We start from the raw sequence: 72,089 nt of genomic DNA on the forward strand, positions 1-72,089 counted from the left end.
AATCAGAGCGGCTTGAAGGTAAATAGAATAAAACTAAAATAATAAAAGAAGGAAAGAAATAAATTAATACACACAGCATAAAAAAGGGGGATCCAAACGGGGAACCCACATAGAGGGGGATATTTGGATAGGATGATGGGGTGCAAGACCATCATAGAAATAGATCCAATATTCCAATCACAATTTAGGTAAAGCATTCACAAAACAACAGATAACAAACAGATAGTAATCAAGGGAGACTCATAGGAAGGAGGAAAAGCTAAGGGACTCATTCAGTCCCAGAGGTGTCATGGTGTCTAGGCGTACAATCCATGCGGCCTCACGTTGCGCCAGAATTTTTTTGTAGTTGCCGCCCCTCACTCCTAAGTGTATACTTTCGATGCCCCTAACCTGAAACGTCCCGGCATCACAATTGTGAAATTGTTTAAAGTGACGGGGGATCGTCTTCAGGTCAGAGGTATCGGCCACTGTCCTCGCCGCGCAGATGTCCCTGACGTGTTCACGAACACGCACCCGAAGCTCTCTGGAGGTTAGTCCTACATATATCAGGGAGCATCTGCACGTGGCATAGTATATGACATTAGATGTGCCACATGCGATATGCTGCCTGATATCATATTCTTTAGACCCGTCCGATGATTTAAAACTAGAACTACGCACGATATTGGCGCAAGCGAGGCTGTGGCCGCATTGAAAAGAACCCAAGAGTGGACCTCTGGCACTGAATGGGTTTGTAATTCGTGAGACGTAATGGCTATGAACTAGAAGATTACCCAAATTTGGGGATCTTCTGGCGGTCATTGATGGAAAGTCACCCAGGGCAGAGGCCAAGGATGGCTCGGTCATTAAGACCGGCCAGTGTCTATTTAAGATGTCTCTAATCTTGGACCACTCATGATTATACGTGGTAATAAACCTGATCCTGTCCCCTTCTGTCCTTGTCCTACGCCTGTTACCACTTGAATACAGGAGATCACTACGGGGTGTCCTCCTAGCTCTCTCAAAGCCCCGCTTTATACTCCTGCAGCTGTACCCGCGAGCAGCAAAACGCTCTCCGAGGTCGCCTGCCTGTGTGAAGAATCTATCGTCAGTGGAGCAAATCCGCCTCATTCATTCTAACGAGCGTGTCAAGCAGGATTATCTGTGACATTCACACAAAAAAAGAAATGTTTAGCTCACCTGATGAAAAAGCTTTGAACTCTCCGGATGTGCATGGGTACTGAATCCCATTTGGAAGGATAATAGCACTCAATCTCCAAATTTTTAAGTGAAAAAGAGCTTTATTTATCCTTTAAAAAGGTACAAAAAACACACAACTTAAAATGCATGACTTCCTGAAAAAAAATCCTTCATTGCGTTCCATGACGAATAACAACCGTACATATTTAAAAGTTTGAAACGCATAGGATTTTTTTCAGGATGTCCTATTTATAAACTTGAGCTTTTTTCATATCATTTTAATGGATCAATAAAGCTTTTTTTCACTTGGAAGTTTGGAAATCGAGTGCTGGACAAGATTAACGTTTTTTCACATCAGCTGTGACATCGCCTACTGTGATTGGAGGATCCTGTATTATTAGTTTTGAATAGAGGTGTTACCTGTCATTGTAATCATGACACTGATGATAAAGAATCTGCTGAAAAGTCTCCCTGAAAAGACAGGAAGTATGAGTCTAAGAAAGTCACTGTGACTATTGTAAAAATTGAAGGATTTCTAATTATTTTTTTATAATATGGATCTTGATAATAATGAAACATTTATTTTTCCAAAACTTTGTTTTCTTTTAAATGCATGTAGCTATAGCTGGGCGAACCGGAACAGTAAAGTTCGGCGCCCGTACCGAACACCTACTTTTTGGGCATGGACCCCGAACACAGACTTTCCAGGAAGTGTTACTGTTCAGGTTCGGCCACCCGAACATCGGATGTTTCTCATACTGTCATCTGCATGGCATCGCAAGAAACACCAGCTGCTCTGATCAGCAGTAAGATCAATATTGCCGGTCTTAGCTTTATGGTTCCCACGCTGTCAAATGACAGTGTGAGCCTGCAGCTGTGACTGGAGATAAAAAGTTTACCTCCGGTCACAGAGGCTTCATATGATGAGAGTACTGATAACAGCGACAGCAGACATCAGCTGATGGGAGTATTCATTAGCTGGCATGTGCGATATAAATAGATTTAAAAAATGGCGTGGGTACCCCTATATTTTTGATAACCAGCCAGGCAAAGTTGACAGCTGTGGGCTGAACCCTCAGTTGTCAAGTTTAGCAAGGCTGGTTATCAAGAATAGAGGGGTCCCCAAGCTTTTATTTCAATTATTTAAAAAAATGGCGTGGAGTCCCCATCATTTTTAAGAACCAGCCAAGCTAGAGCAGACAACTGGGGATGGTATTTTCAGGCTGGTAAGGGGCCATGGATATGGACCCCCAGCCTAAAAATAGCAGCACACAGCCGCCACAGAAAAGGCGCATCTATTAGATAAGCTCAGTGAGCAATCTCGAAGGAACTCAGTGAGTTCACCGCACTGCTGAGCTCACTGGTGAACTACAATGAAGTCACTGAGCTCGGCGCTGCACTGTGAGACTTTTTTATTGGCCCTGCTGGGAATGCAGCCTCAGTGACCTGCAGTTACCTCCATGACATCTCCGCTAGTCACTGAGACTGCAGTTCCTTTTCCTGTGCTTTCTAGCCTGGACGATCACATCTTGGCACTGTCCAGGTTGAAAACCATTTACTGCAGACATGGGTTAATGCATGGGGCAGAACATTGGACAGGTGAGGGATATGGTTGTTTTTTATTTTTGTTTTATTTTACAGGAGAACAGGGCTTCAAAAGACATTAGGTGAGTATTATTGTTCTTTAATATTTTCTGTTTTTTTTACAGGAGACAAAGGCTTCAATAGAATGGGCGTAAGGTGAATATAACTGTGTTTGTTATTTTTAAATAAAAAAAGTAAAACTGAGTCTTTTTAATTAAACAAAGGGCTTTATTCTGGTTGTCTGTTTATTTACAATATGACTATTGGATTACTAATGGATAGGCATCTTATAGACGTCTCTACATTACTAACCCATGGGCTTGATGTCACCTGACAATAGAAAGGTGACATCACCCTCACAAATATTACCCCACTTGCTACCGACATGGGAATAGCAGTCCCATCAGCCAAGTCCTGTGACTGGAGGTAAACTTTTTACCTCAGATCACAGCTGTAGGTTCATGCTGTCATCTGAGAGCGTGGGAGCCACGCCGCTCTGACCGTTGGTAATACTAATGATCTTACAGCCGATCAGAGGCAATGTTTGCCATGTTGTCATGCAGATAGATGTTTGGGCCCCCCATTCATGTGAACGGGATCTGAATTCTGGTACCAGAACCGAACTTTTTTTTAAACTATTTGGCTGATCCCGAACCCGAACATCCAGGGGTTTGCCCATCAGTACATTTAATGCATAAACGATTTCTACAATTGGTCAATTTTTGACTATAGCTTCCTTTTAACTCTTCATTAAAAATTAAATTAAGGTGAATCACATGCTGGATATTTTCTTCTATTCTGCTCACAAGCACAGACTGGACACACATAGTATAAACATCTCTTAAGAGAGTATCGCAAATTCACATTTTTTTTTTTTTAAAGTTGCTCACATCATGCCATGACTCATCTTGGGATATGTTGAGCCAAGACTAAAAGGAAATAAGGACATATCTGTATGCAAAGGTATAGCATCTTTTTTTTGCATAAATAAGTCATACATTCAAAATAGACCCATTCCCTGCACTGCAATTACAGGATCAAATTTAAAGAATTAGTATCAATGATAAATGTTATCATCTACCATTTGAGTGACTTGCAGATTGGTGGAGTCCAACTGCCTGGGTGATTTGCAGATCATTGGGGTCCAACTCCTGGGACTTCTACCGGGGCTCTGAAATGACCGGATGGATCATCTCTGAGCCCTGAAATGAGCTATCTTCCATAGAAAATTGGTGATCTCAGAATCAGGGGGTGTCCCAGTAGTCAGATAGGTGATAACCTCTGGATAGGTGATAACTTTTAATGTTGAGAATAACCCACTAATAAATAAATAAGCACCGAAAAGCAAAGAAATAAAATCTATGGTCAAATTCAGGCTCGGACTGCCCCACAGGGGAACAGGAGAATCCTCCGTTAGGCCCCTGTGAAAGAATGCTAAATTATCAATTTGCAGAAAAAGGTGTAGCCTAATCATTCATTAAACAAGCTAGCCAAATTAACATTAAATAGAAGCAAAACGTGTGTACTAGGGTCAGGTTATTTGTGTATGTACATGAACAGCGGCCCCCAAAAATCATTGTTATTGTTGGGTTTTGCCAACTCAGTCGGACACCGATCGCATTTAACATGATAAACACAATCAGACATTAACGTACAAATAATTATTTTATTCTTTTCTTGGTGAACAATATGAACTATTATAAAGTTTCACATTTTGGCCAGTATCAGTTTAAAAAAACAAAAACAAAAAAAAACCAAACAAACAAACAAAAAAAACACATTTTAAAAAGAATAGAGAACCAAATGATTTATCAGATATGTAAAATATAAAATATGTAAAAACTTTAAACATTCGCATACAAATAAAAAACCCATAATTAATACAATAATATAAAAATACAGCATAGCCAATTAGGCTTTTATTTAAAGCACATCTGGCATTTATAATTGATGACCAAAGAGCCATCACTAAAATTAAAAAAAAAAAAAAAGTTTATAAATAAAGTTGTAGTGTATTGCTAGAGCCGATTGGCCCACTTACTAGGAACTTTCCCAGAGGAAAAATAGAAAAGATCCTATAGTGTATGAGGCCCAGAAATCTTTCCAACTCCTTTCCGCCTTGACCACCCAGACATAAGCATGACCAGTGAGGTATATAGAACATAACACTGTCAGGCATATGCACAATTAAAAAGTGCACAAAAATAGCCCTGCCCCGAAAAAACGAGGGGAGACCTGGTTCAAAAGTTGCGTTTCATTTTCTCAAAAGTGTTCAACTATTTGGCATTGGATAAGTGAAAATGAGCCACAATTAGTGTTTGTTCAAGTCCCAGCAGCAGTATTGCAATTCCCTTAAAGACATGAAATCATGTCCGTAATACTCCTATAGAAATAATAAAATAAAGTCTCTTAAGGCTTTTTGATAATTTCTGATAAGTTTGCATACTATGGTGGTTATTGAGTATCATCATACGTCAAGCACCAAGTCGTACTGCTGTTCCTTCTTCCGCCTGCCACATTTTGTTATCAGTGCCACGTACAAAGTCAATAGCATCACCCAGTAGCATGCGTAAAGTATTGCACCGATTATGAGAACTGTCTGTTCAGATTCTGCAAATGGCTTTTTAGTTTCCCTCCAGATGGTATAAACAACACCACCCAAAAGGATTGTAAACCAAACGGTTATAGGAATCAACCCTATAAAGTTGACAACGATAGTTTTCCTTCCCGATGTGCCCCAACCTGCTTTGTTGATGGTCGCAATGGCAAACATCTTGGCAGGTAGTAAACTGGACATGTAAAGGACTGAGTAAAGAGACATAAAAACCATAACAATATTCCCCCGGAGAGCGCTGGCAAAAGAGGACTTTATGAGGCCAACAAATTGGACAGTCAACAAGAAGAGCAAGATGTTCCATATGCGTCCCCGGTAGAAAAGTTGGATGACAGTGGCAATTAAAAAAAATGGGAAGAATCCGGTGATCACAGCTTCATAGGTCATCCATAAATGGTGTTTGTGGAACCACATGGAGTTGTATAACCATTCACGGAAGTAGGACTTGCTCCAACGTGTCTGCTGATTAAGCCACCTTAGATATTCGATAGGGGTTTCTGTAAGGCATTTGGATCGTGCTGTGTATTTGGTTGCATAGCCAAGACTTAAAACTCGGTTGGTTAGATGTCTGTCGTCTCCAAAGCTACACTGGGATCCCAAAAATTCTTGATTGTACCAATCTTCTAAGAATTCATGTAGCAGTGAGTTTCTGTACATCCCAAGAGGTCCACTTATGCACTGGACACAACCAAAGTAGGACTGGCAAGCTCTCTCAATGTTGAAGGCCATCCAGTATCTCACGCTACTTAGAAAGGAGATCCACGAGTCATATTTGTTCAAGATCTGCATGGAAAACAATAAAAGTAGTAAATTATGAGGAAACGAGGTAAGAAATATAAGTCATGGGTTACGCAAAGGCAAGAAAATCATTGCTACTTCCTACCAAAAAACACGTTGGTCCATCGGTTGTGTGTTGCATTGCAGCTCCAATTTTTTTTTTTTTTTTTTTTAAGAAAGCAGCCATGTATTGTTTTATCATAGCTAACCCTTTTACGATTCATTTTTCAGTTTTGGATACATTCGTTTGACTTGTATCCAATATTAAAAAGCATTGATTTTGACATGGATGTAGGGTATAATTAGAAAATGCCTCTAATACAAATCTAAACATACACAAAGGCATTATACATCCGATCCAAATAAATGGATAAGATTTAATACAGAAATAATGACTCTGGATGAAAACGACATCAGACTAAATTATATGTGTGGGACAAGGGAACAATAGGCCAGTGAGCAGAACATCAAAAGGAACATCTAAGTGTTACTCCTCCTTTGGCCATATTTTATCTTAATTGTAAAAGCACAACTGCTGGTCTAGCAGGGCTGCACTTCCTGTCGTTCCTCGGAATAATCATAAATTAGAATTTCAGCAAGCCCCATGTCATCCAAGTGACTACATGGAGTATTGCTTTCAAAGGGGCAGAGGTAGCCAAAACCAGCAAGGAGCTCCTGGAAATAACAGGCTACACAGCCAGGCTGGGGTTACAGTCAGACGTCTCTACAGGCAATAGACAGCTGCCAGGCCTGATATTATTTAGGACTGCTGGGTCTTGCATCATTTCGAAAAATTGACACCCTTGTCATCTGGAATTTGCCTTGACCTAATGAGTAACTTCAAGATCACGGGCCCTGGAAAAAGCTTAATTTCAGGACCACCCATCTATTATGTGTATTTACAGCACTAGTGACCCTTCTTTTTGCCCAACAGGAATCGGAAAAGCTAACCAGTCAGTAGAAAATGACTATGCAAACCAAGCAGAAGCTCTCTGTGCACCCTTGGCGTGGCCAGATAGTTCAATACACCATCCCACCTATTTCTTTTCCATCATCTCCATCCTTCTCTGGATCTATAAAGACAAACCTGTCAATCAAGGAAGAATGGGACGGAGATAAAGGGAAAAAATGTACAACAAAAGTGCACCACTGAACTGTTTGGCAATGCCAAGGGTGGACTGAGTTTCTGAGTTTAGCTTGAACACTGCAATTTTCTGCTGACAGACTCCCTTTAAAGTAGTTTTGTCAAGTCTCCAGAAATGTCCAGGAGGCCTTGAATAAGGGAAGAGCCACGGAACTGGCTGAGCCCCAAAGAACTTGCTCTAATTCTCCCCCAAACAATATATTTTGGGTGGTATTGGGAGGCAAGGAAGAGGACATGGTGAGACAGGGGAATAGGCATGGATGAGGTTGGGTTTGGTAAAAAAGGCAAGGTTACACATGATATTGACAACTGATCATTTCACGCAATGTAAAGGGATACCGCTCCTGGTTTCCTGCCGGCTAAAGTTGGCAAGAATGGAATTAAGTCCCCAAGAGAACCTTAGTGTGACTTTAAACTCTGCATCCTTTACGTTCACGCCTTTAACTTGGGTTTCAAATCTGGTTTTTCCTCCTTATCAAACTCAGCCTATCCCCAAATTTTGCAGAATGTCTCACCATTATGAATCATTTCTTGAGACATACATGTACATTGGGGGCTAAGTGTTGGGGGGCATGGCTTTTGTTCACTTGGGGCAAACACTTTTTTGCGGGAAAGCACCAAATGTATATACCTTTGTCAAAGCAAAGTGGTGGTCACCTCCCGTGGCACACAGTAACCGGGTCACATGCCTTTTTTTAACCAACCTCTGTAGCTTTGCTCTTGCCAGAAACTCGCTTTTGCCTTATCCATAATTGTTATAAATAGGGCAACAACAGGAAACTGATTTTTTTTGCACCAGGTTTGACTCTAGCAACTTTTTTGTAACACAAAAAAAATATTAAAAAAATTTACCTGCACATCTCCCCCAACGCCTCCTACCATGTGGTCTTCTTCCAAAACTTTCACCATCTCGACAGAACAAGCTGGGTCAAGGACTGTATCGGAATCGCACACCTAGTAAATGCAAAACAAAAAACACCGGTGAGAAAAAGATCAAAATTCTTAAAATAATGTAAATATAGAAGAATAAAAATGGTTTTTTTTTCATCTTTTTTAATCTTTTCAATTTTTTATATTATATTATTTAATCTGATTTTGCTTTTGTCTGTCCTGGTATTTGTTTTTTTGGCTCTGTCTTTTGCACAAGCGTCAGACCTAGAATATATAAAACATGACACAGACACTTGGACGTCGCAGGTGCTGCGTTTTATGGGAACATCTCCGTGTTGGAGTGGAAGGAAAAGACAAAAAAAAAAAAAAAACTTTAATGTTGGCCTCTAAGCCTTGTTTCTATGATGGGATAACTCCGCTTTCAGCAACAGGCTCTTATTGTATCATTTTTATTACTGTCTCATTACTCAGGAAAAGAGAATATTTGCAGCTGTTCGATGCTGGCTGGAATGAACAGAAGATTGTACTGGAATAAATACATGAACCCAGTCGTGCCAAATTAGAGAAAAATACTCCATTTATGAAATTCATTGCACTTTTCAACCAATCGGAAGAGGTGTAAGAGGAGAAGTGCTAAGGATGGCATCACAGTGGCTCAGTGGTTAGCACTGTCACTGTGCAGCGCTGGGGTCCTGGGTTCAGATCCCACCAAGGACAACATCTGCAAGGAGTTTGCATATTCTCCCTGTGTTTGTGTGGATTTCCTCTGGGTTCTTTGTTTTCCTCCAAAGACATACTGGTAGGGAATCTAGATTGTGAGCCCCAATGGGGACAGTCATGCTTGTAAAGCGCTGTGGAATATAATGACGCTATAGAAGCAATGCATAATAATATAAAATAAAAGAACACGGGGTCTAAGAAGGGTCCAAAAGACACCAGTAATACAACGATATTGGGGCGTCTATTAAAAAATGTTACATTTTGGTCAAGTAACCTAAAGATTCACGTTTCCAAGTTAACCATGGTGACCCCCGAGCGGTCTACTCTTCCATATCATCGAAGATGAAAATTGGTAGTTATGTCTAACAATAACTCCTAGGCAGATCTATCTGTGTCTATAGTTAGTGGCCACAAGCAAAAATCTAATAGATCGTGCGCAAACAAGGATGAGGCACAAAGAGGGATTTCAGAAGGACCATCTGACTGCGTATGGGGACCTCATGACTGGTGGCCTCCTTCATCTGGCTTGTCAAATTTCTATGACCAATCTTTTCGCTTTCACAGAAGATAAGCCACCGCCAGAAGAGCTTACTCCCCTCTCCCTACTAAGGTCCACAGAGGGGAGCAAAGGTTCGGCCAACAGTTGGGCACCTTTGCCAGGAAATCTCACTGGACTGCATAGTACCCGAATGCCCCCAAAAGAACGGTAGGAGATTTTACAATAAAACTATTTGCAAAGTTGTTCCATTTCTTGTGTATCATAAGGAATCAGAACATTCCTCGTCTAGATATAAATATTTCCAGACGGTTTACTCCCCGCACACCCCACAAGCTTTATCCATTTGCATCCTATAACTTACAATGGAGACGGCATGATTCTTTTTTTTTTCTCAAAAAGTAAGAAGTGATCAGCTGTTGAGGCAGAAAAAAAAAACATCAACGAAAAACCTGCCTTACATAGAGAACCTCGTTTTCCTGGAAAAATGCCACTTAGACTGTTTTGGGAGTAGAAAACTCACATATTTAACGTCAAACACTGAAAAAAAAACCTTTCACCAGATGTACGCTGTGTGCCGGGGCAGGGAGACCCTCCCTATTCAACAGGATCCTGGGGGATAAGAGGACCAGCCTGACTCATAGTTAGGAGACAGTGAAATGGATTTGGAAGGTGATACATGCCGAGGGATTCGGAACTAACGACTTTCTCAAGAGAAAATATTTTCTCTTTCACCTTTGCCAAACAACCGAGCAAATCTACCGTAATATATGCACTCATGGTGGCTGCATACGCTCTGCCGTCTGGGGCTTATGGGGTTAAAGCGACTTGACCTCAACTTACATTACACGATCCTGCCAAAAATTCAGGTGTTGTGGAGTTTAAAAGAGACGGGTGTAGGCCATATGTAGCGCGGGGAAACATTCTCTACATGTGTTTCATCTTTGTGCCATTATTTTTCCTCTTTAATAATCAAATATAAGGACGGCTTTGTTGCGAACGTTGAAAAATATTTTTGGTGTATTTTTTTTAGAATTGAGGGTGAAAGTTTAGTCGCGGTAATGAATATCACCAAAAAATGAAAAATTGAGTAATCTACTATATAATTGTCTAAGGGTCACTTCCGTCTTTCTGTCTGTCTGTCCTTCTGTCTTTCTTTCTTTCTGTCATGGATATTCATTGGTCGCGGCCTCTGTCTGTCATGGAATCCAAGTCGCTGATTGGTCTCGCCAGCTGCCTGTCATGGCTGCCGCGACCAATCAGCGATGGCCACAGTCCGATTAGTCCCTCCCTACTCCCCTGCAGTCAGTGCCCGGCACCCGCTCCATACTCCCTTCCAGTCACCGCTCACAAAGGGTTAATGCCGGCGGTAACAGACCGCGTTATGCCGCGGGTAACTCACTCCGTTACCGCCGCTATTAACCCTGTGTGACCAAGTTTTTACTATTGATGCTGCCTATGCAGCGTCAATAGTAAAAACATCTAATGTTTAAAAATAATAAAAAAAAAAAAAATCATTATATACTCACCTTTCCCTCTCCTCGCGACGCGCCAGTGACCGCTCCATGCAAGCGGCAGGTTCCGGTAGCAAGGATGGTCTGCGAGAAGGACCTGCCATGACGTCACGGTCATGTGACCGCGACACGGTCATGTGACCGCGACATCATCACAGGTCCTGCGCGCCTGCGCGAGAAGGAGGCAACAGGACTACAAGGGGCCATGGAAGGTGAGTATATGTTTATTTTTTATTTTTTAACCCGTGACATACGTGGCTGGGCAACATACTATGTAGCTGGGCAATATACTACGTGACTGGCCAATATAGTACGTAGTTGGGCAATATACTACGTGACTGGCCAATATGCTACGTGGATGGGCAATATACTACGTGGCTCTGTGCTGTATACTTCGTCACTGAGCAATATACTATGTTACTGGGCAATATACTACGTGGCTGGGCAATATACTATGTCACTGGGCAATATACTACGTCACTGGGCAATATACTACGTGGCTGGGCAATATACTACGTGGCTGGGCAATAAACTACGTGGACATGCATATTCTAGAATACCCGATACGTTAGAATCGGGCCACCATCTAGTAATAAATAAAAACACAAATAAAAATGTAAAAGAAAAATGTTTTGAATAATTTTAAGGGTGTGTTTTCAGCACTTCCCACTTTTGCATGAGGAGGTGAGGTTTGCGTCGATGGACTCATGACCGTTTTAGTGCACAGCCCTTTATAGAACTAATAAGAAATAATCACTAATGGAGAGGAGGCGCCATACCTGTCGCCCGTGCACCCAACTTGCCGATATGTGGATGCAACATCAATGGCAAAAGTGGAAGACGCCAGAGAAACCCAACTCAAGCTTAAACAACAAAGCCCTTTATCGTAAAGCAACTTTCAGTTTGAGTATGTTCATTTGTCCTCATTGGCTCAGTGGCTCAACAATAATCTGTATCTATGCCTGTCCCATCTGTGGGCCAATCAATACACCTACAAAGGGTAACACAATTTTTAACTCTTAACCTTAACAGTAGAATGGTACAAACCTATGGTTGTCGGATGGGAACACAGAGAGCCCATACTTTCCGACATCATCCGTCGCTCTACTTTTGATTAGCTAGCTTGGCTGGCTAGTCAAAAGTGAAGCCATCATGTAAGAGGGTTCCCGGCCAGCGGCAACAGAGTAGTGGTGTGGACAGAGTCCTGTGAATCAATTTGCACCAACTCTACTCAAGAGCCTTAGTAGGTGAAAAATCGAATCTTTACCTTAAGGGTATGTCTCCACGTTCAGGATGGCCGGCGGTATCGCCGCAGCGGCGAAGCCGCTCGGCGCTAAGCCCCGCCCCCTTTCTGGGACGCGATCATGCCGGATGTGTTAACTCTTCACATCCGGGATGATCGCTCTCTCCCATAGGGCCCTGTGATATGCCTTGCGGGGACGCTGCGTCCCCGCAAGGTGTACGGACATGCTGCGATCTGAAAAGACGCGCAGCATGTCCGGAGTCGCAGGGCCGCCGCGTGCGGGTTTCCACGCATAGTGGAGACGGGATTTCATCAAATCCCCTCCACTATGCTGGAACATCTGGACGCTGCTTGTTTGACGCTGCAGCGCTGCGCAGCGTCAAACAAGCAGCGTTTCCTGAACGTGGAAACATACCCTAAGACCACAATGGTAAATTTGTAAAAGGGCCTGTTATCCATGCATCATTTATAATATTGGTCTCTTCCTATGTGCTAGAGGGTCTTTCAGGGTCCTACAGGCACCAGGATCTGGGTGCAATTGCTACTTTATCACCCCCTATAGATGCACTGCTTAATTATAGAGCTCCCACTAGTGTTTAAAAGTGAAAAATATCTGCATTTCTTTAATTATTTTTCACATTTTATACCATTAAAAAAAAGGTACAGTAATATTTTTCTTAAAAATTAAACCATTAATACTTTACATTTTTGCATCTTTTTATTTTCTTTATATGGCACCTTCTCTTTAATCAGACAATAATTTTGCTTTATGTATTTTATTATTATTATTATTATTATTATTATTATGTCTATTACTGTTGATATTTTAATTTTCAAATTTTAGAATTTGGAACCTGAAGACAGTTTGAAAAAATAAAAGTGAAAAATAAATTTGAGGAAAATTTGGAAAAAAAAGAAAAAAAAAATCTATATCTATATTATTCCGAAGTGGTCAGTAAGTAAAGTGTACAAGGAAAAGCTACAAGAACAGGTTCACTTGATGAGGGTGCATTTCTCACCTAATTGACATGGATTTTTTTTTCGATGTGGCCATTAAGTTATTGAAAACTGAGTGAGTTTTATTTTAAACTTTCAGGCTAGAAGGGAACATTTTGGGTTGCTCATTCTACGCTAGGGAATGTGCATCTTCTAGTGTCATGGCTTTCTAGGAACACATGTACTGGGGGATGGGGAGAGAGGATCGTGGTGGCACCATGTCAGTTCTCGGAATGACGTTATCCACTTTCATTTCACTTTACAGTTTTTTTTTGCCTCTTTTTATACAGGGCAGAGAGCGGCTTTCACGAAGCCCGGTGTGTTTTAAATAGTCTGAATGGTTCACTGTGCTGACGAGGGCCCGGCGTATCCTGTAACACTCCACACCGATTGCACAAAAGATCCTTTATTTTTGGACATGTTTGTGTTGGCGACCATGCATGGACTTTTTACCCTACCTGCACATAATCCACGCTCCGGCCCAGAGCTTTGAAGGCGGTGTACATCACTTCACGTTTTCCTCCCCATTTTTGCATGATGCACACGTATCTGTTGGTAAGAACCAGCTGAGTGACTTGCTGTATGCTCTCTTTGTGAGACTCTTCCGTTTCTCCCGGACCTTTTTCATGGAAGTTATTTTTCCAGACATAAGTGGCACTTCGATCGTTCCCCATAATGTCGCTAAATATATCCATCATGTAAAGGTCCTCTTCGGAGTTACCGTCGATGACCATGATGACCTTCATCCCCGGATAGGTCAACCGTTTCACAGACAGTAAACATTTCCGTAAGTAGTCAGGGTCCTCCTGATATGCAGCAATACCTAGGGCAACTGATTTATTCAGTTTGATAGGGGTTTCAAGAGATCTCTTCATCTTCCTGTGCTCCAGGTAGGCGAAGAGGCTTTGGATGAGGAGATGCAGTGCTAATATGGCACCGTAGAGTCCAAAAGAAAAGTAGTAGTTGTCCGTTTGGATAAACTGATACCCAACAATGTAAGCAGCTGTAATTCCTAGTAAGAGCGACACTCCGAAGAGGGTAGTTCCGATTATTCTTAGGATACATATAAATCTCTCACAATGCATCTGAAAAGGCAAAACAAAAAATACAGAACTTGTTAATTACACATCTGGAATATTACATCCAATTGTCCTTAAGGAGGATTAGTCACCACATCTGACATGTCTGTTTTAGTAATTATTTGTATTCCCCATGAAAAAAAAAAAAGATTCTGGAACACCTCTTTCTTACTTTTCATTCAAGCATTTTTCAGCTTTTTTGAAAAGCTTTTTTTCAGCTTTTTCTTATAACTTTATGTTGTGCTTAAATTGACAACTGGGGCAGTCTTTTTTTTTACTTCTAAAGCAAGTCTAAAACTCTCAGCTCTGATTGGACAGTGTAAGAGTGTGGCAGGGACACACACATTTGTCAAATTACGCATATATTTCTAGTACAAGAAACAGGGAAAAGGCACAATGCATAGATAAGGAAACATCTTCCAGAACTGATATTATATAGGAAACAGGCAAAAAACCAATGTGTCAGGACGGATGCCCAGACGTCACCAATTTGAGCCCCATTGAATAATAAGAAGACATGGTGGCTTCTGAAAGTTATTTATTTTCCATACTAGTCATGACAGATCAATTCATGGAGGGCACATCGATTATAAGCACATATTTCTAGGAGGCCTAATTTTCAGACAGACTTTAAAAAATTAACCACCTATACTTATGGGAGGTCATCAATATATCTGTGGTGGGTCCTATATCCAGAGCCCCTCCCAGGTCAGCTGTTACCAGTGCAAACAGTGCAAAAATGACATCGCACAGAGCCAAAAGCACACAGCTCCATAAACCATGTAGTGGCCGTTCTCAGGTACTGCAGCTCAGCTCTCATTGAAGTCAATCTGATCTCTGATCACTGTGGACTTCTGGTGACCACAGATCTGGGGTATGCCAGATGCTGGACCTATCTGGTATTGATGACCTTTCCGAGGGATAGATTATCGGTATATCAGTCCAGGAAAACTCATTTAAGAAATTAGTTGGCCATTCACTAGAAATATTGACCTGGACATTAAGAAAAGCATTTTTTTTACATTTAATAAAAGCTACATATATAAAATAATTCAGCAATACAATGTGTAAATTAACATTCCATACTAACCTATTGTACCCACCAACACTGCCATGTATTCCCCATATAGTACTGTCATCCAATTATTATTGAGTGTCCAAGTAATACACAATAAAATGCCTAAATAATACTGCCACATAGTACACTACAAAGCAAGAGACAGAGATTTAGCAACTGCATAGTTTCGCACTACACAATAATAATATACCATGCACCATACAGTACTACATCATACAATGGCTAAATAATACCGCCATACAGTTCGATACAAAGTAGAGGAGATCCAGTAACTGTCCAGTTACCTCTATTGTTGGGAACACTGCATAGGGACACCGTACAATAGTCATACACCACACAATAATACACAATACAATTTTTACATAAGACCCCCACTTAAATAATATCGCCATATAGTTCACTATAACACAGTGTTCACACGTTGATTTTTTTCTGCATTTTTATATGCAAATTAAAAGCTACGTTTTACAGTATCAGCCATAATGACGAGATTTCAGAAATCTCATGCACACACATTGTTTTTTTTTCCTGACTGAATTGGACAATTGCTGAATTGCAAAAATGAAGGTATTGGGTTTTGCTGTGTTTTGGGTCCAGAAAACTCAGGAACAACGGCACTAAACTGTAACGCAGCAAAACCTGCTTTTTTAAAGCAGTTTCTTCACTGCCAAGAGAGCAGGTTTTGCCTACAGAAAAAAAAACCACAAGGTGTGAACATAGCCTAAAGCAGAAGACAGAGATTTGGTAAGTGCACAGTTCTCTCTATGATTGGGCTCTCCGAGCAGTGACATTTTCCCCTTTACGTCTGGATTGCTCCAGATTTGTGTCGGTGGGTGAAGCTGTGACAGATTTTTGCATTGGGGCCCGTTACACCCCTGGTTGTTACATGTCTATTTGACCTTATGCTTGTTCTAGCCTTCAGTACACTGCCATTCTAGCTTTTAATATTGGGCGTAGCCTCTTTGTAGACGAGTTGGAGGGGTGTTGACCTAACGGCACAGATCTCGTAGGTAATTCTTTCCATCAATAAACTCGGGACAGCCCAGATTATGGGTTTAGGTGGCAGATTGTTTATATTCATGGCTGAAGATTGAGGTCCTGGGAACGGTATGATAAGCCGCCTCTGGCCTTTCTTCCCTTTGTGTTTTATCAGCCAGCAGAGCATGCTCTGATTTCTCTCCTCTCACATCATCTCTTGGCTTCAGATGGATTTTTTTGGAACACCACCCTGTGACATCATGCAACTGCAAATTCTATCTTTCCTGTACAGCTAGAAGCAGCCCAAACATTACTGAGACGCCGGCTGACTCCATCGTTACAATGTCCATTGTAAGGATTAGCCTCGACTTAAGACGTCTTCCTACAGCTCCAGGCACATGCTGAAGTCGTTTATATGCAGGAAGGGAGAAACGTCAATGCAAATTGAAAAACTAGTCACGCTGCTCTGATTGGAAGAATTCGGGATTTTCCTTGATTAAATTTTCTAGTTCTACTTTAAAATTAACTGTCGATAAACAAAATAATCTTCATTTCTGATATTCAAGTTCGTCATGGCCTTCAAATTTCATCATTCTAGTGGGGTTCCGATAATCTACACAATTACTCAGAAATGTTTGAAATGGCTTCTGTCACTGCCCAAATGATTGCTGTCTCTTTGGATGACCTAAGTAAGAAAATGAGCACATATCAATGTCGATGGGAGTGACTTACTTCTATAGGGTAGAAAGGATTTGCCATGATTACATTTGGCATGCCTGATCCATGAGGATTGTCCGCATACATGTCAAATTGTTGGCCTATCGCCTCAATATTGTCACATTCCCAATGTGTATGGTCAGCAACAGGCACCAGAAAGTTGTGAAATTCCACTACTAGGCTTCTCTATGGTTTGCATTTTCTAAGTAGGGGTTGGATTTCTGCATTTTCTCCTTGAGCTAAGGAGATGCAGCTTGGCCAAGCCTTGGTGGCACTGATCATCTATGGTGGATGACATGTCTGTTCATCCTACGTTGGGGAATGGGTGGCTCATTAGAAATTATTTTGGGCATGTTACCTCGTTGGCCAATCTCCTCAATATTGTCAACTTCCCAATGTGTATGGTCAGCAACAGGCATCAGAAAGTTGTGTAATTCCACTACTGGACTTCTCTACGGTTTACATTTTTTAGTAGAATTTGGATTTCTGCATTGTCTCCTTGAATTAAAGAGATGTAGGTTGGTCAAGCCTTGGTGGCACTGGTCGATCATCTAAGGTGGACAACATGTCAGTTTTTCCTACGTTGGGGGAATTAAGCATAGGGCATGTAGAGTTCCTAACATCCTCAATCATTTGTTCTAAAGGGAGAGGTGTCTGAGCAAGGTTTGTTATCCTCTCCTCATTGACAGCATGTGCTTGCTTGGCCAAACCAAGTACTGTATGCAGTTGTATGGGTGGCTCACTAGAAATAGCTTTGGGCATGTTACATCATTTGCCAGTCTCCTCAATATTGTCAAGTTCCCAATGTGTATCGTCAGCATCAGGGGTAATTGTACAATGTCTCAGTAGAGGTTGGATTTATGCTTCACATCACATCACTTTTGCATTTTGTCATTGAGTTAAGAAGACAAAGGTTTGCCAAACGCTGATGGCACCGGTCAATCATCTAAGGTGGACGACATCTGTTCATCCAACGTTGGAGGAAAAAAGCATAGGGCATGCTGATTTTTTAAACATCCCCCATCATCTATTCTGTAGGGAGAGCGAGGTTTATTCTCCTCTTCTCATTGACAACATGTGTACGCTTGGCCAAGCCAGTTATGCACTTGTATGGGTGGCACGTTAGAAAAAGCTTTGGGCAGAATGACTTTTGGTTGAGTGCTGAAGATCTCCAGAGGTTCTTCTGATTAGTAAACACCATGACGTTATTCGTATGTCGTGTCACAACATGGGTTTACTAATCAGATGAGGTGCTGAGGATACCACAGGTATCAGAAGGTTTGTAGGGCTCTCTGGTCCTTTTGAAGTGGCCACTGGATCAGGAACAAGAACACGAATTCGACACTTCTTGAAAATGTATGGCCACCATTAATAAAATGTAAAAAAAATCATCTTCTGGTAAATTCAGCTTTGCTAATTCTTCATGATCACTATGAGTCAATAATGATATCACCAGGATTGAAGAAAGTATAACTATATTTGCTAGACTTTCTTTCACAAGGCCTTACGCGAGCCATTACATATGCTCAATGCCACCAATTACCTACTTGGGGGGAGGAGGCTTGTAGGACATTGCGAGGGACGTAGGTTTTTATACTTTTTGAAGCAATATGTTGCAGCAGCTTTCGTGCACAACTGTACAGAAATCTTCCTTCGCACTGAGAAGAAGGAACCGTACACATATAACTTGTTCTGTAGCCGAAAGCCAAGATATTTAAAAGCCTCACTGTGTTACTGGAATGTGATGAATTTACCTCAAGTAGCACATGTTTTTTTCACCCCCCAAAAAAAGTCTGTACTTTCATAGAAGATGACAAAATAGCCTTTCAGGACAAACTGTAACCCTGGGAAAAAGAACGGAGCGGTAACAAGACCAGCCCCTGTTATGGAAAGTGCCGAGTGTATATAAAAAGGTAGAGTTATAGTAAACCTTAGCAGCGGCAGGGTCATTCATCAAAGCGTCCGGTGTGCCACATGCTAATATAATGTAATTACCATCGGGGCTGGGACATGTTGTGTTATGAGACAAGGTCAGACCAGATTTGTGTGAAAAGAGAAGAAACTGAGTTCACTTGTCCTCATAGATACTGTAATGATTAATTAAAATTAGATTATGAAAAAACATGTCTGCTTTCTTCCAAAATAGCGCCACACCCGTCTACAGGTTAATTGTGGTATTGCAGTTCAGCCTCATTTACTTCAGTGGAGCAAAGCTGTAATATCCGGCTATCAACGGGGGGGCACTGTTTTTAGAATAAGTCAGATAAGTTTTTCAATCATTTGATTAGACTTGGTACTAAAGAGGTTTTTAACCATCTACATTGTTATTTAACTCCATCAAGGGTCATGATATATGATGCCTTAATGTGGACCTGTCACTTGCTAAAAAAAACTGATTTAAATGCCTTCTGAAAAAATGCCTAAGCTACCTTGATTCTGATGGTCTTTTCTGTTTTGTCGCTCCATTGCAGAGATATTCACATTTGTTTCTTCTGGAGAACAGTATGTGAAATCTCTACTTGTAGTCCAACTGGGTTTCTTTACAGACTCCTCTTCACAGCTCAGCATCTGATCTAGCATTTTCAGACACTGCTGAGCTGTGATTGGTAGCTTCTGGTACATAAGGGAAAAGCTCATGCCCCCAGGGAAGACTGTGAGTTGTACTGACAAGCAGAGATTTCACATACTGTGCTCCAAAGGCAACAAATGTGAATATCACCGCAATGGAGCAAGGCAGAGCGAAATGGAAAAGAGCAGCGGAATCAGTGGAGCTCAGGGATTTTTACAATGTATTTAAATCAAAATTTTTCAAGCAAGCGACAGTTTAAATGAATAAAAATGTCATCAAGTTGTTTTATAATAGAATTTTTACCAATATGACCTCCACTATCATGGAGGCTGTCACACTTTCCCAAGCTCCTGTACTGCAATTACACTTTGTAATATGTATCTTTAGGTAATTTGCAATTGTGGAGTCTGTGAAAGTTTAGGTGACAACCCCCATGGGGGTTGTAATTGAGGTGTAATATTTACCCAAATCAAAGAAAAACTTGACAGAGTTCAGACCATTACCTCATGACTGTACTAATGACCAGTCACCCACAGGATGGTTATGGAAAAACACGAGTACATTGATATTGCCACCAACCTCGCGAAGAACAAACTCATAAAACGTGAAGTTCTCGCCGTCAACTCGGCAATTAATCTCTATTCATTAATGTTAAATAAACCCGGATTGTCATTGAAAAAACATTCTGATTGTAATAGACCATTTGTAAAAATAATATCTCAGAAATTTTAAAAATGTAATAGACTCAGGACTACTCATGTTACTAATTAACACTACAAGTCTGCGTAGAGGGCCCAGTTAGGACTCACTAGGACTGGATCACTTCACAATAGGACTCCATGTACTCTAAAGACCTAGACTTGGGAAGACCAAGGACATGCATGCCATGGAGATAGCCCCTTGGGAATGGCACGTGAAGAGGTTAGTCCATCTCAGGTTGTCTCCTTCCTGGGTATGGAAAGATAACGTTAAAAGGTATGAATATGTGAGGGCAAGCTTGCAAGCAGTGGGCATAGAAGGGTAAATTGGAAGAAACAGGGTTGGAATAGTAAGCTTGCAAAAAATGGGTATGAAAAAGTAGGATTGGAAGAAATGGGTATGGAAGGGTAAACTTAGAAGAAATAGACATGGAAGAGCATGCTTGAAAGGACTGGGTATGGGATAAAGTTAGAAGGTATGAATATCTTGGTATCACAGACTTGGCCCTATCCTGGATCTCATCATACCTAACTGACCGAACATTCAGCGTCTCCCACTCACACACCACCTCCTCACCTCGCCCCCTATCTGTCGGAGTCCCACAAGGTTCAGTCCTTGGGCCCCTGCTCTTCTCCATTTACACTTTTGGCCTGGGACAGATCATAGAATCTCACGGTTTTCAGTATCACCTCTATGCTGATGACACACAGATCTACATCTCTGGCCCAGATATCACCTCCCTACTAACCAGAATCCCTCAATGTATATCCACTATTTCATCCTTCTTCTCTGCTAGATTTCTAAAACTTAACATGGACAAAACAGAATTCATCATCTTTCCCCCATCTCACACGACCCCCCCAACGAACCTATCCATTACAGTAAACGGCTGCCCACTCTCCCCAGTCCCACAAGCTCGCTGTCTCGGGGTAATCCTTGACACTGATCTCTTCTTCAAACCACATATCCAAGCCCTTTCCACTTCCTGCCGCCTTCAACTCAAAAATATTTCACGGATCCATGCATTCCTAAACCAAGAATCTGCAAAAACCCTAGTCCATGCCCTCATCATCTCCTGCCTTGACTACTGCAGCCTCCTGGTCTGTGGCCTCCCCTCTAACACTCTCGCACCACCCCAATCTATTCTAAACTCTGCTGCCCGACTAATCCACCTGTCCCCCCGCTATTCTCCGGCCTCTCCCCTCTGTCAATCCCTTCACTGGCTCCCCATTGCCCAAAGACTCCAGTACAAAACCCTAACCATGACATGCAAAGCCATCCACAACCTGTCTCCTCCATACATCTGTGACCTCGTCTCCCGGTACTTTCCTACACGCAACCTCCGATCCTCACAAGATCTCCTTCTCTACTCCCCTCTTATCTCCTCTTCACACAATCGTATACAAGATTTCTCTCGCGTATCACCCCTACTCTGGAACTCTCTACCACAACACATCAGACTCTCACCTACCATCGAAACCTTCAAAAAGAACCTGAAGACCCACCTCTTCCGACAAGCATACAACCTGCAGTAATCACCGATCGACCAAACCGCTGCATGACCAGCTCTATCCTCACCTACTGTATCCTCACTCATCCCTTGTAGATTGTGAGCCCTCGCGGGCAGGGTCCTCTCTCCTACTGTACCAGTTGTGACTTGTATTGTTCAAGATTATTGTACTTGTTTTTATTATGTATACCCCTCCTCACATGTAAAGCGCCATGGAATAAATGGCGCTATAATAATAAATAATAATAATAATAATATCTGAGGGAAAGCTTGAGAGCAGAGGGTATAGAAGGATAAATTGGAAAAACATAGGTGTGGAAGTGCAAGCTTGGATGTAAAGGGTATAGAAGAGTAAGCTTTGAAGAAATAGATATGGAAGAGCCTGCTTGGAAGGACTGGGTAGGGAATGGAAAGCTTAGAAGATATAGGTATGGAAGGAAAAGCTTGGAAGGTATGTGTATGGAAGGGAAAGCTTAGAAGGAATGTTTATGGTAAGGTAAGGTTGGAAGGATTGGGTATGTCATGGAAAGCTTGGATGGGATGGGTATGGAAGAGTAAGCTTGGAAGGAATGGGTATGGAAGGGTAAGTTTAGAAGTAATGGGCATGGTAAGGTGTGCTTGGAAGTAAAGGGTAAGGAGGGGTAACTTGGTAGGAATTGGTATGGAAGGGTAAGCTTGGAAGGAATTGGTATAGAAGAGTAAGCTCGGATGGAATGGGTATGTAATGGTAAGCCTGGAGGGTGTTGGTATGGAAATGTAAGAGTGGAGGGAACAGGTATGGAGGAGTAAGCTTAGAAGGAATAGGAATAAAAGAGCACACATGGAAGGATTGGGCATGTCATGGAAAGCTTGGAAGGAATAGTTATGGAAGAGTATGTGTGGAAGAAATATGTACGGAACAGAAAGCTTAGAAGGAATGGTTATGGAAGAGAAAGCTTAGAAGGAATGGTTATGGAAGAGAAAGCTTAGAAGGAATGGTTATGGAAGAGAAAGCTTAGAAGGAATGGGCATGGAAGGAAAAGCATAAGGAATGGGTATGGAAGGGAAAGTTTGGAAGGAATAATTATGGAAGGGAAAGCAAGGAAGGAATGAATATGAAAGTGAAAGCTTAGAAGGAATCGTTATGGAAGAGAAAGCTTAGAAGGAATGGGCATGGAAGGAAAAGCTTATAAGGAATCAGTATGGAAGGGAAAGTTTGAAAGGAATAATTATGGAAGGGAAAGCTAGGAAGGAATGAATATGAAAGTGAAAGCTTAGAAGGATTGGGTATGTCATGGAAAGCTTGGAAGGGATGGGTATGGAAGAGTAAGCTTAGATGGAATGGGTATAGAGGGATAAGTCTGAAAGAAATTGTTATGGAATGGCTTGCTTAGAATTAAGTATAAAGAGTAATTTGGATGGAAAAGGTCAGTAGGACTAGCTCAGGTGGCGAGTACATATGACTATTCAGAAATATCTAGTAAGGGTTATTTTGGTTTGTAATGGAGCTTTCACATTTCCATGTATCCCAAGTTTGTTTTAGCGTCTCCCCCAAACCCATTTATATGTCCATGAAGAGGTAAAAAATCCTTTTTTGTTTCCTTAGTGTAAAACAATGCTGCACTGTCTCAAGCGAAAGAGGTTAAGTGATAATCCTTGTAGAGCGTAAACTCATAAAATGAATAGGAAGGGATGGATTAATCTAAAGAATGTAGACTTTACTTGATTACCCACCAGAGCCTGTGTGGTTGGATACATGCACAATCTCGCTGTGGAAAATTATATCATGTCTGCAGTGGTCCCAAAGATCTTTCGCCTGCCAAGTGTTATACAGGCATGGAATTATGGAATTAGGATTAAAATTGACAGGCTTTGGAATGAAAAAAGGAACTGCCCAGTAGAGACAAGCAAAAAATAAAAGTAAACATTGTGGACATGTCTTATCCGGTAGTCAATGAGTGCGTCCAAAGCCAAATCTGATTAATGGTCTAAGGTTCTTCTATTTCTCCTAAAAGGGTTTAGATGAGACCTAGGGATTCTTAAATTCCACGTATTTTATATTTGTTGATTCAAAGTCACTCCTTGTCCTCATTCTGTTATGGCGCAAGTCAAGTGAAGATCAATCAGATGCTCATTTGGTCATCCATGGACTTCCCAAAAATGTGTACACATATGACAACCACTTAGGAGCCACATATAAACACATATAGCATTGGCACAACCCGACCGAGTATTGTGAACCAAGAATACGGTTTAGTAATGTCATGATGTGGGCGTTTTAAGAGTCTGGTGCTATATGAGAATATTAGTGGTGAGAGAATCTGATGAAATTTTAATTCTACAGTTCCCTCAAATTTTCATTGAATTTACTAGATATGTTTCGAATGTACATTACATTATTATGCTCTGAACCCAAAAACAAATTTTACACACCTAGCTGTCACCTGTCCCGTCATGCAACCCTGCTCTTGACCGGTCATCTTCTGCAATCCGGTCATAACTGGGCCATCTTCGGGTTCTTCCAGTGCCTATCATTTTTGCAGTCTTCCAGAATTTGGAATCTTGCACCTTCCCCATCTGACTAACCCATGACATTATAAGATAGTAATAGCCCACTCAATGCAGGGAATCCCAAAGTTGCCAGAAGACACCAGAGATGGCAAGCACTGGATGAAGCCAAAGATGGCCCAGAGAAGACCACACCCGTGACTGGGCTGAAGGAGGTAGGTGAAGGCCGGTTAAGTATTATTATTATTTTTTATCACCTTCCTGGCACAAATCATCCACAGCCAGACAGAGTATCTAATAGTTTGGTAAAATTGAAAGATTTTATATGCCTCGATGAGATTCACTCAACTCTACCTTGTCCATTGGCCATGCAAAGATGCCAAACATGCCGAGCACTGGATGAAGCCAAAGATGGCCCAGTGAAGACCACACCAAAGACTGGGCTGAAGGAGGTAGGTGAAGGCCAGTTGAGTATTATTATTATTATTTTTTATCACCTTCCTGGCACAAATCATCCACTGCCGAACAGAGAATATAATTGTTTGGTAAAATTGAAAAATTTGATATGCCTCCAAGAGATTCACTCAACTCTAGAGAATACCTTGCCCATTGGCCATACAAAGGCAATGACTTTTGTGGCTTGCTGGGACATGAACATTAATGGTCTCCAGAGACAAGTCAAAGTTTTTCCCAGGTCAATGAGGTGACGAGGAGGACGTGACAGTCAAGAGGTGTCGGACATATGGCTGGTCTCTCACTCATCAAATGCTAAACACATGTTTCATTGTTGGCTTCGGCTGCTGTAAACCTTTGACACATGTTGAGATATTTCATGGTGGTAACTCCAAAAAGTAGCAATACAATGCATTAAAAAATGCATAAAATAGGAAAAGCGTCCATATGGGACATCTATCTCGGAGCACTCATACGTTCACTCATAGATGTATTCCCTTACTTACTTATATGGCGGAACAATAACAGTGTGATACAATGCTGAATGTCCCACATCACAACCTCAACTCCGCAGCGCTGACAAACTCAACTCTGCTGCCCCTGCGTTAATATCTAATGTAGTGGGAATACAATGTTGTCTTCTTAATATGGAATAAAAATTATTGGTTGCATGGGAAAATTATAGAAAATGTCATTGTGGGCTGTTTAATAAGTTTCCCATTGCTGAAAAATGCAAAACATTTCCTTTACCAAAATTTAAAAAAATGGCATTAAAAACGGAAATACACAGAATAAACTACTATATACTCCCCCTGGAATGATGCAGACTGAGACCACCCCTGAATTGTAATTGTCTAAATGACCACTAGGGGAGTAAGCTGGAAGTTGTGGTTTGGCAAAAATCTAATTGTTTGTATGAGAACTGGATGAAGGTCACTAAATATAGAAAGTGACAGTAAAATGTGTCATCATGGCCGTCACGTGACCACGTCCTAGTCTCTATGCGCTAGTAATGGTGGTAGGATAGGAGCAGCACCTCTCCACTAGGGGAATTGAAAATCCTAAATTCAGCGAAATTCTGATATGTAAAGTTTGGGAAAGAAAGTTCATGAAATAGCAACGTCCATAAATGTGCACTTTGGGCTTTAATAGTGTACAATAATATATTAATATATATATATATACACATTAGTTTTATTATTTGATATAGCAGAACTGAATTTGGTATGTGAATGGTCGGATGGCATTTGTGAAATGTCAACTATTGCTCGGCTACAGTATATGAGCTAATCACCAACGTCAGTGATGGGAGGATAACGGATGAATGGATAGATGGATATACAGATATATAGATAATAGATAGAGAGATAAATAATAGATTGATGATAGATAGATAGATAGATAGATAGATAGATAGATAGATAGATAGATAGATAGATAGATAGATAGATATAGATAGATAGATAGATAGATAATGGATAAGTAGAAAAATTGAAATGAAGTACATATATATAAAATGGTTAGATGGATGGATATGGAGAAGTAAAAAAATAGATATGAGAAAAGTCGATAAAATAAAAAAAATATTTGAAATAGATTAGATTGACTGACAGAATGTTTCTGTTGTGGATATATTTCACTTGCTCGCACTATGATTCATAGATGTCACATCGCTATGATGGATGGATGGTTGGTTGGATGGATGGTTGGATGGATGGTTGGATGGATGGATTATATTCTGCTGCTTGCACTACTGTGCTGCTCTCTTGGCCTGCAGACTATAGAAGGAATGAAGCCTGTTCTATTCCTAGCCGGGTTACAGATAGCAGAGTGCTCCTCCTGACGCCTCATATCATAGGAAAATGTCCTACACATGCCTAATGGAAAATGTCTGTGCAGATAAGAGCAAGATGAAGGGCCGGCCGCCTCTGAGCTGTCAGCACCGTGCTGAGCCCCTCCATGCCCCTGTATTATCTCCATGCTGAGCCCCTCCATGCCCCTCTATTATCTCCATGCTGAGCCCCTCCATGCCCCTGTATTATCTCCATGCTGAGCCCCTCCATTATCTCCATGCTGAGCCCCTCCATGCCCCTGTATTATCTCCATGCTGAGCCCCTCCATGCCCCTGTATTATCTCCATGCTGAGCCCCTCCATGCCCCTCTATTATCTCCATGCTGAGCCCCTCCATGCCCCTCTATTATCTCCATGCTGAGCCCCTCCATGCCCCTGTATTATCTCCATGCTGAGCCCCTCCATGCCCCTGTATTATCTCCATGCTGAGCCCCTCCATGCCCCTGTATTATCTCCATGCTGAGCCCCTCCATGCCCCTGTATTATCTCCATGCTGAGCCCCTCCATGCCCCTGTATTATCTCCATGCTGAGCCCCTCCATGCCCCTCTATTATCTCCATGCTGAGCCCCTCCATGCCCCTGTATTATCTCCATGCTGAGCCCCTCCATGCCCCTCTATTATCTCCATGCTGAGCCCCTCCATGCCCCTGTATTATCTCCATGCTGAGCCCCTCCATGCCCCTGTATTATCTCCATGCTGAGCCCCTCCATGCCCCTCTATTATCTCCATGCTGAGCCCCTCCATGCCCCTCTATTATCTCCATGCTGAGCCCCTCCATGCCCCTGTATTATCTCCATGCTGAGCCCCTCCATGCCCCTGTATTATCTCCATGCTGAGCCCCTCCATGCCCCTGTATTATCTCCATGCTGAGCCCCTCCATGCCCCTGTATTATCTCCATGCTGAGCCCCTCCATGCCCCTGTATTATCTCCATGCTGAGCCCCTCCATGCCCCTCTATTATCTCCATGCTGAGCCCCTCCATGCCCCTGTATTATCTCCATGCTGAGCCCCTCCATGCCCCTCTATTATCTCCATGCTGAGCCCCTCCATGCCCCTGTATTATCTCCATGCTGAGCCCCTCCATGCCCCTGTATTATCTCCATGCTGAGCCCCTCCATGCCCCTCTATTATCTCCATGCTGAGCCCCTCCATGCCCCTCTATTATCTCCATGCTGAGCCCCTCCATGCCCCTGTATTATCTCCATGCTGAGCCCCTCCATGCCCCTGTATTATCTCCATGCTGAGCCCCTCCATGCCCCTCTATTATCTCCATGCTGAGCCCCTCCATGCCCCTGTATTATCTCCATGCTGAGCCCCTCCATGCCCCTGTATTATCTCCATGCTGAGCCCCTCCATGCCCCTCTATTATCTCCATGCTGAGCCCCTCCATGCCCCTGTATTATCTCCATGCTGAGCCCCTCCATGCCCCTGTATTATCTCCATGCTGAGCCCCTCCATGCCCCTGTATTATCTCCATGCTGAGCCCCTCCATGCCCCTGTATTATCTCCATGCTGAGCCCCTCCATGCCCCTGTATTATCTCCATGCTGAGCCCCTCCATGCCCCTGTATTATCTCCATGCTGAGCCCCTCCATGCCCCTGTATTATCTCCATGCTGAGCCCCTCCATGCCCCTGTATTATCTCCATGCTGAGCCCCTCCATGTCCCTCTATTATCTCCATGCTGAGCCCCTCCATGCCCCTGTATTATCTCCATGCTGAGCCCCTCCACGCCCCTGTATTATCTCTCCCTCCAGCTGCAGACTTATAAAGGACAGGGAACCCCCGGCCTGTAACCCTCCATCCAATCACAAGAAGGAGGACTATTGCGTCACTTCTGGAAGTCTACGCCCCCCTGACGTCACAGGTATTCCCCCACATGGATCACATGGATGAGGGAGTACAAGAGGCAGCTTCATGGCTGAGCCAAGCCTCACACACTGGCCTCTGTGTGCACTGGATCTCATGGTTAATGACCCAACTGACGGCTGAGCTGTGCAAACAGTGAGGAGCACTCTGCTGGCTGCACACTGACACTGCTGGCTGCACACTGACACTGCTGGCTGCACTCTGCGGGCTGCACACTGCCGGCTGCACACAGGATGGGCCCCGACTCCGTGTCCCTGGCTGCTCAGCACATGGCTTGTCTCATACAAATCATTCTTCTCCTTGTTGCTGCAGCTTCCAGCCCAGTTCTGGTTCTGAGCCCCAGCAGGGAGGGAGCGTCCATGTGGCTTTCTAATACAGTGTGGCTCTCCAGGAACCTCACCCTGGCTCTGCATTAAATTGTACAATGTCTGCCACGTTTCAGGGCAAAATCTACAGACTGAAGCCATTGTGGATAAGATCATAAGATGAAACAATGTCTCCAACTTTTACCTGGAGACTATGACAAGAAACTGCAGCAACAGCTCATTCATGAATGATACAATGTATCCAGCAGTCCTCACATGTACAACACACTGTAGCCTAGGATGCTTCCATCTGCTCACACTTGATACAATGTCTCCAGCAGCTTCCTTGATACAACACATGCCTGCAGAGGAAGGATATTTCTAACATTACACCCATTGTGTCAGCTTAAAAGCCTGATACAATCTATTGTATCAATTGCAATGAGGTCTGCAGCAGCCCTCCCTTCCCTCTCTGCCACAACATATCCTTAATATTTCACCCCATGTGATGGAGAAGATGTCTAAGAAGCTTGATAAAACCTATGTTATCAGTGAGGTCTGCAGCAGCCCTTCCTTCCTTCCTTCCTTGATACAATGTATCATTGCACAACAATATTTTTACCCCAAGTGATGGAGAACTTGATACAATCCATGTTGGCATTTGCAGCCCATCCTACTCTGATACAATGTGTCCTGACTTGTTTCATTGAAATGCTGAGCTGCTGAGGTGTGAAGTGGCTGCTGCCAATCCATATCCCCCCTCCTTCCCCTAACAAAGCCCACCACCATGCATTTACAATTAATCACTGCATATAGAGGTGTGTGTGTCACCTCATCCTAACATTACCCTTTTGTCGTCACTGACACCCCTTCCCCATGCTTACACAAGACCCTGGCACGTAGAACTCTGTCCCTGCAGGCTATAAGTGGCCCAATCTGAGCCCCTTCCTCCTCCTCCTCCTCCTCTTCCCACTTATTAAGAGTACAATGAATGGATGTATTTTACCAATGTATCATTCCCCCCTTAGAATTCACCTCTATTTACAAGCACACAATCGGTTTATTTACAAATACAAGGGGATCATTCTATTCTACACCAATGCCTGTATCTAGGAAGTTTCCAACCATTCATTCTAAACTTTCCTTAAAAAAACTTTTAAAAGTTTGAAGAAGTTTACCTTGAGAATGCCAGGGTCTCCTGAGCTGCAGTCTGATGTGGGGTCTTCAGTTTCCAATATTGAGGTAATAATAATATTAAGAAGAGATGTTGAGGCAAGGCAAACCACTTGGAGCAAGTAAGTGGTAGAAAAATGTATAAAAAAATATATAAAAATATATATAAAAAAATGTTTCCAACTTTGTAAAAAAAAGAAAAAAAAAGGAAAAAAAAAAATCTATCTAGACTAAGTAGAAAAGCAGTGTGTTCTTCTTTGTCATTGCCCAGTGCTGTGGAGGGAGAGGCTGGCAGGGCACATACAAGTGGGCAATCCAGATGTGCTGAACCATCGGTGTGAGCCTCACACACTGCTCCGGACTCCTCTTTAAGCAAATGTCTCTCCTTGTAATTTTTTCCAGACCCTTTTTTTTTTTCACCCCCTCCTCTTCTCTTTTTTTCTCTCTTCTTCTCCTCTGTCGGTTTGGTTTTCTTCCTCCTTCCTTCAAGTTAAGGGGGTCTTTAAAAAATCAGTTCAAATGCTGCTGGTGATCCTGTTCTTTAATAGGGGCGGAGGGACCAGGGGATGAGGAGGTGGGGACTTTCTTGCCTTGTGAAGAAGTAAAAAAAAAAAAAGAAAAAAAGTCTCTCATTCAAAGATTTTCCCCAAACCTTCCACACTCAACTCAATTAACATAATCACAACCATTTGCAAAATCAGACAACTACACATAGGTTGCCACCACTTGATTTCTTTTAAGAAAAAACTTCTTGCAAAACTTTTTTTTTTTTTTTTACAAAAAAAAAACTTTTGATGATTTTATGATTTTTCTATCAATGAGATTTTTCATTTTATTCTTTAATAATTAATATTAATTAGCTGTATCATTGTATTCTAACTCCACATGTGAAGGGGTTAAACGTCAAGACATTCACTTTCTCTTATGGGATTTTGTGTGTGTGTGTGTGTGGAAGTTTGTAGGGGATGTATAGAGGCTGCAATGTGTGGTTTTCTTTTTCTTTTTTTTTTTTTAGTTGCCAATTTCCAAGAAATAATGCCCCCCTGGACAGTGGCAAAGTTTATAAAATCAGATTTAACTCCTCTCTGGAGGGCTGTTATTTCTAGGATCGAATGTCGCTCATTGCGAGGGGCGCGAGTGGGAAGTGGCCGCTAGATGGCGCTGTTGAGAAGATAATGGAGCCGGGAGAGGCTGCTCCGTGCTGCGGGCTGCACACAGCGCCCTGTATGTCGGGCTGTATGGCAGGCTGTAGGTCGGGCTGTAGGTCGGGCTGTAGGTCGGGCTGTATGGCTGTAGGTCAGGCTGTGAGACGCTCATTCATAAACCTGGCGTCCACCCTGGGCTTCATGAGCAGCGGAATTATCAGCACAGATAGCCTTTAACTGGAGTGTTCTGTACTATGGCGGAAAAGGGTTAATGAGGGTTGTAATGGGTTAGGAATAGATAATTGATGGATATTACAGTCAGTGGATGCCATCCCCTCCCCCAGTGTGTGAGGAGCAGACGGTCACCTTAAGGAGCCATGCGAAGAAATGGGATCCGTGTAAATGACATATATGGGGTTGTTCCTAGAAAGCAACAGACTGTATGAACCCTGCACTCATAGGAAGCTGTGGGGATGATAGATGGATAAATAAATAATAGATAGATACGATAGATAGATAGATAGATAGATAGGTAGGTAGATAGATAGATAATAGATAGATACAACAGATAGATAGATAGATAGATAGATAGATAGATAGATAGATAATAGATAGATGATAGATAATAGATAGATGATAAATAGATAGATAATAGATAGATGATAGATAGATAAATAGATAATACATAAATAGATAGATAATAGATGGATAGATAATAGATAGATAATAGATGATAAATAGATAGATAATAGATAGATAATAGATAGATAGATAGATAGATAATAGATAGATGATAAATAGATGATAGATAGATAGATAGATAATAGATAGATAATAGATAGATAGATAGATAGATAGATAGATAATAGATAGATAGATAGATAGATAGATAAATAGATATTGTGCCTTTAGGGCATGGTAAACCGTAATCCCGTTATGTGGGGACATGATGCCTCCATTACATGTACTAATGTATGGATACAATAGGTCAGTCACTCCTCTCGGGGGATATATGTCTGTACATGTCTGGGTTTTAGGATTCTCCATTGTCAGCAATATACAAAGCTGCAGTCCATTGTCGGTGGCACAGCCGTCTCCAGCCACAGGTTATGTGAGATGGATGTTAGTCTATGTTCACATTAGCGTTCGGCGCCGCAGCGTCGCCGCATGCGTCATGCGCCCCTATATTTAACATGGGGGCGCATGGACATGCGTTGTGCTGCGTTTTGCGACGCATGGCCGCAAGCGTTGGGCGCAGAGGACGCAACAAGTTGCTTTTTTTTTGCGTCCAACTTTCGTCAAAAAAGGACGCATGCGTCGCAAAACGCAGCGTTTTAGCGTGCGTTTTGTTGCGTTTTTGTTTGCGTTGTGCGTTGCGTCGCCGACGCAGCGGCGCACAACGCAAATGTGAACGTAGCCTTATAGCAGTTTCTCCTACTGTGCGGTGTGCGAGCAGATACTGGCAGTGGCACTATGATGGGTGGCCGCAGCGCCCCTGTGTTTGCCAACACCACTCTTCATAGGCAGGCTTCTTGTGTGATAGTCTGGTAGTCAGCAGGCCGAGGCTGCAGCTCCTGAGCAGATATCTCCCCGACATCTGTACAGTATGAGAATGATCAGGAGAGGGAGTTATCACACCCAGCAGAAATCACAGAGAAAAAAGCAGAGATGGTTACCTGCTGAAGCCTCCAAACACATGCACCACATGCTGCTTTTTTCCCTGTGATTTTTTTCAATTTTCTGGTGGATTTTTAAGTCCTCTTTGTGTGTCTGTGAGCTTTTACTCAATGTTTAGCGTTAGGACCGACAAAAATGTAAGGACCCTTGACGTGGGTTGCCGGCTTACGTATTGAGGCCCCAATATAAACTAAACCTTACATACATTGATATGTGGTTTTTTTGCACTTTATCTTGCAGGGCGCAGTCGGACCAAGATGGCTCTGTAAACTGTAGGGCTCTATTCACACAGCATGCATTTTGTAGCACTGGGCGGCCCGCCTGTATGTGCGTTAGTAATAGGCTGTAGACCAGATGCTCTGCATTGCCTGTGTGAACAATGCCACATGCAGACTATTATCGCTTATCCTATTGTGCACTAATGCCAAACAACCAACACCGGATTGAAAGTGGTTGTTTCATCGGTATTTTTTGCACCTGTGTTTTTGCCATCATTAATCGGGTCCGATGCGCCCTGCTAGTGCATGTGTTTGGAGGCTTCAGCAGGTAATCATCTCTGCTTTTTTCTCTGTAATTTTTTTATCAATTTTCTAGAGGATTTTTAAGTCCTTAAATGCGTCTGTGAGCTTTTTATCACACACAGCAGGAACGGATCACCAGCTACATACAATGTATCACACATTCATGTCTACCTATTATATCTATCCAGCTATTATCTATCTATCTATTTATCTATCTATTATCTATCTATCTATGTATTATCTATCTATTATTATTATCTATTATTATATTATATATCCCTGTCCTACAACCCCAAACAGTTATTCAAAACCTTTAACTCCTTCCTCCTCCGCCCCCCACTGCGTCCTCCAACCTCCCTCATTTCTGCTGAGGACTTTGCCACACACTTTAAAAATAAGATTGACCAAACAAGGCAAGTCTTCATTGTTCAACCACCACAACCCCTTTGTATACCAGACCAATGCCCAAACCCCATAACCTCCCTATCCAACATCACTGAAGGGGGGCTTAATTGTCTCCTCTCCAAATCACACCTCACCACTTGTGCGCTTGACCCCATCCCACCTCCTCCCCAACCTCACCACCACTCTTATCCATCCCTAACCCACCTCTTCAACCTATCACTAACTTCTGGCATCTTCCCTTCTGCTTTCAAACATGCCACAATCATGCCTATGCTTAAAAAGCCAACCCTCGATCCAACTGATATGTCCAGCTATCGCCCAATATCGCTGCTCCCATTCGCTTCCAAACTCCTGGAGCAGCACGTCCACGCTGAACTTTCCTCCCACCTCTCATCTAACTTGCTCTTTGACAATCTACAATCTAGTTTCCGACCCCATCACTCAACTGAGACAGCCCTGACCAAAATCACTGATGACCTACTTACCGCCGAAGCTACTGGACAATACTCTGTACTCCTCCTTCTAGACCTGTCCTCTGCTTTCGACACAGTTGACCACTGCCTCCTACTACAGATCTGTTCTGAATTCTGCTTTTGGGCTCCCTCCGGTGGTTGTAGGTGGTAATGCAGTTGTCCCTGAGTTGCAGTCCTGGTCAGGTGTATCTGCTGATTGCAGTTCTGACTGGGGTATTTAGGCGTGCAGGATTCATTAGTCCTTGCCAGTTTTCCATGGTTGTTGGGAGGTTTTGGTCCTGGTTTTGTTCCTTCTGCCTTCTGCCAAATCAGCAAAGATAAGTGTCTGGTTTTGTTTCTTTGGCACACATGCTGTGTGCTTAATAATTCTGTGCTATTCAGTGTTTTTTTGTCCAGCTTAGATTGTGTCAGTATTTTCTCAGTCTTGTTGGATTCTCTGGAGTGGCAGATATACATTCCATGTCTTTAGTTAGATTGTGGAACTTTTTGTATTATCTGCTGTGGATATTTTTGGAAGGGTTTTAATACTGACCACTTAGTATTCTGTCCTATCTTTCCCTATTTAGCTAGAGTGGCCTCTTTTGCTGAATCCTGTTTTCTGCCTGTGTGTGTCTTTCCTCTCCTACTCACAGTCAATATTCGTGGGGGGCTGCCTATCCTTTGGGGTTCTGCTCTGAGGCAAGGTAGTATTCCTATTTCTATCTATAGGGGTATTTAGTCCTCCGGCTGTGTCGAGGTGTCTAGGGTTTGTTAGGCACACCCCACGGCTACTTCTAGTTGCGGTGTTAGTTCAGGTTTTGCGGTCAGTACAGTTTCCACCTACTCCAGAGAAAGTTCATGCGGCTCCAAAGTCACCGGATCATAACACAGATCCTCTCCCCTTTTGGCATCAAAGACCTTGCCCTATCCTGGATCTCCTCATACCTCACCAATCGCACATTCAGCGTCTCCCACTCCCACACTACCTCCTGACCCCACCCTCTCTGTTGGAGTCACCCAAGGCTCTGTTCTAGGACCCTTTCTCCTCTCAATCTATACACTCGGCCTGGGACATCTCATAAAGTCCCATGGATTCCAGGACCATCTATATGCTAATGACACTCAGATCTACCTCTCTGGGCCAGACATCACCTCTCTGCTGTCCAGAATCCCGGAGTGTCTATCAGCCATATCCTCCTTCTTCTTTTGTTTCCTCAAACTCAATGTGGACAAATCTGAACTCATCATCTTTCCTCCATCCCATAGATCTTCCCTACCTGACCTATCTATCGCAATTAACGACATCACGCTTTCCCCCGTACCAGAAGTCCGCTGCTCAGAGTAACCCTTGACTCTGCCCTGTCCTTCAAACCGCACATCCAAGCTCTTTCCACCTCCTGTCACCTCCAGCTCAAAAATATCTTCAGAATCCGTCCTTTCCTCAACCGTCAATGTACTAAAATGCTTGTGCATGCCCTCATCATCTCCCGCCTCGACTACTGCAACATCCTCCTCTGTGGCCTCCCTGCTAACACCCTTGCACCTCTCCAGTCCATCCTTAACTCTGATGCCCAACTAATTCATTTCTCTTCTCGCTACTTCTCCGCTTCCCCCTCTGCAAATCTCTTCACTGGCTCCCATTCCCTCAGCGTATCCAGTTAAAATTACTAATACTGACCTACAAAGCCATCCATAACCTGTCTCCTCCATATACCTCTGAACTAATCTCCCGATATCTTCCCTCACGTAATCTCCGGTCCTCCCAAGACCTCCTTCTCTCCTCCACACTTATTCGCTCCTCACCCAACTGCCTCCAAGACGTCTCCCAAATATCCCCCATCCTCTGGAATTCTGTGCCCCAACACATCCCGTTATCCACCACATTTGAATCCTTCAAAAGAAACCTGAAAACCCATCTCTTCAAAGAAGCTTACAGTCTGTAACGACCACACGGCCACCACAACACCATTGGAGCTACTGCAATCCTCGACCTACTGTCTCCTTCCCCACCATCCTGTAGAATGTAAGCCCGCAAGGGCAGGGTCCTCGCCCCTCTGTACCAGTCTGTCATTGTTAGTTTGTTTACTGTGATATCTGTAACTTGTATGTAACCCCTTCTCATGTACAGCACCATGGAATCAATGGTGCTATATAAATAAATAATAATAATAATAATAATAATAATAATAATAATATATCTATTATCTATCTATCTATCTTTATTATTATTATTATTATTTATTTCTAGAGCTGGTGCTATACATGAGAGGTGACATACCAAATACAAATATAAAATACAATGGACAAACTAACAACCACAGACTGGTACAGAGCGGAGAGGTTCCTGCCCTTATGGGCTTATAATCTACAGGATAGTGGTTAGGAGACAGTAGGTTGGGGAGTAACGGCAGCTCCGTGGTGGTGGTGATATGACAGAGGGGTAATTGTAGGCTGTGGCTTTCTTGACAAGATGAGTTTTCAAAATCTGTCTGAAAGTTCCGAATGTGGTGGATAATCGGGCATGTTCGGGCACAGAATTCCAGAGGAAGGGAGATGCTCAGGAGAAGTCTTGGAGGCAGTGGCATAGCTAAAGTCAGATGGGCCCTGGTGCAGAACTTGAACCTGGGCCCCCACCTACATGTTGGTCAGATGTATTAGCCTTTGTGGCATTCTAAATCCTATAAAGACATTAGTGTCGCCCCTCCCCCGTAATGTAATAATGTTCGCCATCCTGTGCCAATGTCACCCCTCCTAAGCCCCTTCCTGGTATAATGTCCTCCAGACAGGACCCCATTAGGTAATAATGTTCCTCCTCCTGTGCCCTTTCCAGTAATAATGTCCAACATCATGTGCCCCATCTAGTAAAAATGGTCCCCATCTTGGGCCCCTTCCAGTAATGATGTCAAACATCTTGGGTTCCTTTCTGGCATAATGGTTGCCATCATTTCTCCCTTCCTGCTATAATGTCCCCCATCCTGAGTCCCTTCTTGTAATAATGTCCGTATCCAAGCCCCTTCCTAGTATAATGTCCCCCATTCTGGTCCCTTTTCCTGTAATATTATTCCCCACCCTAGATCCCTTACTGGTATAATGTCCTCCATCCTGGGCTCCTTTCAGTAATACTATTCCCCATTATGCCCTCCTTCCTGATTTAAAGTCTCCCATCCTGAGCCCCTTCTTATAATAATACCCCTATCCTGGCTCTTTCCTAGTATAATGTCCACCATTCTGGGACCCTTTCTGTAATAATGTCCCCCATACTGGCCCCTTCCAGAAATATTTGCCCTCCATCCTGAGCCTCTTCTTGTAATAATGGCCCTATACTGGTCCTTTCCTGGTATGATGTCCCACATACTGGGCCCCTCTCAGTAATAATGTCCCTCATTCTGGGTTCCTTCCTGTAATAATGTTTCCTTAACTGGCTACTTCCAGTAATATACATTTAAAATAAGAAAAAAACGAAACAACAATTCTTGTTTTCCAGCACACCCACAACATACGCCGTCCTCTTCTGTAGCTGGCTCCGATGCCGGTGGCTGACTTTGGCATGCCTGCTGAGGCTAAACATGACGTCACTGTTATGCGCCACATATGATTGGCTCACTGATGTTAGCTGCCGGCCTCTGATTGGCTGGCGGAGTGCATTAGGGTGCAGGGAGCCGATGGGTCTCTGCATCGCAATATATTTCCTCTGAATGTGAGTCTTTGAACACACATCCAGCCAAAAAAGGTGCCAATGTTGGTGGGCACCCTCCTGTTTGGTCCCGGTCAAGGTCACACCCTCTGTGACCGCTATTGTTACTCCACAGTTTGGAGGCAAGTGGGTGAGGAATGTACAAGTGTGAAGGATAGAAGGACGTCTTGGGAGGACTAGAGATTACTGGTGGGAAGATATGGGGAGATTAGTTTGGAGATATTTGGAGGAGACAGATTATAAATGGCCTTGTAGGTCAGTGATTGAAGCTTGAACTGGATTAGTTGGGGAATTGGGAGCCAGTGTAGGGATTTGGAGGGGGGAGAAGCGGACGAGTATCGAGGACAGAGGTGGATTTATCGGGGAGCAGATCTATTATCTATTATCTAGTATCTATCTATCTATCATCTATCTATCTATTATCTGTCTATCTATTATCTACCTATTATCTATTAGCTATCTATTATCTATCTATGTATCTATCTATTTATGTATTATCTATCTATTATCTATTATCTATCTATTATCTATCATCTATCTGTCATCTATCTATCATCTATTATCTATCTATTATCTATTAACTATCTATTGTCTATTATCTATCTATTATCTATTTATCTATCTATCTATCTATCTATCTATTATCTATCTATTATCTATCAATTATCTATCATCTATCTATTATCTATCTATTATATATATCTATTATCTATCTATTATCTATCTATCTATCTATCTATCTACCTATCTATCTATTATCGATCTACTATCTATCTATCTATCTATCTATCTATCTATCTATCTATCATCTATCTATCTATCTATCTACCTATCTATCTATTATCGATCTACTATCTATCTATCTATCTATCTATCTATCTATCTGTCTATTATCTATCTATCTGTCTATTATCTATCTATCTATCTATCTATCTATCTATCTATCTATCCATCTATCTGTCTATTATCTATCTGTCTATTATCTATCTGTCTGTCTATCTATCTATCTGTCTATCTATCTATCTATCTATCTATCTATCTATCTATGTATTATCTATCTATCTATTTATCTATCTATTATCGATCATCTATCTATCTATCTATCTATCTATCTGTCTATTATCTATCTGTCTATCTATCTATCTGTCTGTCTATTATCTATTTATCTATCTATCTATCTATCTATCTATCTATCTATCTATCTATCTATCTATCATCTATCTATTATCTATCTATCTGTCTATTATCTATCTGCCTATCTATCTAACTATCTATCTATCTATCTATCTATCTATCTATCTATCTATCTATCTATCTATCTATCTATCCATCTATCTATCTCTATTAGGGAATATACTAAAGCTTGTGTCCCCGTTTTTCCTCTACTTTATACTCTTTTAACCACTTTCGTACAGTCGCTGTATAAGTTGGCATATGTGCAAATGGATTCTGAGTTGTAGATAATTTGTAGTTTACTACTCTAATAGGGAATGGAGTAAAATGTTACGAAGCTCACTTAAACTGAAGTTTTCAGAAGTTTAGATTTAGAAATATTCCCATGTTATCAAACATCGTGAAACACTAATACATTTGGTACAGATATTGGCACAATGACTTAAAAATCCCCTTAAAAGAACTTCCTCCCTTTTATCTTTTTTCTCTTCAGCCTGTGGATTGTTTATATCTTCTGGAACACTTTAGTCCTGCAGTTAATGACTCCCCTCCTCAGCTTCCCCTGGATCTGTACATTTTCATTGCCATGCGTCACAGGAGGATAACAGGAACGTCTAACGGCCATTGATCAATTGTCACAACTTCAGGGTAATGAATTCTGATGATATCATTCTTATTTGTATGGAAACATCACGGTGTCTGCAGGGTGCGGAATAGCATTTATTACAAGTATTGGGAGGATCTGTGGACAACACAACGACCTTTTACATTATTTATTCTGCTCATGTGTTTTTTGTGTAGAATTGTGGTGAGAACTCTTAACACCTCATTCTTTTTGTAAGGGTGCTTTCACATTGCCTTTAGGCACCCGTTCACTGGCCCCGTCGCCCATCGGGGCTTACATCCAAACACCCCTGTGAAACTCGATTCGGGTCATGTGCCGACATGGCCATAGACTATAACGGTGCTGGCAGAGTCAAAGTGCGTTATGTCGTGGGTCATTTTCGGGCACATTCTCCTACTTGCAGTCTACTACAACTGGGTGTCCATCTCCAGGCGTATAAACCCTAAAATGAAGCCTGGCAGAGCTCATGTTCGCTCTCTCAGCACCATTGTAGTCTATGGCCCCATCAGTGCATATGTTCGAATCCCGTTTTGTAGGGTTTTGGACGTAAGCCCCGACGTGAACCACTGAACGGGTGCCTAATCATAATGTGAACGCACCCTTAGGGTGATTTGGCGGTTTCACAGAGGCTCTTGTTTTTAGAAAAACACCACTTCAGTTATTGATGCAGTTTCTTTTTAGCCAAACCGAGAATTTGTTTAACAAGGAAGTAAGGAATGAAGGGAGGAACAGAAGGAAGGGAAGGAGGGAAGGAAAGAAGGGAGAAAAGGGTGAAAAGAGAAGAAAGAGGGAAGGAAGGGAAGGGAGGGATCAGAGGAAGAAAAAAAGAAAGGAAAGAAGAAAGGAAGCACTGAAGTAAGGGAGGGAAGGAAGGTATGAAGGAAGGAAGGGAATGAAGGGAGGGGAGAGAGGGAAGCAAAGAAGGGAGGGAAGGAAGGAATGAAGGAAATGACACACCGTGACTGTCAAGATCCCTTAGCCGCTGCCACCAATTGGTCACGAAATCCACAGGGATTCCTGACCACTGTCACCAATATGTCACGGATTGGGGTGACTTTAGACCAACAGACGGCTATCACATGTGCAGGGGGCTTATCTTAGTTATCCCTCCACTGCCACAATGTGATGAGAAAAGAAACACACACAAGGCTAGTGACCTCTTAGTTTACAGCAGGGGCTTATTTTAGGTATCCCACTGCTCTTCAATATACCATGAACTGCAGGAATTTGTCTATATCCCGCTTACAGTTCCACTTAAACCTTGCAGCTCTCTGGCGCCCCCTTTACTGTCAGGTCAGATTAGGTACTGCACCTAGGGCAATTAGTCGCCAGAAATGCTGCCTGCTATGTACTGGCTATTGGGCACGCTGCAGCGACGCGATAAACTACTCCCACTCAGGCAGGAACAATAATTATCAAGCCGCAGTCGCTACAGTGACACCCAAAGGCCTGCACAGTACACGGTATTACTGCCAGCAGCTTCGATTAAACGGGTCCGAAGCTATCCCAAAACAGTAGCGTAAATTCCCTTCAGAAGACTTAGGGTACGTTTAGAGCATGGAGAATGAACTGGTATTAATATTATACCCCGTAAAAATTAGGCAGTGCTTTATCAAGAATATTTTACAAAGATGTTACAAATGAGACAATTGCAAATATGTACAAGGTAATTATATAAAAAAAACAAGGATTACATGAGAAATAACACTTACAGTTGTTCAAAGCATGGCAGGCAATCAGGCTAGTGAAGTTTCCATCTATCCCAGTGCATCAGGGCGTGCACTCTGGGCTCTTCAGGTGTTATGGAAATATTTGGGTTGGATAAATTTATCCCTCTGTGTGTGCTGCGGCCGCTCCCAATTAGACTGAGTATTTTGAGCGCTCAAGGAATGAGACTGCAACACCATTGTGTCAGAACAACATTCCATCAATACTGGTACTTTATTGTACATACATAGTTTTATATTTTCACATAGAAAGGAGTGGTTAGGGGTTGTCAGGGGTCGTTAGTTAATTACCATATTGTCTAGCTCTTCTGTCATTGGTTATCTAAACATATATGGAATATTGTGATTAATGCTCATATGACAGAGGATTAAGCAACTAAACTTGAGTTCTGTATGTAGGACAGAGTTGAGACATTTGATCAGCAGTCACCAAACATCTGACACTGTTCTGCTTTAGGGATGGAAAACCCCATATGATCTGTCTGGGTTATATTAGTTCGTGTCAGCCATTTTATGATCTGTCTGGGTTATATAAGTTCGTGTCAGCCATTTTAAACCATTGATTATAATGTATATATTAGCTGTGAGCATATAAGTATATATTTGATTATAGAGGAGTATACATGCAAGTGAGATCTACATGATATATATATTTCCATCACAAGCCCCCCTTAGATATCACTTGCCCTAATCCTAGCCTCCTGTCCCAAAGCGCTGCAACTCTTTTGTGCTGTCGGCGAACTGACACAAACCTACCGCCTGTGCCCCACTCCGTACAGACTTTTCGCAAATGGGCGGTCAGGAGATCTGTCCCTAACGGGGGTTCATTGCAATCAGTCTCTTAATCAATAGCATGTGTAGTGAGCGATGTGTAGTCTTTATCAGGTAGGTCATCTTTTCCGTCAGGCCGCAACATCATTCTGGCTTGGGTGTCATCTTCTGGTAGAGGAGCTTTCCTGCCATGCGATGAGTGGATCCAAGTGGGTCTTCCCTCCAGTTTCACAGAGTTTGGTGTCATCAGCAGCACTTGAGCTGGACCATCAAATCTGGGATCGAGTGGTGTTCTCCTTACAAGCTTTTTCACCAACACCCAGTCTCCTGGCTTCTAGGAGGGCATACCGGACACTGAATCTGGATCTGGCAATGAAGAAAAAAACTCGAGAATGGATGTTAGCAAGTTTCTTGGTGATTTCAATTACATAAGCAGACAAAGTATCATATTACATAGTCAGCTGCTGAGGGAAAAGATACCCCTAACCTGGGACTAGACCCAAACAAAATTTCATATGGTAACAGCTTTTCTGGGCCTCTGGAAGTATGCCTTAAACTAAGTAGTGTGATTGGGAGTGTGTAGGCCTAAGTCTGACCCTACTGCCGACTAGATCTCTAGTGTGAGATTTGCTGTGAATGCGGGTCCCTGGTCACTCTCTATCACTTCTGGGACCCCATAGCTGCATATCTCGTCTCTGAGAGTAGCTTCTTCGCAGTAGTCTTTGCTGACTGGTTCTTCACTGGGAAAGCTTCTGGCTGTCATCCTGAGAACATGTCCACGGCCACAAGGGCATATTTGAAACCTCCACTTGGCGGCATCTGGATGTGGTCTATCTGGATCCTCTGGAAGGGGTACAGTGGTCTGGCAAGACGATGTGTGGGAACTTTCTTCATTCTTCCAGGGTTGCATTTGCCACAGGTAAGACAACTGTTTATGAACTTGGCTGTTAGGGTGGAGATTTCTGGAGCGAACCAGTAAGCACCAATCGGATAATTCATCTGTGTCTTTAATCTGTGTGTGGGCCCATGTGCCAACTGGACCACCATAGGGTACATGCTTCGGGGTAAACAGGGTTTGTAGTCCATTGAGTATACCCTTCCTTCTTCATGTGTTGCTCACTTTTGCATCCAGCATTCCTTCTTGTCCTTTGGGGCTTGCTCTTGCAGCTTTTTTGAGCAGATCCCAGGATGTCATCTTGTCAGGTTTCCTGTCTTCAGCCGTCCTGTAGTAGCCGTCCGGCTCTATGACCTCTTCCACTTGTCCATATTGTCTTCCCTTGACTGTTTCTTTGGCTGCCATATCCGCCATGTTGTTGCCTCGTGCCCCTACTGTGTTCAGTTTTCCATGTGCTATGACTTTTAGTATTGTCACCACTTTTGGAAGTTAAAGTGTGTTCAGCAGGTCCTTAATGGCTCCATGATGCTTCATGGTTGTTCCGCTTGCTGTGAGGAAGTCCCTTGCAGCCCAGATGGGTCCGAAGTCATGTGCTATGCCATGCAAGTACCTTGAATCGGTATACATTTTCTCAGTCTTGTCTTCTGCCATCTGGTAGGCCTTCATCAGCGCTATCAGTTCTGCTTCCTGGGCTGACAGACTGGGCGGCAGACTTCTGGACCACAGGATCTCTTGATTGCTGGTCGCTGCACCTCCCGTGTGGAATCTTCCTTCATCATCTGCAAATCTGGAGCCATCCACATAGAGGATCAACTCTGGGTTGGTCAGTGGCTCTTCTGCCACCTTGGGTAGTCCTGCTGTTTCCTGTTGCATGATGCTGAAGCAATCATGGTCATCCGTCCGGAGCAAATTCAGATCCCTGCAGAAGGTATCATGCAGATTCTGATCAGACTTTTTATCTGAAGGTCCATATCTGTATCCCCCCTTGGGAGTGGGAGTAGAGTGGACGGGTTGAGGACTGTGCATCTGGAGATGGTGACATTGTCGGGCAGGAGTAGAGAGCACTGGAGGCGAAGATGCCTGGCGGTGGAGAGATGTTTTGGCTGGGTTTGGTTGAGGATTGCTGAGATGTCATGCAGAGCCAGGATTTCCAATGGTTTTTCCACTGATGTCTTTAGTCCTGTCCAGGAGGGCGTGTGCTGCAACTGCTGCTCTCATGCGGGAGGAAGAGGCTCCCCTTGCAACTGGATCCAGGCAAGCTGAAAAGTAGTCCGAAAGTCTCTGCTTTCCCCCCTGAAGCTGCGTCAGGACTCCAGTAGCAAGGCCTTCTCTTCTCATCAAGTAGAGACGGAATGGCTTCTCTTAGTCAGATAGGCCTAGTGCTGGCGCTGAGACTACAGAGCCTTTTAACTTCTTGAATGAACTGAAGGCCACACAGAGGCTGCATTAGGACGGAAGCATCAGGGATCCAGGCTCTGCAATACGAAACTAGACCAAGGAAGGCCTGTAGCACCTTTGGAGTTGTCGGAGGGACCATCTTCTCCACTGTGGTCTTCCGGTCATCTGTCAGGTGTTTCGCCTGGTGAGCAATACAGTGTCTCTGGAACGTAACTTGCTTCAGACACCACTGGACTTTGTTCTTTGAGATCTTGCAGTGCTGCTCCGCCAGGTAGAGTAGGAGGTAGAGTAGGAGATACAAGGAAAGGGCTTTACACGTGTCAAAGTCAACTGCACAAAGGAGTAGATTGTCCATGTATTGTAGCAGGGTTACTTCTGCATGTTCTGCGACCCAGTTAGTGAGGACTGTGGACATTGCTTTGGTGAACTGTGAATGGCTGTTCTGGGCCCACTGTGTTATCACTGTCCATGTGTGGTGTCCCCCCTGGTGCATTAAGGCAAACAGGAACTGGTCTTCCAGATGAAGGGGAACACTGGAGAAAACATTAGCCAGGTCGGTCACTGTGAACACTTTTGCTGTGGCAGGCACATTTGAGAATTTGAGAGCAGAGTGTGCGGATTCGGCATAATTGCAGTTTCAAACACCGTGGTGTTGTGAATTGGACTTTTTGGCTCCCTCTTGTGGTCACTAGCGACATGACACTTTGAGCTTCTTTCTCTAGCTTGGTACCCACCTGGCTTGTTAGTCCAGGGGTGTTGCTATTTAAGCTTCCTGGATTTTCAGTCTGGTGCCTGGCATCGTTGTAATCAGTTCCTTTCTGTTTGCTCCTGTCTGCTGGTCCTGGTTCTTGCAAAATAAGCTAAGTCCTGCTTCCTTATTTTTTGGTTAATTGCATTTGCTCTTATTTCTGTCCAGCTTGTACCAAATGTGATTCCTGATATAGCTGGAAGCTCTAGGGGGCTGATATTCTCCCCCCGTGCCGTTAGACGGTTCGGGGGTTCTTGAATATTCAGCGTGGAAATTTTGATAGGATTTTTGCTGACCGTATAAGTCATCTTCCTATATTCTGCTATTAGTCAGTGGGCCTCTCTTTGCTAAAAAAACCTAGTTCATCCTTGCGTTTGTCTTTTCTTCTTACCTCACCGTTATTATTTGTTGGGGGCTTGTATCCAACTTTTGGGGTCTTTTCTCTGGAGGCAAGAAAGGTCTATCTTTTCCCTTCTAGGGTTAGTTAGTTCTCCGGCTGGCGCGAGACGTCTAGAACCAACGTAGGTACGTTCCCCGGCTGCTGCTATTTGTGGTGCTAGGTTCAGGTATACGGTCAGCCTAGTTACCACTGCCCTATGAGCTGGTTTTTTGTGTTTGCAGACTTGGTTATAAATTCTGAGACCCTCTGCTATTGGGGTCATAACAGTATGCCAGGCCGAAGGTGAATGTTTAATGCATTGCAGAAGTGGGATAATAAGAAAGGAAATTCTGAGTTTTTTTTTTTTTCTTTCTTCCTCCCCTTTACCTCAGAGTGGCTTGAGCTTGCTGCAGACATGAATGTCCAGACCTTGATTACTAGTGTGGATCAGCTTGCTGCTCGTGTGCAGGGTATTCAAGATTTTGTTACCAGTAGTCCTATGTCAGAACCTAAAATACCTATTCCTGAACTGTTTTCTGGAGACCGATTTAAGTTTAGGAATTTTAGGAATAATTGTAAATTGTTTCTATCTTTGAGACCTCGTTCGTCTGGAGACTCAGCTCAGCAAGTTAAAATTGTTATCTCTTTCTTGCGGGGCGACCCTCAGGATTGGGCTTTCTCGTTAGCGCCAGGAGATCCGGCATTGGCAAATATTGATGCGTTTTTTCTGGCGCTCGGGTTGCTTTACGAGGAACCCAATCTTGAAATTCAGGCAGAAAAAGCCTTGCTGGCTATCTCTCAGGGCCAGGATGAAGCTGAAGTGTATTGCCAAAAATTTCGGAAATGGTCCGTGCTTACTCAGTGGAATGAGTGTGCTCTGGCCGCAAATTTCAGAAATGGCCTTTCTGAAGCCATTAAGAATGTGATGGTGGGTTTCTCCATTCCTACAAGTCTAAATGATTCCATGGCGCTTGTTATTCAGATTGACCGGCGTTTGCGGGAGCGCAAAGCTGCTAATCCTCTGGTGGTGTTGTCTGAACAGACACCTGATTTAATGCAATGTGGTAGAATTCAGACTAGAAATGAACGGAAAAATCATAGACGTCTGAATGGGTTGTGTTTTTACTGTGGTGATTCTACACATGTTATATCAGCATGCTCTAAACGCCTAACAAGGGTTGTTAGTCCTGTCGCCATTGGTAATCTGCAACCTAAATTTATTTTGTCTGTGACTTTAATTTGCTCATTGTCTTCCTACCCTGCTATGGCGTTTGTGGATTCAGGTGCTGCCCTGAGTCTTATGGATCTGTCATTTGCCAAGCGCTGTGGTTTTGTACTTGAGCCGTTGGTAAATCCTATCCCTCTTAGAGGTATTGATGCGACGCCATTGGCGGAAAATAAGCCGCAGTTTTGGACACAGGTAACCATGTGCATGACTCCTGAACATCGGGAGGTGATTCGTTTTCTTGTTCTGCATAAAATGCATGATTTGGTCGTTTTGGGTCTGCCATGGTTACAGACCCATAATCCAGTTTTGGATTGGAAGGCAATGTCTGTGTCAAGTTGGGGCTGTCAGGGAATTCATGGTGATTCCCCGCCGGTGTCTATTGCTTCCTCTACTCCTTCGGAAGTTCCTGAGTATTTGTCTGATTATCAGGATGTTTTCAGCGAGTCCAGGTCCAGTGCTCTTCCTCCTCATAGGGATTGTGACTGCGCCATAGATTTGATTCCAGGTAGTAAATTTCCTAAGGGAAGATTATTTAATCTGTCTGTACCTGAGCATACCGCAATGCGTTCGTATATCAAGGAGTCTCTGGAGAAGGGGCATATCCGTCCATCCTCTTCCCCTCTTGGTGCGGGATTCTTTTTTGTGGCCAAGAAGGATGGATCTTTGAGACCTTGTATAGACTATCGGCTTCTGAATAAAATCACTGTTAAATTTCAGTATCCTTTGCCTCTGTTGTCAGACTTGTTTGCCCGGATTAAGGGTGCCAAGTGGTTCACCAAGATAGATCTTCGTGGTGCGTACAACCTTGTGCGCATTAAGCAAGGAGATGAATGGAAAACTGCATTTAATATGCCCGAAGGTCATTTTGAGTTCTTGGTGATGCCTTTTGGGCTCTCTAATGCTCCTTCAGTTTTTCAGTCCTTTATGCATGATATCTTCCGGAAGTATCTGGATAAATTTATGATTGTTTATCTGGATGATATTCTGTTTTTTTCTGATGATTGGGACTCTCATGTTAAGCAGGTCAGGACGGTGTTTCAGGTTTTGCGTGAGAATGCTTTGTTCGTTAAGGGCTCAAAGTGTCTCTTTGGAGTACAGAAGGTTCCCTTTTTGGGTTTTATTTTTTCCCCTTCTGCGGTGGAGATGGACCCAGTCAAGGTCCGAGCTATTCATGATTGGACTCAACCCACGTCAGTTAAGAGTCTTCAGAAGTTCTTGGGTTTTGCTAACTTCTACCGTCGTTTTATCGCTAACTTTTCTAGCGTTGTTAAACCTTTGACGGATATGACCAAGAAAGGTTCTGATGTTGCTAACTGGGCTCCTGCAGCCGTGGAAGCTTTCCAAGAGCTGAAGCGCCGGTTTACTTCGGCGCCTGTTTTGTGCCAGCCTGATGTCTCACTTCCCTTTCAGGTTGAAGTGGATGCTTCTGAGATCGGGGCAGGGGCCGTTTTGTCGCAGAGAGGCCCTGGTTGCTCTGTAATGAGACCATGTGCTTTTTTTTCTAGGAAGTTTTCGCCTGCTGAGCGGAACTATGATGTTGGCAATCGGGAGTTGTTGGCCATGAAGTGGGCATTTGAGGAGTGGCGTCATTGGCTCGAGGGTGCTAAGCATCGTGTGGTGGTCTTGACTGATCACAAGAATCTGATGTATCTCGAGTCTGCTAAACGCCTGAATCCTAGACAGGCCCGTTGGTCATTGTTTTTCTCCCGTTTTGACTTTGTGGTCTCGTACTTACCAGGTTCAAAGAATGTGAAGGCTGATGCTCTTTCAAGGAGCTTTGTGCCTGACTCTCCTGGAGTTTCAGAGCCAGCTGGTATTCTTAAAGAGGGAGTAATCTTGTCAGCCATTTCTCCGGATTTGCGACGTGTGTTGCAGAGATTTCAGGCTGGTAGACCTGACTCTTGTCCACCTGACAGACTGTTTGTTCCTGATAAATGGACCAGCAGAGTCATTTCCGAGGTTCATTCCTCGGTGTTGGCAGGGCATCCGGGAATTTTTGGCACCAGAGATTTGGTGGCTAGGTCCTTTTGGTGGCCTTCCTTGTCACGGGACGTGCGGTCATTTGTGCAGTCCTGTGGGACTTGTGCTCGAGCTAAGCCTTGCTGTTCTCGTGCCAGCGGGTTGCTCTTGCCTTTACCTGTCCCGAAGAGGCCTTGGACACACATTTCCATGGATTTCATTTCAGATTTTCCGGTGTCTCAGGGCATGTCTGTCATCTGGGTGGTATGTGATCGCTTTTCCAAGATGGTCCATTTGGTGTCCTTGCCTAAGCTGCCTTCCTCTTCCGATCTGGTTCCTTTATTCTTTCAGAATGTGGTTCGCTTGCACGGCATTCCTGAGAATATCGTGTCTGACAGAGGATCCCAGTTTGTTTCCAGGTTCTGGCGATCCTTTTGTGCTAGGATGGGCATTGATTTGTCATTTTCGTCTGCCTTTCATCCTCAGACTAATGGCCAAACGGAGCGAACAAATCAGACTCTGGAGGCTTATTTGAGGTGTTTTGTTTCTGCAGATCAGGATGATTGGGTGACCTTCTTGCCATTGGCTGAGTTTGCCCTTAATAATCTGGCTAGTTCCGCTACTTTGGTTTCGCCATTTTTCTGCAACTCTGGTTTTCATCCTCGTTTTTCCTCGGGACATGTTGAGCCCTCTGACTGTCCTGGGGTAGATTCTGTGGTGGATAGGTTGCAGCGGATCTGGAATCATGTGGTGGACAACCTAAAGTTGTCACAGGAGAAGGCTCAGCGTTTTGCCAACCGCCGCCGCGGTGTGGGTCCCCGACTTCGTGTTCGGGATTTGGTGTGGCTGTCTTCTCGGTTTGTTCCTATGAAGGTCTCCTCTCCTAAATTTAAGCCTCGCTTCATCGGTCCTTATAAGATTTTGGAAATCCTTAATCCAGTGTCCTTTCGCTTGGATCTTCCGGTGTCGTTTGCCATTCACAACGTGTTCCATAGGTCTTTGTTGCGGCGCTACGTTGTGCCTGTGGTTCCTTCTGTTGAGCCTCCTGCTCCGGTGTTGGTTGAGGGCGAGTTGGAGTACGTGGTGGAGAAGATCTTGGATTCTCGTCTCTCCAGACGGAGGCTTCAGTATCTGGTCAAGTGGAAGGGCTATGGTCAGGAGGATAATTCCTGGGTGGTTGCCTCTGATGTTCATGCGGCCGATTTAGTTCGTGCCTTTCACGCTGCTCATCCTGATCGTCCTGGTGGTCTTGGTGAGGGTTCGGTGACCCCTCCTTAAGGGGGGGTACTGTTGTGAATTGGACTTTTTGGCTCCCTCTTGTGGTCACTAGCGACATGACACTTTGAGCTTCTTTCTCTAGCTTGGTACCCACCTGGCTCGTTAGTCCAGGGGTGTTGCTATTTAAGCTTCCTGGATTTTCAGTCTGGTGCCTGGCATCGTTGTAATCAGTTCCTTTCTGTTTGCTCCTGTCTGCTGGTCCTGGTTCTTGCAAAATAAGCTAAGTCCTGCTTCCTTATTTTTTGGTTAATTGCATTTGCTCTTATTTCTGTCCAGCTTGTACCAAATGTGATTCCTGATATAGCTGGAAGCTCTAGGGGGCTGATATTCTCCCCCCGTGCCGTTAGACGGTTCGGGGGTTCTTGAATATTCAACGTGGAAATTTTGATAGGATTTTTGCTGACCGTATAAGTCATCTTCCTATATTCTGCTATTAGTCAGTGGGCCTCTCTTTGCTAAAAAAACCTAGTTCATCCTTGCGTTTGTCTTTTCTTCTTACCTCACCGTTATTATTTGTTGGGGGCTTGTATCCAACTTTTGGGGTCTTTTCTCTGGAGGCAAGAAAGGTCTATCTTTTCCCTTCTAGGGTTAGTTAGTTCTCCGGCTGGCGCGAGACGTCTAGAACCAACGTAGGTACGTTCCCCGGCTGCTGCTATTTGTGGTGCTAGGTTCAGGTATACGGTCAGCCTAGTTACCACTGCCCTATGAGCTGGTTTTTTGTGTTTGCAGACTTGGTTATAAATTCTGAGACCCTCTGCCATTGGGGTCATAACACCGTGGCGTCATTCACAGCTCTCAGGTCATATACCATTCTGAACTTGGCTGGCTCTCCTTTTACAGTCTTTTTCTTGACAGGGAAAAGTGGGGTATTGCAAGGCGATGTGCGAGGAACAATGATTCCTATTTCCAGGTAGACCTTCAGTTGGTCAGAGGCAGCTTGACTCTAAGCCTGGCCTGTGCCTTACGAGGGTACGGGGTACATGACTTGAGTGACACCCGTACTGGGGCAACTTGAGGTTTTCTCATGTGCTGGGGTCCCTTAGACCATAGACTTTCTGGTACTACGTCCAGTACCTCCTTGAGTAGGCCTCATCGGTTGCTTAATGTTCTTGTAGGGCTGCCAGCATGACTCTTCTTGGGTCAGGGATGAAGTAAGTGTCACTGTCCCATCTTCCTGGAACACTGTGGTTGCCTTCAGCTTCTGCAGTAGGTTTGCTCCCAGCAGGTTGAGTGGCAGGTCCTTTACACCACAAACTGGGACAGGATAGAGTGTCCTGGCTGAGTGCACACGCTCAGTGGCTTTGTAAGCTGAGAATGTCTGACTTGACCACCAATGCCCATGCGAGACACAGAGGATTCTGATAGGCAGGTGGGATCAGCGAGTTCCACAGGTGTCATCACACTTCTGGCTGCACCACGTTGGATCTGACAACGCCATCCACTTTAAGGGTAATTTGAGGTATTGGTCCAGCAGATGAATTTTTACATGTCAGGAGTGTAGTGTCTTGCGGGCCTGGCTTGCTTGCCTCTGTCCTATGGACAGGGTACTTCACTGCTTTCTGCACTTCCTCCTTGACCTGTTTCTCTGGACCAACTCTTGGATTGCATGGGTCCAGTCTCTTCGGGGGCGTGGGTGCCCTGCACTGGTTCTGGAAATGGCCAAACTTGCCACAGATGTAACACTTGACACTTGACACTTCTTCTGTCTTTGTAGGGTGGTTGCGCTTCCAGGTCAGTGGTCACCATGAGAGGGGCTGTCTTCTGCACCCCTGGTTGGGACTCAATCCCTTTGGCTAGTGTGGACAACGGCATGATGGGTACTGCAGTGACAGCGGGTCCGGCCCGCTGATTGAAGCTGCGGTGGTAAGACGGGGCCTGCAGGTGCATTCTTGGCAAGGCCCGGGGGTGCCATGAGACCGGCGGCCGCATCCAACCCAAGGTCTTGGGGCATTACAGGGGCTGCGGCTGAATCTGCCATCACTTCTTCCCCCTGCTCCGACATAGCTTCTCCCCTTTGCTAACCTTATTGAGGTCGGTGTCTCCTCTCTGGAGTCTGCAGCGGTTCTTCCGATGTGTTGATCGGCACTTTGCAGCGTCTTCACCTCTGGCTCCCCTTCCGGCGTTGTCAGCAGCACGGCACCCGTTTCCTTCTTTGCGCTCTTTGTGGTGCTATAATGGCGGCAGTTTTGGCAACAATTAGCAATAAACAGTCTCCTAGGCGCACATAAAACATTTTTTCTGGGTCAGTCCATTGCTATTGACCTGTTCCTAGGCCTAGCCACTATCAGTGGTTTCCTGATTGGCTGTCTCAGTCCATGCACAAAGACCTGTGCCAACATTTGCCTGTGTATCTGGTCTTGAATGGTGAAGCCCAAGTCTTGGAATATTTGCATTACTCTGCCATGAAACTTCTTTACAGACTCTGTCTTATCTTGGCTCATGTCATGGCTTGTCCTGCCAATCTGCCTTTGGCCCACTCTCTGAGCTGTTCAATTAGCTGTGGCCCTGACTCCCAAGTGTGTACGTCTGATTCTGCTGGAAGTTTGAATTGTTCCTTCATGATTGGCCAGAGTGCATCACCTGCTTCTATTTTCATTCATGGCCCAGAGATCATTCCAGGTGGCTGCATATGTTCGCTGGTTCTGCTACATTCTTCGGTAAAATGGCATGGGATGTGTCATGTTCCCAATGGCAGGGAATTAGCAACTGAACATGGGCAAAAACAGGACGAGCTCTAGGGTGATGGAACCTGAGCTGACCGCGATCCTGAACCTCAACACACAACTAACAGTAGCCGGGGAGCGTTCCTGGGGGGACACTAGACGCCTCGCGCCAGCCGGAGATCTAGCTTCCCCTATCAGAAGAATCAAAGACCTCTCTTGCCTCCAGAGAAATATTCCCACAGAAATAGCAGCCCCCCACATATAATGACGGTGAAATGAGAGGAAGGCACAAACGTAGTTATGAAAACAGATTCAGCAAAAATGAGGCCCGCTAAAGCTATATAGCAGAGGATACAAAAGGTGAACTGCGCGGTCAGCTTAAAACCCTTCAAAATACCATCCTGAAATTACTTGAACTCATGTGCCAACTCATGGTACATGAGTGGTAATTTCAGCCCACTAGAGCAACCAGCAGCAGAGAATTACATATCTGCAAGCTGGACTAAAAACATGAAAGCAAACATGAAACAGGGAAATCCAGACTTAGCTTGTCTTGAAGGCTTTGGAAGCAGGTAGCAAAGGTAACAGAGACACACTGATACATTGATAGCCGGCAAGGGAATGACAGGAAAGCCAGGTTAAATAGGAAACACCCAGCCTCAGATGGACAGGTGGAAACCAGAGACCGCAACCCACCAAAGTCACCCAGTACCAGTTGTAACCACCAGAGGGAGCCCAAAAACAGAATTCACAACAGTACCCCCCCCTTGAGGAGGGGTCACCGAACCCTCACGAGAACCCCCAGGGCGATCAGGATGAGCTCTATGGAAGGCGCGGACCAAATCAGTCGCATGAACGTCAGAGGCGACCACCCAGGAATTATCCTCCTGACCATAACCCTTCCACTTAATCAAATACTGGAGTCTACGTCTGGAAACACGAGAATCCAAGATCTTCTCAACAACATACTCCAATTCTCCCTCCACCAGCACCGGAGCAGGAGGCTCAACCGAAGGAACAACGGGCACCTCATACCTCCGCAATAACGACCGATGGAACACATTATGAATAGCAAACGATGCTGGGAGATCCAAACGAAAAGACACAGGGTTAAGAATCTCCAAGATCTTATAAGGACCGATGAACCGAGGCTTGAACTTAGGAGAAGAGACCTTCATAGGGACAAAACGAGAAGACAACCACACCAAGTCCCCAACAAGAAGTCGGGGACCCACGCGGCGACGGCGATTAGCAAACTGCTGAACCTTCTCCTGAGACAACTTCAAATTGTCCACCACCTGATTCCAAATCTGATGTAGCCTGTCCACCACCACGTCCACTCCAGGACAATCCGAAGGTTCCACCTGACCAGAGGAAAAATGAGGATGAAACCCCGAATTACAAAAGAAAGGAGAAACCAAAGTAGCAGAACTAGCCCGATTATTAAGGGCAAATTCGGCCAGTGGCAAAAAGGCAACCCAGTCATCTTGATCAGCAGAAACAAAACACCTTAAATAAGTCTCCAAGGTCTGATTAGTTCGCTCCGTCTGGCCATTCGTCTGAGGATGGAAAGCAGACGAGAAAGACAAATCAATGCCCATCTTAGCACAAAACGTCCGCCAAAATCTAGACACAAACTGGGATCCCCTGTCAGAAACGATATTCTCCGGAATCCCATGCAAACGAACCACGTTCTGAAAAAACAAAGGGACCAACTCAGAGGAGGAAGGCAACTTAGGCAAGGGTACCAAATGAACCATCTTAGAAAAGCGGTCACACACAACCCAGATAACGGACATTTTCTGTGAGACAGGGAGATCTGAAATAAAATCCATGGAAATGTGCATCCAAGGCCTCTTCGGAATAGGCAAGGACAACAACAACCCACTGGCCCGAGAACAGCAAGGCTTAGCCCGAGCACACACTTCACAAGACTGCACAAAGGTACGCACATCCCTTGACAAAGAAGGCCACCAAAAAGACCTGGCCACCAAGTCTCTAGTACCAAATATTCCAGGATGACCAGCCAACACAGAAGAATGGACCTCGGAGATGACTCTACTGGTCCAATCATCCGGAACAAACAGTCTTTCTGGTGGACAACGATCAGGTTTATCCGCCTGAAACTCCTGCAATGCACGTCGCAAGTCTGGGGAGACGGCGGACAATATTACCCCATCCCTAAGGATACCAGTAGGCCCAGAGTCTCCAGGAGAGTCAGGCACAAAACCCCTGGAAAGAGCATCTGCCTTCACATTCTTTGAATCTGGCAGGTATGAAACCACAAAATTGAAACGAGAAAAAAACAACGACCAACGGGCCTGTCTAGGATTCAGACGCCTGGCAGACTCAAGGTAAATCAAATTTTTGTGATCAGTCAAGACCACCACACGATGTCTAGCACCCTCAAGCCAATGACGCCACTCCTCAAATGCCCACTTCATGGCCAAAAGCTCCCGATTACCCACATCATAATTGCGCTCGGCGGGCGAGAATTTTCTAGAAAAGAACGCACATGGCTTCATCACCGAGCCATCGGAACTTCTCTGCGACAAAACCGCCCCCGCTCCAATCTCGGAAGCATCAACCTCAACCTGAAAAGGACGTGAAACATCTGGTTGACATAACACAGGAGCAGAAGAAAACCGGCGTTTAAGTTCCTGAAAGGCCTCCACAGCCGTAGGAGACCAATTAGCAACATCAGCACCCTTTTTAGTCAAATCAGTCAAAGGTTTAACAACACTGGAAAAATTAGTAATGAACCGACGATAAAAATTAGCAAAACCCAAGAACTTCTGAAGACTCTTAACAGATGTAGGCTGTGTCCAGTCACAAATAGCCTGAACCTTGACGGGATCCATCTCAATAGTAGAAGGAGAAAAAATGTACCCCAAGAAAGAAATCTTCTGGACTCCGAAGAGACATTTTGAGCCCTTCACAAACAGAGAATTGGCCCGCAGAACTTGAAACACCTTCCTGACCTGTAGAACATGAGACTCCCAGTCATCAGAAAACACCAAAATATCATCCAAGTACTTACACAATCATAAACTTATCCAGATATTCACGGAAAATATTGTGCATAAAGGACTGAAAGACTGAAGGAGCATTAGAAAGTCCAAAAGGCATTACCAAATACTCAAAATGGCCCTCAGGCGTATTAAATGCGGTTTTCCACTCATCACCCTGCTTTATCCGCACAAGATTATACGCACCGCGAAAATCTATCTTAGTGAACCACCTAGCCCCCTTAATGCGAGCAAACAAGTCAGTCAATAATGGCAATGGATATTGATATTTGATTGTAATCTTATTCAGAAGGCGATAATCTATACAAGGCCTCAGGGAACCATCTTTTTTAGCCACGAAAAAAAAACCTGCTCCCAGAGGGGACGAAGATGGACGAATATGTCCCTTTTCCAAGGACTCCTTAATATAATTCCGCATAGCAGTATGCTCTGGCAGTGACAGATTAAATAAACGACCCTTAGGGAACTTACTGCCAGGAATCAATTCTATAGCACAGTCACACTCTCTATGAGGAGGGAGCGAATTGAGCTTAGGCTCCTCAAAAACATCCTGATAGTCAGACAAAAACGCAGGGATCTCAGAAGGAGTAGATGAAGCGATTGAAATCAGAGGTGCATCATCATGAACCCCCTGACATCACCAGCTTAACACAGACATTGTTTTCCAATCCAGGACTGGATTATGAGTTTGTAACCATGGCAGACCAAGCACTAGTACATCATGTAAATTATACAGTACAAGGAAGCGAATCACCTCCTGATGAACGGGAGTCATGCGCATGGTCACTTGTGTCCAGTACTGCGGTTTATTCATAGCCAATGGTGTAGAGTCAATTCCCTTCAAAGGAATAGGAACTTCCAGAGGCTTCAGACTAAAACCGCAGCGTTTGGGAAACGACCAATCCATAAGACTCAGGGCAGCGCCCGAATCCACATAGGCATCGACGGAAATGGATGACAGTGAACAAATCAGAGTTACAGACAAAATGAACTTAGACTGCAGAGTACTAATGGCAAAAGATTTATCAACCTTTTTTGTGCGTTTAGAGCATGCTGATATAACATGAGCTGAATCACCACAATAAAAACACAATCCATTTTTCCGCCTATAATTTTGCCGTTCACTTCTGGACTGAATTCTATCACATTGCATAGTCTCAGGTGCCTGTTCAGAAGACACCGCCAACTGGTGCACAGGTTTGCGCTCCCGTAAACGCCGATCAATCTGAATGGCCATAGTCATAGACTCATTCAGACCTGTAGGCGCAGGGAACCCCACCATAATATCCTTAATGGCCTCAGAAAGACCATCTCTGAAGTTTGCAGCCAGGGCGCACTCATTCCACTGAGTAAGCACCGACCATTTCCGAAATTTTTGACAATAAACCTCCGCTTCATCATGCCCCTGAGAGAGGGCTAATAAAGCCTTTTCAGCCTGAATCTCCAGGTTAGGTTCCTCATAGAGCAATCCCAGTGCCAGAAAGAACGCATCCACACTGAGCAATGCAGGATCCCCTGGTGCCAATGCAAATGCCCAATTCTGAGGGTCGCCCCGCAGGAAAGATATCACAATCTTAACCTGCTGAGCAGGGTCTCCAGAGGAGCGAGATTTCAAAGAAAGAAACAGTTTGCAATTGTTCCTGAAATTCAGGAAGGTAGATCTATCTCCAGAAAAAAACTCTGGAATAGGAATTCTAGGTTCAGACATAGGAGTGTGAACAACAAAATCCTGTATGTTTTGAACTTTAGCAGCGAGATTATTCAGGCTGGAAGCCAAACTCTGGACATCCATGATTAAACAGCTAAGGTCAGAGCCATTCAAGGGTTAAGAGGAGGTAAGAAGCAGCTAGACAGCAATTAAGGGCTAGGCAGCAAAACTCTGAGGGGAAAAAAAAAAAAAAAAAAATTCCCCTCCACACTTCTTTTCCTCCTGCTTCAGCCCAAACAATTAACACTTTGTGGGCCGGCTATACTGTCATGTTCCCAATGGCAGGGAATTAGCAACTGAACATGGGCAAAAACAGGACGAGCTCTAGGGTGATGGAACCTGAGCTGACCGCGATCCTGAACCTCAACACACAACTAACAGTAGCCGGGGAGCGTTCCTGGGGGGACACTAGACGCCTCGCGCCAGCCGGAGATCTAGCTTCCCCTATCAGAAGAATCAAAGACCTCTCTTGCCTCCAGAGAAATATTCCCACAGAAATAGCAGCCCCCCACATATAATGACAGTGAAATGAGAGGAAGGCACAAACGTAGTTATGAAAACAGATTCAGCAAAAATGAGGCCCGCTAAAGCTATATAGCAGAGGCTACAAAAGGTGAACTGCGCGGTCAGCTTAAAACCCTTCAAAATACCATCCTGAAATTACTTGAACTCATGTGCCGACTCATGGTACATGAGTGGTAATTTCAGCCCACTAGAGCAACCAGCAGCAGAGAATTACATATCTGCAAGCTGGACTAAAAACATGAAAGCAAACATGAAACAGGGAAATCCAGACTTAGCTTGTCTTGAAGGCTTTGGAAGCAGGTAGCAAAGGTAACAGAGACACACTGATACATTGATAGCCGGCAAGGGAATGACAGGAAAGCCAGGTTAAATAGGAAACACCCAGCCTCAGATGGACAGGTGGAAACCAGAGACCGCAACCCACCAAAGTCACCCAGTACCAGTTGTAACCACCAGAGGGAGCCCAAAAACAGAATTCACAACAGGGATGCATCCCTGGGTCTGGAAGATTGTCACCTGACTTGAAGCGCAGTGCACATAGTGTAATGGTGGTGCCTCTATCTGCCCCTGCATTCTTGGTGCCTGTGGGTTTCTTTTTCCTAGTACTGGACAGCATGTATGATGTTTCCTCTTCATCTTCATCAGAGGAATAGTTGTGATAGCTTGTACTGGGGTCATACACTGACTGATATTGGACTTAGAAGTTGCTTTTTTATGTGAGGATGTCTCCCCCCTTGCTGAAGCTATGATGGATTAGGCTTATAGTTTCATGTTGGTGTGAATGTAGGCAGCTCTGACCGGTGCTGAAGCTGTACATTATCAATACATGGTGATATCAGTCCTCCCCCCTCTGCACCCAGGGCTGAGCTGTCTGCTACCTGATGTGTCTGGGGCTGCCCACTGTAGGGGGGGGCTTTCACCTTCTTTCCCCGATATCACAAATGGCAATGGCTGGTTTGTGCCAGGGGCATAGAAAGGGGAACCTTGTGCTGTAAGCACCATATTGTTTGAATTGGGCGTTGGCCCAGCCGGCAACGAAGAAGAAAAAAGAGGAAGAAGAAGGAGGAGGGGTTGATGAGTGAGACAAAGGAATAGTAGGAGGGGAGAGAGAATGTGGACAAGAGGGAGGAGGAGATGGGAGGTGTGGAAGGGAGAGAGAAGGAGGAGAAGAGAGGAGTGGAGAAGGAGGGGAGAGAGAGGGTGAGGAGAGATGGGTGTGGAGAAGGAAAAGAAGGAGGAGAAAGATGTGGTGGGGGAGTGGAGAAGGAGGGAGGAGAAGATGGAGGGTGTGGAGGAGAGAGAGAAGAGAAAAGTGTGGGGGAAGAGGAGAGGAAAGGAGAGAGAGAAGAATGCGGAGAGGAAAGACTGACAGAGAAAAAGGAGGATAGAGGAGAACAACAAGAATAATAGAGAGGAGCAATTATGCCTTCTCTCTGTAGGGAGAGACAGGGGCGCACCACATACTGTGCAAAAATAACTCCCTATACCATGGATTCTGCTAAAAGCAGACTGCGCAGATTCTCCCGTCTCATACCCACAAAAATCACTTCCTGGTTTGCTCACATAACTTTCTGTACCACCTAAACGATGTAAGCTCTGCTGCTATTTCATACCATGTATTGGCATTCAGCAATCTAACATCAGCTAACTTCCCTTATTTTCCTTTCTACGTCATGCCATTCTGCAGCTTGAAGTCTGCCATTCTAATGAATTTCACGTACTTTATAGCTTCCAAAAATTCTTCACATACTTAACACCTTCGTGTTCTGCCACTATCTAGGGGCTGTTTGCTCATCAGGAAATAAAAGACTCTCCTGTTGCTTGGCCACTTTATTCCCCATGGCAAAAGCAAAAAATGAAAAACACACAAAAATGAAAAAAAAAAAAAAAAAAAAACGGTACTAAAAAAAAAACTTCTAAAAATGAGTATATAAAACTCTAAGAAAAAACCCAAAACGATAAGAAAAACCGTCAAAAACTTAGTTCACAACAAAAAACTCAAAATTTTGATACAAAAGGGAAGGGAAAAAAAACTTTTTCCCCCCAAAAAAGTAAAAAAGGTAAAGAGATTGAAGATTGAGGAAAACTTAATTAAAAAATTTTAAAATGCTGCAAAAAGAAAAAGACTCTCTAAGAGAGTAAAAAAAAATTAAAAATTAAAACGACTTTTCTCTTCTCCTTTTTTTTTTTTAGAATCTCTGCGCTCAAATACAGTCAGAGACACACTTCCTCTTTTTATTCCGTATGCTATTGTAATAATATCAAATGTCACTAAAATCACGTATCTGAAAACACGTATGTCACATCAAAAATGATAGATACAATTTAAATTTCACTTCTTCACAAATATATGCTACACCATAGCCAGACTGCAAAAGAAAAAGAAAAAAAACAGATGTGACAGTGTGATTTACAATGCATATCTCTCTTCGCAGCTGAAAAAGAGGAAGTTCAAGAGAGAGGAAAAAAAACCCAAAACTTTCTTTTACTATTTCATATGTTCTTAAAGCGGCAATAGTACATTACACAAACAGATACAGATAGAGACGTCCGGGAGAATCACCCTTTTTAATTCTGTGACACGTGCAGGTTGCGCTGGGAACAGACTACTGCCAATCGCACTGGACGCACCTGCGCCCGGGCCGCCTGAGTGCCTGAGAAGCACAACAAGCGGGAAATCTACCACCCCGGTCCGGACATCCTAACTGGATCGCCGGCACTACGGGAATCTGCAGTAGCCCTCTAAGTTATCACTACCCGTGCCTGGAACATGGGACTGCCCCAGGACTACCTGTCCTTCCTTTGCACGGGAATCCTGCAATAACTTATCGAGCGATTTGACCTCCTGTGGTCCGTTACCCAGCCACCAAAAACAAGTCACTTTTCCTTCCTCCCGGATCTTACACAAACACAGAACATATACACGGCACACAGCAGACACCTCCCAGGGTCCGGATTCGGCTTCGGATTTTTTACGCTCCCTGGGAATTGGTGACCACACCTGGCCGGCAAGAGGTATAGACCCGGACTGGGCACAGGGGACTTTCAGGTAAGATGATAACATTTTCTTACCTTACTTATGGAGCTGCGCAGTCTCCTGCCCCTGTGCCAAGGCCATGGCTAAAACCTCCGTATCTCCGGTCAGAAGGATCCCGTGCGTTTCATCCGTGCCTCGCTGTTGGGGGCGCCATTATGTTATGGAAATATTTGGGTTGGATAAATTTATCCCTCTGTGTGTGCTGCGGCCGCTCCCAATTAGACTGAGTATTTTGAGCGCTCAAGGAATGAGACTGCAACACCATTGTGTCAGAACAACATTCCATCAATACTGGTACTTTATTGTACATACATAGTTTTATATTTTCACATAGAAAGGAGTGGTTAGTAGGGTTGAGCGAAACGGGTCGATCATTTTCAAAAGTCGCCGACTTTTGGCTAAGTCGGCGTCTCATGAAACCCGATCCGACCCCTGTGCTTGTCGGCCATGCGGTACGCGACTTTCGCGCCAAAGTCGCGTTTCAATGACGCGAAAAGCGCCATTTCTCAGCCAATGAAGGTGAACGCAGAGTGTGGGCAGCGTGATGACATAGATCCTGGTCCCCACCATCTTAGAGAAGGGCATTGCAGTGATTGGCTTGCTGTCTGCGGCGTCACAGGGGCTATAAAGGGGCGTTCCCGCCGACCGCCATCTTACTGCTGCTGATCTGAGCTTAGGGACAGGTTGCTGCCGCTTCGTCAGAAGCAGGGAGAGCGTTAGGCAGGGTCCACTAACCACCAAACCGCTTGTGCTGCAGCGATTTCCACTGTCCAACACCACCTTCGGTGTGCAGGGACTGTGGAAGCTATTTTTTTTTTTTTTTCCCCTCAGCGCTGTAGCTCATTGGGCTGCCCTAGAAGGCTCCGTGATAGCTGTATTGCTGTGTGTACGCCACTGTGGAAACCAACTGCTTTTTTCAAAGCACATATCCTCTTGTTCCTTCCTTTCTGCACAGCTATCTTTTTTGTTTGTCCACACTTTTTATTTAATTTGTGCATCAGTCCACTCCTATTGCTGCCTGCCATACCTGGCTTACATTACTGCAGGGAGATAGTAATTGTAGGACAGTTTTTTTTTTTTTTTTGTTTTTTTTTGTGGGAGATTAAGATTGGCATTTCTGCTACAGTGCCATCCCTGTGTGTGCCATCTCTCACTGAGTGGGCCATAGAAAGCCTATTTATTTTTTCCGTGATTTGTGTTCTAAAATCTACCTCAACACAAAAACACTACATCAATCAGTGGGAGAAAAATATTGGCCTCAGTCAGGGCTTGTGTGCCACTGCTGTGTGTGCTATCTCTCATTCAGTGGGCTATAGCAAGCCTATTTTTTTTTTTTTTTTTTTTAATATTATTTGGTTTCTAAAGTCTCCCTGAAAAAAAAAAAAAACCTAAAAAAACAGTGGGAGAGTAATATTGCCCTTTCAGCTTGTGTGCCAGTCTTGACTCCTGGGTGTGCCACCTCTCTCCCTTTCATTCAGTGGGCCATAGAAAGCCTATTTATTTTTTCCGTGATTTGTGTTCTAAATTCTACCTCAACACAAAAACACTACATCAATCAGTGGGAGAAAAATATTGGCCTCAGTCAGGGCTTGTGTGCCACTGCTGTGTGTGCTATCTCTCATTCAGTGGGCTATAGCAAGCCTATTTTTTTTTTTTTTTTTTTAATATTATTTGGTTTCTAAAGTCTCCCTGAAAAAAAAACAAAAAACTAAAAAAACAGTGGGAGAGTAATATTGCCCTTTCAGCTTGTGTGCCAGTCTTGACTCCTGGGTGTGCCACCTCTCTCCCTTTCATTCAGTGGGCCATAGAAAGCCTATTTATTTATTTTTTTTAAATATTATTGGGTTTCTAAAGTCTCCCTTAAAAAACAAAAAATACATAAAAAAACAGTGGGAGAGTAATATTGCCCTTTCAGCTTGTGTGCCAGTCTTGACTCCTGGGTGTGCCACCTCTCTCCCTCTCATTCAGTGGGCCATAGAAAGCCTATTTATTTTTTCCGTGATTTGTGTTCTAAATTCTACCTCAACACAAAAACTCTACATCAATCAGTGGGAGAAAAATATTGGCCTCAGTCAGGGCTTGTGTGCCACTGCTGTGTGTGCTATCTCTCATTCAGTGGGCTATAGCAAGCCTATTTTTTTTTTTTTTTTTTTAATATTATTTGGTTTCTAAAGTCTCCCTGAAAAAAAAAAAAAAACCCTAAAAAAACAGTGGGAGAGTAATATTGCCCTTTCAGCTTGTGTGCCAGTCTTGACTCCTGGGTGTGCCACCTCTCTCCCTCTCATTCAGTGGGCCATAGAAAGCCTATTTATTTTTTTAAAAAATATTATTGGGTTTCTAAAGTCTCCCTTAAAAAACAAAAAATACATAAAAAAACAGTGGGAGAGTAATATTGCCCTTTCAGCTTGTGTGCCAGTCTTGACTCCTGGGTGTGCCACCTCTCTCCCTCTCATTCAGTGGGCCATAGAAAGCCTATTTATTTATTTTTTAAAATATTATTGGGTTTCTAAAGTCTTCCTTAAAAAACAAAAAATACATAAAAAAACAGTGGGAGAGTAATATTGCCCTTTCAGCTTGTGTGCCAGTCTTGACTCCTGGGTGTGCCACCTCTCTCCCTCTCATTCAGTGGGCCATAGAAAGCCTATTTATTTTTTCCGTGATTTGTGTTCTAAATTCTACCTCAACACAAAAACACTACATCAATCAGTGGGAGAAAAATATTGGCCTCAGTCAGGGCTTGTGTGCCACTGCTGTGTGTGCTATCTCTCATTCAGTGGGCTATAGCAAGCCTATATATATATTTTTTTTTTAATATTATTTGGTTTCTAAAGTCTCCCTGAAAAAAAAAAAAAAAACCTAAAAAAACAGTGGGAGAGTAATATTGCCCTTTCAGCTTGTGTGCCAGTCTTGACTCCTGGGTGTGCCACCTCTCTCCCTCTCATTCAGTGGGCCATAGAAAGCCTATTTATTTATTTTTTAAATATTATTGGGTTTCTAAAGTCTCCCTTAAAAAACAAAAAATACATAAAAAACAGTGGGAGAGTAATATTGCCCTTTCAGCTTGTGTGCCAGTCTTGACTCCTGGGTGTGCCACCTCTCTCCCTCTCATTCAGTGGGCCATAGAAAGCCTATTTATTTTTTTTTAAAAATATTATTGGGTTTCTAAAGTCTCCCTTAAAAAACAAAAAATACATAAAAAAAACAGTGGGAGAGTAATATTGCCCTTTCAGCTTGTGTGCCAGTCTTGACTCCTGGGTGTGCCACCTCTCTCCCTTTCATTCAGTGGGCCATAGAAAGCCTATTTATTTATTTTTTTTAAATATTATTGGGTTTCTAAAGTCTCCCTTAAAAAACAAAAAATACATAAAAAAACAGTGGGAGAGTAATATTGCCCTTTCAGCTTGTGTGCCAGTCTTGACTCCTGGGTGTGCCACCTCTCTCCCTCTCATTCAGTGGGCCATAGAAAGCCTATTTATTTTTTCCGTGATTTGTGTTCTAAATTCTACCTCAACACAAAAACACTACATCAATCAGTGGGAGAAAAATATTGGCCTCAGTCAGGGCTTGTGTGCCACTGCTGTGTGTGCTATCTCTCATTCAGTGGGCTATAGCAAGCCTATATATATATATTTTTTTTAATATTATTTGGTTTCTAAAGTCTCCCTGAAAAAAAAAAAAAAAACCTAAAAAAACAGTGGGAGAGTAATATTGCCCTTTCAGCTTGTGTGCCAGTCTTGACTCCTGGGTGTGCCACCTCTCTCCCTCTCATTCAGTGGGCCATAGAAAGCCTATTTATTTTTTTTTTAAATATTATTGGGTTTCTAAAGTCTCCCTTAAAAAACAAAAAATACATAAAAAACAGTGGGAGAGTAATATTGCCCTTTCAGCTTGTGTGCCAGTCTTGACTCCTGGGTGTGCCACCTCTCTCCCTCTCATTCAGTGGGCCATAGAAAGCCTATTTATTTTTTTAAAAAAATATTATTGGGTTTCTAAAGTCTCCCTTAAAAAACAAAAAATACATAAAAAAAACAGTGGGAGAGTAATATTGCCCTTTCAGCTTGTGTGCCAGTCTTGACTCCTGGGTGTGCCACCTCTCTCCCTTTCATTCAGTGGGCCATAGAAAGCCTATTTATTTATTTTTTTTAAATATTATTGGGTTTCTAAAGTCTCCCTTAAAAAACAAAAAATACATAAAAAAACAGTGGGAGAGTAATATTGCCCTTTCAGCTTGTGTGCCAGTCTTGACTCCTGGGTGTGCCACCTCTCTCCCTCTCATTCAGTGGGCCATAGAAAGCCTATTTATTTTTTCCGTGATTTGTGTTCTAAATTCTACCTCAACACAAAAACACTACATCAATCAGTGGGAGAAAAATATTGGCCTCAGTCAGGGCTTGTGTGCCACTGCTGTGTGTGCTATCTCTCATTCAGTGGGCTATAGCAAGCCTATTTTTTTTTTTTTTTTTTTAATATTATTTGGTTTCTAAAGTCTCCCTGAAAAAAAAAAAAAAACCCTAAAAAAACAGTGGGAGAGTAATATTGCCCTTTCAGCTTGTGTGCCAGTCTTGACTCCTGGGTGTGCCACCTCTCTCCCTCTCATTCAGTGGGCCATAGAAAGCCTATTTATTTTTTAAAAAAATATTATTGGGTTTCTAAAGTCTCCCTTAAAAAACAAAAAATACATAAAAAAACAGTGGGAGAGTAATATTGCCCTTTCAGCTTGTGTGCCAGTCTTGACTCCTGGGTGTGCCACCTCTCTCCCTCTCATTCAGTGGGCCATAGAAAGCCTATTTATTTATTTTTTAAAATATTATTGGGTTTCTAAAGTCTCCCTTAAAAAACAAAAAATACATAAAAAAACAGTGGGAGAGTAATATTGCCCTTTCAGCTTGTGTGCCAGTCTTGACTCCTGGGTGTGCCACCTCTCTCCCTCTCATTCAGTGGGCCATAGAAAGCCTATTTATTTTTTCCGTGATTTGTGTTCTAAATTCTACCTCAACACAAAAACACTACATCAATCAGTGGGAGAAAAATATTGGCCTCAGTCAGGGCTTGTGTGCCACTGCTGTGTGTGCTATCTCTCATTCAGTGGGCTATAGCAAGCCTATATATTTTTTTTTTTTTTAATATTATTTGGTTTCTAAAGTCTCCCTGAAAAAAAAAAAAAAAACCTAAAAAAACAGTGGGAGAGTAATATTGCCCTTTCAGCTTGTGTGCCAGTCTTGACTCCTGGGTGTGCCACCTCTCTCCCTCTCATTCAGTGGGCCATAGAAAGCCTATTTATTTTTTTTTTAAATATTATTGGGTTTCTAAAGTCTCCCTTAAAAAACAAAAAATACATAAAAAACAGTGGGAGAGTAATATTGCCCTTTCAGCTTGTGTGCCAGTCTTGACTCCTGGGTGTGCCACCTCTCTCCCTCTCATTCAGTGGGCCATAGAAAGCCTATTTATTTTTTTTTAAAAATATTATTGGGTTTCTAAAGTCTCCCTTAAAAAACAAAAAATACATAAAAAAAACAGTGGGAGAGTAATATTGCCCTTTCAGCTTGTGTGCCAGTCTTGACTCCTGGGTGTGCCACCTCTCTCCCTCTCATTCAGTGGGCCATAGAAAGCCTATTTATTTTTTCCGTGATTTGTGTTCTAAATTCTACCTCAACACAAAAACACTACATCAATCAGTGGGAGAAAAATATTGGCCTCAGTCAGGGCTTGTGTGCCACTGCTGTGTGTGCTATCTCTCATTCAGTGGGCTATAGCAAGCCTATTTTTTTTTTTTTTTTTTTTAATATTATTTGGTTTCTAAAGTCTCCCTGAAAAAAAAAAAAAAAACTAAAAAAACAGTGGGAGAGTAATATTGCCCTTTCAGCTTGTGTGCCAGTCTTGACTCCTGGGTGTGCCACCTCTCTCCCTCTCATTCAGTGGGCCATAGAAAGCCTATTTATTTTTTTTTTAAATATTATTGGGTTTCTAAAGTCTCCCTTAAAAAACAAAAAATACATAAAAAAACAGTGGGAGAGTAATATTGCCCTTTCAGCTTGTGTGCCAGTCTTGACTCCTGGGTGTGCCACCTCTCTCCCTTTCATTCAGTGGGCCATAGAAAGCCTATTTATTTATTTTTTTTAATATTATTGGGTTTCTAAAGTCTCCCTTAAAAAACAAAAAATACATAAAAAAACAGTGGGAGAGTAATATTGCCCTTTCAGCTTGTGTGCCAGTCTTGACTCCTGGGTGTGCCACCTCTCTCCCTTTCATTCAGTGGGCCATAGAAAGCCTATTTATTTTTTTTTTTAAATATTATTGGGTTTCTAAAGTCTCCCTGAAAAAAAAAAAACATAAAAAAACAGTGGGAGAGTAATATTGCCCTTTCAGCTTGTGTGCCAGTCTTGACTCCTGGGTGTGCCACCTCTCTCTCTCTAATTGTGGGCCATAGAAAGCCTTTTTTTTTTTTTTTTTTTTAATATTATTTGGTTTCTAAAGTCTCCCTGAAAAAAAAAAAAACATAAATTAGGTGGGAGATTAATATTGACATTAGTGCTTGAGTGACAGTCCTGCGTGTGTGTCATCTCTGTGATTTTGTGCCACAGAAAACAGAGTGTGTAACATTGTGCCTGATTTTCCTTGTGGTCTCACCAACCTGTTAAGGGATATTGAAATCATACTGAAGTTATAGCTCACCGTGTAAGTTGTTTGACAGCAACAAATAAAGTTACTTTGGTTAAGATTTTAAAACAATGAGGAAGTCTGGTGCAAGAGGTCGTCGTGGGCGTTCATTGTCAGCTGGTAATGATGGTAGTGGTAGTGGAGCATCAGGTGGTCGTGGGGATAAAAATATTCCACCTAAGTCTGGAGCTGTGGAGCCAGTTTCGTCGTCAGGCTACACAAGGCCTCGAACGCTCTCTTTTCTGGGAGTAGGAAAACCGCTTTTAAAGGCGGAGCAGCAACAGCAAGTTTTGGCTTACATTGCAGACTCAGCCTCTAGCTCTTTTGCCTCCTCTTCCGAAACTGGTAAATGTAAAAGCAGCGCGTCGCTTGTGGATGTTCACGGTCAGGGACAAGTCGCTTCCTTGTCCTCCTCAGCAAAAACTACAACAAGAGAGAAGGATGCAGCAGGCGACACAACGGGTCACTCCATGGAGCTCTTTACACATACCGTCCCTGGCTTAGAAAGTGAAACATTTAACAGGCCATGCCCATTACAAGTATATTCTGACATGGAGTGCACTGATGCACAGCCACAGCCAGAGTACTATGCTGCTCCTTTGACTCAGACCACCACATTGCCCTCTCAGGGTACAGATCCACAATCAGACCCTGATGAGACTATGTTGCCCCGCCACGAACGCTATACCACCGACCGACACAGTGACACAGACGAAGTTGCACACGAGCTCGAAGAGGAGGTAATAGATGACCCAGTTATTGACCCCGATTGGCAGCCATTGGGGGAACAGGGTGCAGGCGGCAGTAGTTCAGAAGCGGAGGTGGAGGAGGGGCCGCAGCAGGCATCAACATCGCAACAGGTTCCATCTGCCGGGCCCGTATCTGGCCCAAAACGCGTGTCAAAGCCAAAACCTGTTGGAGCACAGCGTTGCCATCCGGTTAAAGCTCAGTCTGCAATCCCTGAAAAGGGATCCGAGTCTAGGAAGAGTGCAGTCTGGCATTTTTTTAAACAACATCCAACTGATCAGCGCAAAGTCATCTGTCAAAAATGTTCAACTAGCTTAAGCAGAGGTCAGAATCTGAAAAGTCTAAATACTAGTTGCATGCATAGACACTTAACCACCATGCATTTTCAAGCCTGGACTAACTACCAAACGTCCCTCAAGGTTGTAGCACCCTCGGCCAATGAAGCTAGTCAGCAACGCAACATCCCTTCCGTCACTGTAAGGCCACCATTTTCCGCACCACCGGCAGTATCTGTGCAGGTTTCTTTGCCAGCCAAAAGCAGTCAGGGTCAGGGAATCACCAGTTTTGTAGGAGGAAATATTGCATCTAGGGCACCGGCGGAAACAATACCGTCTCCAACCGTCTCTCAGTCTGCCATGTACACCGGCACACCCGAAAGTTCCACGATCTCCAGCTCTCCAGTCCAGCTCACCCTACATGAGACTCTGGTTAGAAAAAGGAAGTACTTATCCTCGCATCCGCGTACACAGGGTTTTAACGCCCACATAGCTAGACTAATCTCGTTAGAGATGATGCCCTACCGGTTAGTTGAAAGCGAAGCTTTCAAAGCCCTGATGGAGTACGCTGAACCACGATACGAGCTATCCAGTCGACACTTTTTTTCCAGAAAAGCCATCCCAGCCCTGCACCAGCATGTTAAACAGCGCATCGTCCATGCACTCAGGCAATCTGTGAGTACAAAGGTGCACCTGACTACAGATGCATGGACCAGTAGGCATGGCCAGGGACGTTATGTGTCCATCACGGCACACTGGGTGAATGTGGTGGATGCAGGGTCCACAGGCGACATCAATTTAGGGACAGTTGTGCCTAGCCCACGGTCTAGGAAACAGTTGGCTGTAGGCGTTCGCACCCCCTCCTCCTCCTCCTCCTCGTCCTCCTGCAGAAGCTACAGCTCTTCCACAGAACGCAGTCTGCCAACCACTCCATCGGCAGATGACACTGTTGCACACCAGTTGTCCCATTATGGGCCAGCTACTGCCAAGCGTCAGCAGGCTGTATTGGCTATGAAGTGCTTGGGCGACAACAGACACACCGCGGAAGTTCTGTCCGAGTTCTTGCAACAAGAAACACAGTCGTGGCTGGGCACAGTAGATCTTGAGGCAGGCAAGGTAGTGAGTGATAACGGAAGGAATTTCATGGCTGCCATCTCCCTTTCCCAACTGAAACACATTCCTTGCCTGGCTCACACCTTAAACCTGGTGGTGCAGTGCTTATTGAAAACTTATCCTGGGTTCTCCGACCTGCTCCTCAAAGTGCGTGCACTTTGCTCACATATCCGACGTTCGCCTGTACACGCCAGCCGTATGCAGACCTATCAGCGGTCTTTGAACCTTCCCCAGCATCGCCTAATCATAGACGTTGCAACAAGGTGGAACTCAACACTGCACATGCTTCAGAGACTGTGCGAACAGAGGCGTGCTGTTATTTATTTGTGGGAGGATACACGGGCAGGCAGTAGGATGGCAGACATGGAGTTGTCAGGTGTGCAGTGGTCTAAGATACAAGACATGTGTCAAGTCCTTCAGTGTTTTGAGGAATGCACACGGCTGGTTAGTGCAGACAACGCCGTAATAAGCATGAGCATCCCCCTAATGCGTCTGCTGATGCAAAGTTTGACGCACATAAAGGAGCAGGCGTCTGCACCAGAGGAAGAGGAAAGCCTTGATGACAGTCAGCCATTGTCTGGTCAGGGCAGTGTACAGGACGAGGTAGCGGGCGAAGAGGAGGTGGAGGACGAGGAGGATGATGGGGATGAGTATATTTTTAATGCCGAACCTTTCCCGGGGGCACAGGAAATTGGTTGCGTGTCACGGCCGGGTTCTGGTTTTTTGAGGGACACAAGTGACGTAGATTTGCCTGCAACTGCCCCTCAACCAATCACAACCGGAGATTTGACAACTGGAACTTTGGCCCACATGGCGGATTATGCCTTACGTATCCTAAAAAGGGACACACGCATTACGAAAATGATGAACGATGACGATTACTGGTTGGCCTGCCTCCTTGATCCACGCTATAAAGGCAAATTGCAAAATATTATGCCACATGAGAACTTGGAACTAATATTAGCAACCAAACAATCAACTCTTGTTGACCGTTTGCTTCAGGCATTCCCAGCACACAGCGCACGTGATCGTTCTCACACGAGCTCCAGGGGGCAGCAGACTAGGAGTGTTAGGGGTGCACACATCAGAAGTGGCGTTGGACAGAGGGGTTTTCTGACCAGGTTGTGGAGTGATTTTGCTATGACCGCAGACAGGACAGGTACTGCTGCATCAATTGAAAGTGACAGGAGACAACATTTGTCCAGTATGGTTACTAACTATTTTTCATCCCTTATCGATGTTCTCCCTCAACCGTCATTCCCATTTGATTACTGGGCCTCCAAATTAGACACCTGGCCAGAATTGGCAGAATATGCATTGCAGGAGCTTGCTTGCCCGGCAGCAAGTGTCCTATCAGAAAGAGTATTCAGTGCTGCAGGTTCAATATTAACCGAAAAAAGGACTCGTCTGGCTACCCAAAATGTTGACGATCTAACATTCATTAAAATGAACCACAACTGGATTTCGAAATCTTTTGCCCCACCTTGCCCGGCCGACACCTAGCTTTCCTATGAAAAGCTCTTGCCTGTGAATTACTTTTCTAATGTCTAATTTGCTGCAGCTGATTGTACAGCATACGACATGTTTACACCTCCCTAAATGGCAAAACTCCCCACACGGGGCCGTGGTATCGCGACTTGGCGCAAGCACCCGTGAGACTGCTGTTTGTCTGAAGAGGTGGGTGTGCTCGCTTTTGGTTGACGGCATTGCTACTGGGTCCCTCATAGTACAATGTAGTGTCTCTGGCGGTGGTGGTGCGCACCCAACGTCAGACACACCGTTGTAACATGAGGGGCCCTGGGGCGGTCCCGCCGGCCTCAAGAGAGTTCCCCCCTACCCCAGCTCAAAATGTGCTCTACCACGTCCAAAATTATGTCGCACAGCTCCACCAATCTTTAGTCTATTCGCTGACATCATTCAATGTCTGGCACTGACAATACAAATTTGTAGACATCTATGATGCAACTTAAAGTAGTCTGTGTCTGTGTCCTATATTGGCACCATTAAATAGTTACTGCCAAATTACTATGTCAGAAACTCAGTAGATGAGCCCACCCCTGTACCTAAGTATGCCACCTTTTTTTTTGTTTTGGTTGTTTTGCGAGACATTAACATCTATTTATATTTTGGGAGTACTGGGACAGACACTCCTTGCACTACTCCTCCACTCACCACCAAGCTGCCTGTGTATCCATGTAACCGCTGTAAAGCTGCCATGAGCCTATTGTTTGTTATTTTAGGCCTTTGATAGCCTGTCTGCGGTCCCTACTTTAAATACTCCTCCACTGACCACCAAGCTGCCTGCCCGTGTATCCATGTAACCGCTGTAAAACT

General features: G+C 43.8%; 1 protein-coding gene across 1 annotated transcript; it reads right to left on the reverse strand.

Moving 5' to 3' along the window:
- Positions 1-4,429: 4,429 nt before the first annotated feature.
- HAS2 (hyaluronan synthase 2) lies at positions 4,430-30,588 on the reverse strand. The gene is made up of 4 exons (XM_077271160.1): positions 29,932-30,588; positions 13,617-14,243; positions 8,151-8,252; positions 4,430-6,160 (listed from the first exon to the last, which is right to left on the reverse strand). The coding sequence occupies exons 2-4, from the start codon at positions 14,241-14,243 to the stop codon at positions 5,231-5,233; spliced, it is 1,659 nt and encodes a 552-aa protein (XP_077127275.1). The 5' UTR covers positions 29,932-30,588; the 3' UTR covers positions 4,430-5,230.
- Positions 30,589-72,089: the final 41,501 nt, after the last annotated feature.

Source organism: Ranitomeya variabilis, chromosome 6, assembly GCF_051348905.1.
Source record: "Ranitomeya variabilis isolate aRanVar5 chromosome 6, aRanVar5.hap1, whole genome shotgun sequence".
Taxonomy (NCBI): Eukaryota; Metazoa; Chordata; class Amphibia; order Anura; family Dendrobatidae; genus Ranitomeya; species Ranitomeya variabilis.

Excerpts from the sequence above, each read along its gene's own strand:
- HAS2 (XM_077271160.1), bottom strand. The coding sequence starts at position 14,243 with ATGCATTGTGAGAGATTTATATGTATCCTAAGAATAATCGGAACTACC. Across the intron at positions 8,253-13,616 it reads GGAGCGTGGATTATGTGCAG|GTGTGCGATTCCGATACAGT; the intron begins GTAGGGTAAAAA and ends TGCATTTACTAG. Across the intron at positions 6,161-8,150 it reads GCGTTGGGGGAGATGTGCAG|ATCTTGAACAAATATGACTC; the intron begins GTAAATTTTTTT and ends TTTTCCATGCAG.